Below are 64,546 nucleotides of genomic sequence, written 5' to 3'. Positions count from 1 at the left end.
AAAGCTGGATTGGACACTAGCAGGAGTTAGGGTTTAGGATCTTCAGCACTGAAAGCTGTACATCACCAGAGAATCTGAACACAGACCCAAAGCTAACCCCTAAGAACGGCAAGTGTGGCCTTGCACAATTTTTAATAATTTGATTCCAGTGCATGCCCCTTACTGCCAGAGGGAGAGAAAGATAAACATTAAATGAGATATAACTATCTACAAGAATCTGACAGGTGTAAACCACCATGAGGGAGCAAAATTATTTAGGGTAGTACAATAAGGTATAATTAGGAATAATTGTCTGGTGGTAAGCAAAAGAACAAGCATGGTGAGGCCAAGGGAGTATATGACTGTGCTCTATAACTACATTGGGGGGTAAAGACATGGAAGGATCTGATCTAGGACTCTTTGCGCACATTGTTCAGAAACATTGCACAAAATATTTCTGACAAATTTTATTTTACCATTTCATTAACTAAGTCACTCTGATTGAATAGCACACATGAAAAGATCATTTAGCTGCAACCTTACAAATATGACAAGTGTAGGGGGTTCTTAATTAATTGGTTTTGCCATTGCTGCTTTCACTAAGAAGAGTGACAAGGGGTGGGTGGGTGGGTGTGTGTGTGTGTTAGAGAACACTAGAATTACCATATAAGCATTGATTTTAAAAACCAAACTCTCAGCCTCAGCAAGAGAGTTCAACATTTGTAGAGCCTGTAGCTTTCTTGATTTTTTTGAATTTGATCGGGTACATAGTTTGAGCATTAAACAAATATATTCCCCTTCTATAGTACAGAAGTTGTTTGAATTTGTTTCTCATTAAAAGCAAAAGATTATAAGGCAGACCTCTGCAGGGCAACCATTTCTACACAGCTCTGCCATTACATTTTGGACCTAGGGCCCTGCTATGCATTCAGTTAAACTAGTGTGTATCGGAAGCAATATCCCTGGAGTTATAGGCATGAAAGAAAGAAGAATCAAGTCCCTAATCTACAAAACTCATCTCGCCACACATACTGTCACCAGGCTATGTGTTGATAAGACAGACATTCAATTAGGACTAGAATGGTAGCAAGCATAGGTGTCTGACATAAGCAGGACTGAATCTCTCCAACAGTGGTGCAAGGTCTGAGCATTAAGCCATCAACCCTCTTATTTTTATTCCTTTATTCTTCATAAATATGAATTTAGCAGCTGTCAGTATAAATGCAGCATTGTGATAAATTGGTTTGCAATAACATTTTTTGTTTTGATAAACAAAGTGAAGTCTCAGGCAGATGCAAACAGCAACCCAAACAAGCCACTATCTGAAAGAACTCAGGGGATGCCATGAAAGGGAGATATTTCTGATTGTTGGTAGACACCCACTGTCTTTTACACATTAAAAAAAGAAAGAAAAGTATAGTTCGCATGGGCTTGATTTAACTATGACTTCCTTATTTATTCAATATATTATCAAAAATATAAAAATAAATTGTGTTTTATTGTAAAAGTGCCTAACATGGAGATAAACAATTTAATGACAGGTTTCAGAGTAACAGCCGTGTTAGTCTGTATTCGCAAAAAGAAAAGGAGTATTTGTGGCACCTTAGAGACTAACCAATTTATTTGAGCATAAGCTTTCATGAGCTACAGCTCACTTCATCCGATGAAGTGAGCTGTAGCTCACGAAAGCTTATGCTCAAATAAATTGGTTAGTCTCTAAGATGCCACAAGTAAACAATTTAATCTGTCATCCATCAGGATGTTACAAGAATTTGCACATATTTCTAGGTTTAAATTTTTATGGAAATTAAGATCACAACATTACTAACCAAACCGGTAAGAGATATTCTGGCATACTTTCAAAAAGTGAAACAAAACACAAGCAGAAATCCACCTTTTAAACCGATTTCCTTTCCTTTTTATTTAAGCAAGCAGACAAGCTTCAGAATCACATGAACAAAAACTATTAAACATAATACTATTGTTTACATTCACAGATCTTTCTAGTGCAGAAGTTTCATTAGCTACCAGATCCATTTAAGTCAATTTCTTTAAGAACAAAAACCATTAGCTTGTGAATTATTCCAGTTCCTAATATAAGCGTTACTGCTAGTTACATCAATGTTGTGCTAAAGGAGTTCACCCACAATTAGATTTTATGGAGAAGATAGCTTTTTGATTATTCTTAAGAAGAGACACAAGAAACTTTCCATCTGAGTTTGTGTTCTTCTCCCTCTCCTCCCCTTCATCAAGATTTCTGTACTAATCTTTCAATATAAGAGGAGCCTTCACTTGATCAGCCACCTCCTTCCCCATCAGTATTTCAACAATAGCCAGGCCAAACTCAAAGCTGGTGCCAGGACCACGGCTGGTGAGAAAGTTCCCGTCCTTTTCCACACGGTTTTCGGAGTACTTGTAGTGTTCTTAAAGAGGAAAACAGAACACAGAAAATGTTCAGGCTGATGCAGCTCATGCACAACTCCAGTAGCAATTTGGCAAATTCTTCCAGACCTGCCATACTGCTCAGTACTGTTAGCCCCAAGTGTTCAAAAATCATGAGTCAGATCCACCAAAACCATGAGATTAAAAATAAAAAAAAAAAAAAAAAAGATAACTTCTGGCTTTCAAATCTTTAAAGCTTTTCTTTGTTATGAGGCCTAGGATTTTTTTTAAATAAAAGTTGAGACTCTCTCCCAATCACATGCTTATGGTTAGCGCTTTAAGGAAAAACCCACAATAAAAACCTCACAGTAAACCCCTCCCCTTCTCCCCCAATAGCTGGCAACACTTGTACTGCTAATTAAGACAGTGTGTGCTTCATTAATTAATGCCTGTGGCTTGCAAACCTATCACCTTCTCGTGAAAACTCTGACGCATTAAACTATGCTTTTAGATACTTCTTGGAAATTCATCGTATTACACACTAGAAAATGCTACGGTGATTTCCATTGAAATCTACAATCCCTCAAAGGTTCATGTATCCACTTCATACTGTCTGTGAAGGGAATGGCTTTGATACTGCAAGACAGGTGAAAGGGCTGTATATCTTGTATGAGGCCCTTAGCAATAGTAGTGCTAACTCCAGTGCAAAGTCCATATTGAGTGTTGGCATAAAGCAGGTCATCTTTCCAGCATAGGCCATTATTCCTAAAAGCTTAGGAATTAGTGGCCATAACTGGCTCCAGGTGAAAACGTGCAACTAAGCCTCACCTTGGAAACAAATCCCAGTGTTGGAGAGGCCAACAGCTAGTGCCAAATGGAAGACTAGGGCCTTACCTGGACCCCATTCTAGGAGGAGGAAGGGACATAGTTCAAATTGACCAGGACTAACTGTACTTAGACAGGACACCAGGTAATATTTTAATCAGTGCTTTATGAATTTGCAACACTAGTCAATAAGGAAAATAAAACAAAAGACTATCCCACAATGACACAATCTAAGTTACCCTAAACCAACGTATACCCTGATAACAAAGCCCGTCAACTCTGAGAAAGATTTAGAGTGCCTCTTAATTCTCAGGGTATTTCTAGAAATCACAGAACACCTCTATAAATATGATGTTAGGAAATTTTCAAGCTCCCTCTGGGAAAGAAGTGGTGGATACCCTTCCCATCTTCATATTTCCCCTTTTCTGCTACACTCTCCTCCCCTCCTTCCATTTAGTGGTGAGAAAGTGCAATGAGAAATGTGCATGACATGCCTTCCCCAAATCACAGCAGTTTGCTACATGAGAAAAATATCACCGTTGACAGCTTGGGTTTCTGGAAGGTAAGAAGGGAACCATTTTAATTTGGTTGCTGGGTTTTTTTAAGTAAGAATTCAGAAAGGGGAGAGCTGGCCTCAAGTAGGAGAGGAAAATGGTCCTAGCAGTGTTTTGTTGAGGCCGCCTCCACACCCCCCTTCCCCCCCTTCTTTCTGGCCAGTGGTAATACTGAAGGGCACAGGTCTGTGGATCCATTTCCTCCACAGTATTCAGGACAGATAAATGCTAAGTTTAACACATCCATTTGCCTTTTAATTTTATACCTACCTCCATTCATCATTTTATCTTTGGCCAAAGGGTGTGTTGTAACTTTCCTCCCAAACCCTATCCCATGTGCCAGCAGGGCAGTGGGACCTGCAAGTAATACAAAGTTAGCCTGTCACTAGTGTAAACTCCATTGGAGACAGGTACTTTTCAACAAACATTCGAAGAATGAGCCTCACAAAAGCCTAGGAGAGGCCTAGCATGGATGCATACACAGTCTAAGCCCACATGAGAACTATAAAAGAGTAAATTCAAGGCCCCAACAGAGAAATACAGGTACATGGTGTCCTACATTTCCTTTAAACAAAATCAATCCCCCAGGGGAGAGAACGTACATCAAAAACCAGAAAGGTATTTAGTTCTAAATCTTTGAATAAAAACTACTGTCTTGCAGATTAAGTGATCACTGTACTTGACTCCCATCTTCTACAACAAGTCAGTCATACTGGTAGGATATCTGATTAAATTGGGGGAAAGAGGCAGAATATGACACTGAACAGAGAGCTGCTAGCAAGGATTAATTACAAATATTCTGGGGAAAACCTCACAGTTGACAGTCAACTGTGTGCCAAGTGCCCAAGGAAGGGTATTAACATACAATATCTTAGCCAAATCATGGGCTAGGAGCTGTAACTTTTTTATTTGTAATAACAGCATTTAGAGGAGATAACACTTCCCATTTGAACTGAATTGAGGAAGGAATGTGGCAGAAAGTTATATAACAAATGACCTAGAAAAAACCATTATGGGAATTCCAGAAAATAAGATTTACCAGTTTCTGTGTATTGTTCAAGTTTGACTCATGGGCCAGTTCCAGGAAAGAAGCAACTTGTGTTATTCAGCTAGAAGTTTGCTTTGCAAACAGTTATAATTAAATCAGTGACTCTTTTCAAGTGAACTTCCATTATTATGAATGGTGTCCTTTACAGAACTGTTGAAAATTCATCTTGACTGTTTATAGCAAAAGCAGGAGGATAAATAGAAAACTATTGTCCCCCAAGCGTGAGGAAATTCAGAACTTTGCAGGTGCCTGGGATAAGCCATCAGATAAATCTAGTGATAGCAAATTAAAATGACATTCTGTACTTCCACAGCACTCAAAAGAACAAAGACATATCAGAAACAAAAGTGAAAGAGGCATTCCAAAAATGCCTATGACTAGACTAAATACATACATTTTAATACATGTCAATGGGCAGAAGGAAATCACTTATCAAAGCCTTTTCCCGACCACCACTTCAGCTAGAGTCGAACTAGTAGAGCTGGCACTTGCTTATATTACTTTTCATACCTCAGACACCTCAAAGCACTTTATAAAGCAATGAATAAGATACCTGGTCATGCAGTCTGTCTAGGAGCCAAGCCAGGCAAGAATAATTCTTGTTACCACTGCCATGTGGATGAGGAATGGTGAACCTGTAATCTTATATTTACAATTTTTCCTCCAAAGCTAAAGGGCAAGAGAGGGCCACATTACTTTATGTCTGAGAAATTTATATTGACGGTGTACTGCCAGCACATAGCTCCTGCCAGAGAGACTGCTAGTGTAAGCATGTATTTTATAGAACACCCTAGTATATTGCTAGGGCCTTACCAAATTCATGGTCCATTTTGGTCAATTTCATGGTCATAGGATTTTTAAAAAAATCATAAGTTTCTCAATTTCAGATATTTAAATCTGAAGGTTCATGGTGTTGTAACTGTAGAGGTCCTGACCCAAGAAAGGTGTTGTGGGGAGGGTACAAGGTTATTGTAGGGGTGTCATGGCATTGCCACCCTTACTTCTGCACTGCTGCTGGTGGGGGTGCTTTCTTCAGAGCTCAGCAGCCAGAGAGCAGCGACTGCTGGCTGGGAGCCCAGCTCTGAAGGCAAAGCCGCCGCCAGCAGCAGTGCAGAAGTAAGGGTGGCCTGGTATAGTATTGCAACTCTTACTTCTGTGCTTCTGCTGGCATGGCACAGCCTTCAGAGCTAGGTGCCTGGCCAGTAGCTGCCCCTCTCTGACCACCCAACTCTGAAGGCAGTGCAAAAGTAAAGTTGACAATACCATGACCCCCTCTAAAATAACCTTACAACTCCCCCGTGACCTGCTTTTGGGTTGGGACCCCCAGTTTGAGAAACACTGTGTTCCCCCATGAAATCTATATAGTATAGGGTAAAAAGAACACAAAAGACCATATTTCATGGCCGTGATGAGTTTTCACGGCCGCGAATTTGGTAGGACCCTATATATTGCGTTTCACTTTGTTAGATTATAGCTCCTCTCCCCCCTCCATTTGAACTCTATGCATGTTACATTTTACTCTTGCTACTGAGCTATTGGGACACAACAGTACTGAAAGAGTTTTCTAAAGTAGGTAGTTACCCAGACAGTCCTTTAAAGCAGCCAAGTAGGTTACAATACAAGATAGTTCATTACTGTACCTGCACAAATAGCAGCAATTAGGCCTTTTCTGTTCTCCTGGTCCACTAAAATGTCTTTCACAGCAGGAGACTGCACAAAGAAATAATATTACATTAAGGAATTATTTAAAAAAAAAAAAATCACCCACAAATCATGCTGCACGATCTGTAATAAATACAAAAAATAGTTAATTATGTAGAGAAAGTAGATCAGGAATTTTTAGTGTTATGAGACAGGGAACAGTCAATCAAAAGGTGGAAAATTCAAAACCAATAAAGGAAATACTTTTTCACACAACTTGGGATTGAACTTTTGCCACAGGAAGTAGCTGAAGCCAAGAACTCAAAATGATTCAAAATGAGACTGGATATTAAGAATATCCAGAGTTATCAACATAAGGAACATTCTGGAAGTTATAGCATACTTCATGCTTCAGGGCTTAAGCCAATTGTTAACTAGGAGAGACAACGAGACCAATTTGCTGGGTTAAATTATTCCACATCTGCTTAATGAGGGTTTTTATTACGGCTGTCAAGTGATTAAAAAAATTAATTGCTATTAATTGTACTGTTAAACAATAATAGAATACCATTTAAGTATTTTTGGATGTTTTCTACATTTTCAAATATATGGATTTCAATTACAACAAAGAACAGAGTACAGGGCTCACTTTATTTTTTATTATAAATATTTGTGCTGTAAAAAAACAAAAACCAAAAAAAGTATTTTTCAATTCACTTCATACAAGTACTGTAGTGCAATCTCTTTATCATGAAAGTTGAATGTACAAATGTAGAATTATGTACAAAAAATAACTGCACTCAAAAATAAAATATAAAACTTTAGAGCCTACAAGTCCACTCAGTTCTACTTCCTGATCAGCCAATCGCTCAGACAAACAAGTTTGTTTACTTTTGCAGGAGCTAATGCTTCACCTGAAAAGTGAGAACAGGCACTCGCATGGCACTGTTGTAGCCGGCGTTGCAAGATATTTACATGCCAGATGCGCTAAAGATTCATATGTCCCTTCATGCCCCACCATTCCAGAGTACATGCATCCATGCTGATGTTGGGTTCTACTAGAGAACAATCCAAAGCAGAGTGCAGATCAACGCATGTTCACTTTCATCATCTGAGTCAGATGCAAGTATTTGTAATAAAAATAATAATATAATGTGAGCACTGTACACTTTGTATTCTGTGTTGTAATTGAAATCAATATATTTGAAAATGTAGAAAAACATCCAATATATTTCAATTAGTATTCTATTATTTAACAGTGCAATTAATAATATTAATCGAGATTTTTTTTTTTTAAGTTAAATCGTGTGAGTTAACGGCGATTAATTGACAGCCTTAGTCTTTATGCCTTCCACTAAAGGAGATGCTACTGGCCACTGCTAGACAGGATACCGGACTAGATGAACCTTAAATTGGATTCAGTATGGCAATTCCTAATTTCTTATGGCATCAAAATACTTTATATCCTGTTCAATAATCATTTACGACAACATGTTGCATCTCCATACTACAAGTTATAACAGAGTACTTCCCCATTGTTACACTGGATAACTCTGGCTAAGACTGCAGCTGCACAGCTTACTGTGTTTTTTTGTTTTTAATTAAATGTTGGGTTGAATTTGCTGCAGTAGCAGGAGAATATAAGCAACACTTACAGATATATGGGCAGGCCTGTGAATTATCTTCATGATTTTACCTCTGACAAATTTTGAGCTCCTAGGTTACCACCTGGCAGGACCACCACATCATACGGCCCCTAAACAAAGAAAGAAATGCTTACTTAGCAGAATTCTACAGAAGAGGAGCATGCACGTTCACTCAGGGGAGTTTGTCTTTCTGACTGTTAAAACATACTAAAATGAGAAGCAGAGGAATTCTACCTTTTCTGCTTCTGAAAGGCTCTTTACTCAAAACGAAGTCTGATGAGCGACCAAAATATTTCACTTAATGGAGCTACTAGAAAAACACTGTTTCGTTTTCCATATATCAGGCCAAGAACTGCTGGAGAAACTTGATTTGAGGCAAACTTTGCCTACACAATAAGTCTTTGTGGATGGGGGAGTTTAGTGCTCCAGAGTGTGATTGGCAGCTCTGCAATGTGCTAATAGGTGCTATGCTGCAAAGCTCCCTAAGCAGCACTTCCTTCCTGAACAGAAACTTTCTTTTGTTCCAAATTATGTTATTTTGTCAGAGAGTCTGGGTAACATGTACAGTAAAGCTCGGAGTTAAACATTTTACCAAGTCAAATACCTGGACAGAATGTTAAAAACTGTGCAAAACTAAGATACTGTGTTGCAGGACAACACTAGAAGGGAGAGAATTAAATTATGTGCCTCTGGGTTTGTGCAATGCTGCTACGATCAGTCAAACTGGGCGTTACTAATAACCTTCCAAGTCCACTGCTAACCTGTGAAGAAGGTCCTGTAAAGCATTATGCTAAGTCAGTATGACAAACCTCTTTTCTGGCATCTTCTAGACTGGCATCAGGACAAATGAAGACATCTCGGCTGCACTGCACTGGATCTTTTCCTGTTAAACCTGCAATAGTCACCTTGATCTGACAGAAAAACAGACACCATTACAACAGCAAAATGCTCTGCTTTAAGGGGGTGCAGATGACAATTCTGAAGTAGTATGCAGAGGTATATTTTGTTTAAAAGATTATTTAAACCAAGCAATAGTAGAAGCTGTAGAGAATCAGACTAAAACCAAAGGTTTCCCACCTCAAAAGTAAAATTAGATGAGAAGTACCTGCAGTAAGATTAGTTATTTGAATCTGGAAAGTCTAACAGCTGTATCACATAATCCAGCATTCCACAGGTTTCTAGATTAAAGTAGTGTCAGATTAAGCAGGCCTGCTAAATGATCCATTATCTTTTTGGTCCTGGTTCACAGGACACTTTCTAAATTGGTTTATTCAGCTCCAGACTCCTGACTCTCAGCTACTTGGTCACAGTTCCATAGATGTGCACAGCACCCTATAGGTAAAAAATAAGGAAAGATCTGTGCTCTAAGGAGCACCCGCACAAGGGACCGAACAAATTAATGGGATGAAAAAGAAGGGGAGAGGTAGCATTTTATTTTGGCTGTTTGGCACAGATTTGAGGTTCTGGTCATTTAAATTCTCACCTTGCAGTTCTGTTTTTTTAAAAATCTTATTTATCACTCTTGCACCTGATCAAGATTGGATTATTGCCTATACTTGCAGGTGCACAAGTGATAAATAGGGAGAACTCTACAGGTGGTAAGTGAGAGACTGCTAGCTAAAAGCAGAGCTTCAAGGAGAGATCTGAGTGAAATAATCAAGATCATTAGCTTGATGAATACAAAGGGGTCTAGTCTTCCTAAGAAAAAAGAAAACTCTCTCCACTAACACAGGAGTTGCACATATTTTGAGAGGATGATAGATACCTAAATATCGGCCCTAGTCACTACTAGGTTCACAGCGTAAATGTGTTTACATTGTTTGGAACACATCCACTTTAATATGGCTAAACGTAAATGTATACATCTAGGAACGAAGAATGTGGCCATACTTACACAATGGGGGACTCCAACCTGGGAAGCAGCGACTCTGAAAAAGATTTTGGAACTATGGTGGATATCCCACCCAGTGCACTGCTGCAGTCAAAAGGGTTAATGCAATCTTTGGATGCACAAACAGGGAAATCTTGAGTAGGAGTAGAGAGGTTATTTTACAACTGTATTTGGCACTGCTATGACCATTGCTGGAATACTGCGTTCAGTTCTAGCATCCACAATTCAAGAAGGATGTTGATAAATTGGAGAGGGCTCAGAGTAAACCCACAAGAAAAATTAAAGGATTAGAAAAGATGCCTTATAGCGATAAATAGATTGAGCTACTTGTATCTATCTTAACAAAGAGAAGATTAAGGTGTGACTTGATTGAAATCTGTAAGTACCTACTTGGGAAAAAAAAATCTGATAATGGGGTCTTCAATCTATCAGAGAAAGATAGAACACAATCCAATATCTGGAAGGTGGAGCTAGCCAGATTCAGATTGATATATATTCACGCCTTACTTCCAATGAGAGTAATTCACCACAACCCTTGGTAAATTGTTCCAATGGTTGAATCTCCATCACTGACAATTTCTAAATCAAGATTGGATGCTTTTTCTAAAAGGTATGTTTTATGGCCTATTGAATCTATGAATTCATATTCTGCAGCAATGAGTACTTGTTTATATGAGTGAGCATCTGTCTTTCAAACCACAAATAAAAGGGCCTAGTTGCATGTTCATCCAGGAGCCATTGAATAAAACACTCTCCATCACTGAGGATTGATTCAAGGTGAGAATATTTGGTAAATATCTTTTGTTTTAACAAATGGTCATAAAAAGTTCTAGTGGTTATCATACTCACTCCAGCCCTTCTCATAACATCAGCGGGGATAACAGTTTCCATCTCCTCTGCTCCTTTAGCCAGAATCACTAAGGCTCTTTTTGAGGCCATGTTTTAACAGCTTTAAGGTGTACTTCTGATTTTCACTGGACCCCACCGCTACACTGAAGCTTCCAGAGTCCACAAAGCAAAGAGTCTGCTCGAGGAACAAAGAGAGACTGTTAGAGGGTGAATCCCCTAGATCACAGGTTCTCAACTTTTTTTTTCTGAGCATGCCCTCCTCCTCCAACATGCTATAAAAACTCCACAGCCCACCTGTGCCACAATAACTGGTTTTCTGCGTATAAAAGCCAGGGCCAGTGTTAGGGGGTAACAAGCAGGGCAATTGCTTGGGGCCCCATGCTACAGGGCCCCCCACAAAGCTACATTGTTCAGGCTTCGGCTACCAGTCCAGGTGGCAGGGCTCAGGGACCTGGGCTTCAGCTTTCTCCTCTGGGCCCCAGCGACTTTGGAGGCCCCCTGAAACCTGCTCGAGGCCCCCTAGTTGAGAACCAATGCCCTAGACTTCATCATGTGGTGGCGACCGATTTTTGTAAGAAGCCATTATTTCTACCATACTGCATCATAAGAAATTTATGAAGGACCTAGATCATTTTGTTTCTAACAGATTATTTACAATAAAAGCCCTCTTCTGAGAGGGGCAATTCTTGTGCCTTATTCAAATGTTGCCCAATAGCAAAATACACCACAGAATAGTACTGTTTTGCACTTCTGTACCATGTTTAATCGAAAAGATCTCAAAACAGTCACAATGCTGTGAATTATGCCACCACTATTTTACAAGAGAAACTAAGGCACAGAAGGGTTAAACAACTTGTCCAATGGGATACAGTGCATCAGTCCAGAGTTGGGAAGAGAAGCCTGGTCTAATTAAAAATGTTACACAATATATATTTGCCAGTGTTAATGTTTAAGGTGAACATCAGATTTGCTTTCAGAGTGCACACCCACACTGATGGGGAGAGAGATTATTGACTCCCACCTGAAGTCTTGTTTACAACTCTTATTAGAAGGGTTTAAACTAGATTTTAAACCCATATTTGGTATTTAGTTTCTGGACAGCTGATGCAGGAGGAGTTTCCTGTGATTTGTAACGATTCTACCCATGTCTTCACATGTTTGATTAATATATTTTCTGGCATTTCCCAATCTCTGTGGGGAAGAGGGTGGGGAAACTGCCCTGAAGTGACTGAACAGAACAAAGGAAGATTCTTTTTAAAAGTGAGTCTCCGAAATAGATATTTAAGACTAAATGTGCAGAAGATTTTCAAGAGAATTTAAATGAAGACTATTAAGTGGAACTAATCTTGCGGCTTCAGCACATAAACTACATATTAAATTCATGTTTATGTGACAAATCTTTTGTTAAACACAACTAACAAGTGACTTTTGGGTCATCAGAAAGATGGCAACATTGATGACCACTGGGAATGGAGGCATTTCACAACTCACCCACTCTGTTTAGCAGGGAGTTTTTTCCAGTAAGGGGGTTTCCACCCAAAAATGCACATGCAGTTTGGGCATTCTTTACAAGAAAAAAATGTTACACACAGTCACCCAGACAAATTTGGAGGTTGGGGGAATAGGATTTGTTAAACTTAATTTTATTGTTCTCTGCTTTGCTCTGTTTCTTCAGCAGTAGCAGCAGCAGCGATTAGTGAGCAACAAGCCATTTTCTGTACACATTCACAAAAGACGTGGCCAAAGAACTGCCTTTTCCTCCACTCTGCTATGGACTTAACTACCATTACATCTTTGCATAGGAGCCTATAAAAATACTTTTTAAAAGACACATTGCATACTTCTGCTATGGAATTCACTATCACAAGATACCACTGAGGCCAACAGTTTAGTAGAATATTTTTTAGATCCGTTTATATGCATAAAGACTAGTCAGTTACAATAGACAGAATAAGAGGGATATAAAACCTTCCTGTTTCAGGGCATAAACCAGCCACCAGTGGGATGGGATTAAGAAAAAGCTTCCCCTATAGGCAGATTTAGGGAATAACTTTCCACTGCACCTTCCTCTGAAGCATGTGGTAACCAGCCACTGTCAAGAGACATGATACTAAACTACAGTAAATTGACCTCTGGTCTAATTTAGTATAGAAAATCCTAATTTATTACGGAGTTTTATCTTCTGCCAATTAAGTACCAAATCCACTGAGCAAGTAAATTGACTCATGTAGTCATAGCAAGAACTTCCAGGCACTGTGTGACTAAGGGAGTACTAAAATAAAAGAGCTGATACTTTTCTTCAAAAGATCCACAAGAATCTGCAAAACTCATTTTCACAAGAAATTGGCTAGCTAATAACAAATAGGTTGAAGAGATGTCAAGCATGGTTCATGTATATATACTACTTAAATATGGAAGCTGTAAACATTTTGTTTGTATTCCTCCTTTCTGCCCTTTATAAATTTTTTTATCTTCAGAGACTGTAAATTCTTTGGAGTAAACTCTATGTCCTCCTCTGTGGGCATTTGTGTACAGTGCCTAGCACATTGTGGGTGATACCAGAATAAAAACAATAATTATTCATGGAGATCGGAGAGCCAAGTTACTCAGAACAAGTCCTTGATTTAGCACAGGGGTGGGCAAACTACAGCCCGGGGGCCACATCCAGCCCTTCAGGCATTTTAATCAGGCCCTCATGCTCCAGCCAGGAAGTGGGGTCTGGAGCTTCCCCTGCTCCGTGCATGCTATGGCCAGTGGGAGCTGCAGGGGTGGCAGCTGCAGGGGTGGCGCCTGCAGACAGGGCAGCCTGCAGAGCTGCCTGGCCACACCTCCGCGTAGGAGCCAGAAGGGGGATGTGCCTCTGCTTCTGGGAGCTGCTTGAGGTATGCACCGTCCAGAGCCTACACCCCTCCCACGCCCCGACCCCCTCAGTCCCAGCCCAGAGCCCCCTCCTGCACCCCCACCCCCGAGCCTGCAACCCGAGCCAGAGCCCTCACCCCATCCCACACTCCAACCCCCAATTTCGTGAGCATTCATGGCCCCCCATATAATTTCCATACCCAGGTGTGCCCCTCAGGCCAAAAAGTTTGCCCATCCCTGATTTAGCAGGTTGACTATGCATGGCAAATAAGTCTCCTATTATGCAGCTCTCTCTGTAGTCTCATGGTGCCAATTTTGTGCAGGCATCTCCTACTATTCCAGTGGCAGCCAGTAAGTTAAGATCATCCTCCCTATATGGGTAAATGCACATTTCTGGGACCAATGACTGCTGAGAGATGCAAATAGGAAAGGCAGCCCCTGGAAAGCTGGGAACAAGATGGTGTCCTTTTAAGGCACTAACCCAAATGCAGAAGGGAAAAATACTATACATGAGCCAGAAAATAAATATATGTTAATGGCTTATGATCTCAGCCAAGCTCGACTGAATATCTATGTCCCAACAGCTATTTTTAAATTTAGGGGATGGGGCATTTGAATGCACAAGATTATTTTTCAGAATTTATAAACAAAAAATAGGAAGAGGAATAGCACAAAATTATACTGCAGAGTGATCAAGACCACAGTGCCAGCAAGAAGAGACATTAAAGAGATTTGTAGCCACAGGCGTGCGGATGAAACTACAGACGGGTCAGACCCTGAACCTACGTGGGCACAGGCAGGCAAGGACGGCTGTTTGTAATCAGGCTGCGCCCTCAATCAGACCCCAGGCACATCCCTGCTATTTCAGACTCCAGAATGCCCTTAGCAGCCTGGGTTACGGCTCGCACCCCGGCGTCCGAGCAGGCTACGTTCGCCTGCCTCACTCCCGGCCTGTCAGACGCGCTGGGCCTGCAGCGGCTCCGCTTTGCAGGGCAGCGGCTCGCTGACAATCAATGCGGCAAAAACGCTGATATTCATGGGGAAGAAAACCAAGGCAAAGCTCCGGCCCAGCCTGGAACCCCGCAACCCCCAAGCAGCTCCTTACCTATGGGGCGGGCAAGCAGGCAGAAGGAAGCTGCTTCCATCCTGGAGAGGCCTTTTATTGGCCGCAGGAAGCATGCTGATGTCACGGGCTTTGCAGGCTGGCTGTTGCTATTTCACATGCCTTCAGACCTTCCTCTTTTTTGTCGTGCTCGGACAGATGCATTTGGTAACTTAGCATTTTGCTTTAAAATAGTACAATACAGATAATTTCTGCTTTTTAGTACTCTGTCCTCCCTCCAGGATAAATGGAACAGTCCTACACCGCCTCCTGAAGTACACGCTCTTCTTGTTAACCCATTTCTTGCCAAAACACAGCACGAAGGAAAGTAAGTAATAAGGAAACCTGACTTTTAAGTACTAAACGCTTCCAAGTCACCAATATTTCCATGTAAAAGAATCAAAACGAGTGCCTGAAAAAAAGTAGAAGATTACGCCTAGAGAAGAAACTGGCTGTGAAGAAAAGAAAGGACAAATTTGGCACAAGGAATGAAAATGTTCACCCCTTTGCTCAGAAGTGAGGAGGCATTTTACTGTTGCTGATATCAGTTACAATTATGTCAGGGTTTGGAAATACTCTTTCCCTAATGATGATAACACTTATTTTATTTAATAAAATGTAAAGGTGCCTATGAACAGACATCTCAGCACAGCACAATAAAATAAATGCAAAGGATAAAGAACTTACCAGGCTAAATATTAACTATGACTATTATTTCATGAATATGTAGTCAAAAATTAGGGGAAACAGGAAACAACTTATAGTATTTTCTCTTTTTAACTTAATATGCTTGTCAACATATAGCTAATCTTTATCAGAGAATGTGCCAAAAAGACAAACCCCCCCAGCAATGAAGCGAATCACACAAAAGAACTCCTTTCCCAGTTAGAACTAAAAATGAGAGACCCAATGAGATAGTAAACACAGGAGAGGGTGCCCAAAGAACAATAAGTCTATCTGATAATGCCTACCTTTCCTGATATGAACTGCACCTGGTATATAAATATTAATTTTAATATTTCATATTTATGCTTTGAGACTGATGTATTTCTAATAGGCTTCCTGAAAAGGGGCTATTTCTATTTGCATGGGAATGAAACAGTCTCTAAAAGTTGTGGAAGGCCTTCAAAGAGACTAATGAGACATTACATAAAACTCCTAAAACACTAAGAGTGTCTAACCCATATCAAAAGTGTTCCATGGAAATGGTGAAAACCTTGTATTAAATGCACACCAGCATCATAGAATACCAGGGTTGGAAGGGACCTCATCTAGTCCAACCCCCTGCTCAAAGCAGGGCCAATCTCCAATTTTGGCCCAGATCCCTAAAGGGTCCCCTCCAGGATTGAACTCACAACCCTGGGTTTAGCAGGCCAATGCTCAATGAGCTATCCCTCCCCCCATGCCAACGTTAAAAGAAGAAAAGAGATGAGAATTTAAGGTAGGCGCGGGGCGGGGATGGTACTGGACGCTGGCAGGCGATTACCCTGGTAAAGGAGGGCTCCAGCCAGCACTATTTGGAGTGCCAGCCAGGGCCTAGTGTTGATAACGGGCATGCATGAGGGCAAAATCCTGATTTATTGCTTGACACGCTGGGCTTTAGTGTCACTTCCCTGGGCGTCGACTCCTGGTCACTGACGCCTCCAGCCAAGAGCTGCACCAGCCAGACGGTGCAACCGCGCCCCCCGGCACGGGCGGTGGTGCCAGGGAGGGCCCTACAACAGGTGTCAGGGGGCGGGGGGGCTAGCCTGGGCCTCCCCCTCAGCGGGCGCCGGGGGGGCGCACAGACTGAGGGGGCTTTGAGAGCTATGCCTCAGGTGGACGCCTGAGCTCGGGGCACTCCGCGTGACGCGGTGCTGCTGCCTCGTGACCTTTACGGGTACGGGCGATAACGGCTGGCTTCTGTGAGGGAAGGTCGTGACCTTTAGTCGGGGAGGGGGCGCTGACGAGTCGAGCTTTGAGCCTCTCCCGCACGCCGCCCGGCCGCCGAGGTGACGGGGGGCGACCGTGACGTCACGAGCGGGCGGGAGTCACGCCACCTCCGCAGCAGCAGACCCGCCCCCTGGCGGATGGTCAGCGCTGAGTCAGGGTGGGCTGGGCAAAGCAGGGGAGCTGCTCGGCCCCGCCCACGGCCCAGAGACCCAATCGGGGCTGCAACAGGGGGCCCGCCTCGTGAGCGGCTCCGCCCATGGCGCCCTCCTCTTTCCGCCGAGGGGCGGGGACCTCGAGGGGGCGCAGCCCTCGTCCCCCACGGATCCACAGAGACCGGGCCGCGCGGCCCCGAGCTGACATCAGGAGAGTGCTCCTCCCCCCCGAATCCACAGGGGATCAGGACACGCCGCCCCCGAGTTGGCATCGTTACGGGTCAGCACTGCCGCGGCCCCCAATCCATAAAGCGTCGGTATGCACTGCTCCCAAGCGGGCATCAGTGAGCACAAACCCTCCAAAATCCATAGGGGATCAGTCCACAGTGCCCCTCAGTTGGCATCAGTATCAGCACTGCCCCCCATCCATAGGGGATCAGTACGTACTGGCCCCAAGTTGGCATCATTATTGGTCAGCACCAGCCCCACCCCAATCCGTAGTGGACTGGTATGCCCCACTCTGGCGTTGGCCTCAGTAGGGTCAGTATTAACCCCCACTCCTCCACACACACTCCAGCAGGGGATTAATAAGGGACAGAACTAATCTCTCCCTAGGGGAATTAATATAGGGCTGTGCCAATCTTCCCTTCCAGAGAAGATATCAATATAGCATTATCCACCCCCTCCAAGAACCTGATGCTAATGTTTCTTCTGTTCTGAAGCAGATTTTCTCCTCTCTTCAGTTAAAGTATTTCTGTAAACATTCCATTATTACCCTGTGGCATCCCTTTCATCTTCCACTTGATCAATAGTCTGAAAACCATTAATTGAGCTCAGACTAACAGCTGAAACTAAACAACATGATGGATCCAAATTTTTGTGTGTGTAAGCAGGTGCTTGTTTTATGAGAGAGAAGACTTGTTAAATAAACTTTTTTATTTTAGCCCAGGAATTCTAAGAAGCATCCCCTTTCTCAGTTCCTTAAAAGAAGAGTGAACTTGTTAAAAAGCTTCCTAGAAAAATCAGTGACTTGAAAATTTTCAAGTTGGTTAATATTTATACAGCACTTTCAAGTTTTCCTTTCAGTTGGCTAACACTTAGGACTTTCAAGATATAGGACCAAGTTCTGCACATCAGACTTATACCACATTGATTGAGGCAAGATAGGTGAGATATCTTTTATTGGACCAACCCCACTGACTGAAAATCAGGGCAGAATTTAACCTAAGGAGCACAATGTAATTGGAAAGTATTATTGCTCAGAATAAATTCTGACATAGAGTACTAGTAAATGTAAATTATTAGTAGTATTCACATTAAGCTATACAAAATCTGTAAATCTAAACATGATGAGCAGTGATTGTTCTGTAATAACTTTATCTTTAGTTAATATGTAAATATAATTTAAAAAATTAATCTTATTTTCTTTTGCTGTCACAGTGCACTCAAGTCTGCCATATTGCTGCCTTGCACAGAAAAAATGTGCTAAATCTAGTGATGGGAAATCAGCTGCTTCACTTCTGCATGAAGGGTCACATTGCAGCCCACAAAATGTCATTCAGAAATTGAGATCAGTAGTAGTTAAATTTATCATAGTTCTGACGTACTCACTTTTTTTCATTTGAGGACAGATTAGAATTCATGGTGATAATTTTAATGTTATGGGGGTTGTTAACAACCTATACAGTGATTAACACTCCCACAGCTGAATTTCTGTGATGCAGTTCATGGGATTTCCCAGTCTGCACAATCTGCCAAACACTCATAGCAAAACGCTGCCCTGTATTAACTATACGCAATATGTACTGTATCATACCTTGTTCTTGTCTGGAAGCTACTTTATTTTGGCAGCACCCTATATATAATACTGATAGGCAGGTTATACATGCATCTGGTTACTAAAAATGTGTATTTTCAAAGCCACCTAATGAATTTGGATGCCCAATTACTATTAATGGGACTGATTGTCCCAAAGCCCTGTGTCTTTGAAAAAATCTCAGGCATAAAGTTTACTAATGTTATACTTTTGTACCTGATTTGTTATTGTAACGGACATAATAAGAAGGGCATTTACAAACAGGTCGAAATTACAGAAAACATTTTCATATTATGCTTGGATAAAGGTCCTTCACATCCTTAGCACAATATCGTGCTTCACTGGACAGAGGAATGATTGACACTTCACGATCAAAAGTACCATTCACTTGGATAATTTCATTAAGAAAGAATAGCTAATTCTTTTTGGGTCACACCAGGTAGTGCCTGGATATGAATAGTAATAAAAAAGAAGTCCCCCGTTATATTTATATTTAAGAGCATGTAAAGCACGGAGAATATGAAGCAAGAGAAATCCACTGTGAAAATTAGAAAAACCAAATTTGAACCAAAATGAGTTTATCACAAAATCAAGAGATGGAAGGTAGCTTTATACCATGAAACACTTCAACTTCATTCAAGTGCTATGTAATCTATGATCATTCAGTGCTTCTTCCTATTCCCTGCAAATATTTTGAGAGGAGGGGGTATTCTTCTGGTTAAGATACTGAGCTGGTACTGGAGAGATGAATTCTATTCTTGGCTGTTCTACAACTACAATTGGCTATTTAATTTTGGGCAAACCACATAAACCTGGATTCAGCAAAGGAGTTATCCTTAACTATAACTATGGGATTTAAGGATATGCTTAAGAACTCCTTTCTGGTTAACGGGTGACTTCTAAGTGCTCTAAAATCCACATTTTCCTCAGATATCATTAAAAGTTGCTATGACTCCTGTGGGGTATGGGGTAGGATTAGTATAAAAACATAAGAATAGCCATAGTGGGTCAGACCAATGGTCAATCTAGCCCAGTATCTTGTCTTCCAAAAGTGGCCAGTGCTACATGCTTCAGAGGGAGTGAACAGAACAAGGCACTTTATCGAGAGAGCCAAACTCTGTCGTCCAGTCACAATTTCTAGCAATCAGAGGTTTAGGGACACCCAGAGCTTGGGGTTTCATTCCTGACCATTTTAGCTAATAGCCATTGATGGACCTGTCCTCCTTGAACTTATCTAATTCACTTTTGAACCCTGTTATAGTCTTGGCCTTCACATCCTTTGGCAAGGAGTTCCACAGGTTGACTATGTGTTGTGTGAAGAAGTACTTCTTTGTTTGTTTTAACACTGCTGCCTATTCATTTAATTGGCTGACCCCTAGTTTGCAGGTTATGTGAAGGGGTAAACAACACTTCCTTATTCACTTTCTCCACACCACTCATGATTTTATAGACCTCTATCATATTCCTCCCCCATCATCTCTTTTCTAAAATAAAAATTCCCACTCTTATTAATCTCTCATCATATGGAAGCTGTTCCATACCCCTAATAATTTCTGTTGCCCTTCTCTGTACTTTTACTAATTCTAGTATATCTTTTCTGAGATGGGGTGACCAAAACCAGGGCTGGCCTTAGGAAAAATGGTGCCCTGGGCGAACTTGTATTTTGGCACCCTTTCTTTGAGTTTGTGAACGGAAGTGTGGGGTGCAGGCGTGAGGGCTAGCCAGGCTCAACAAGGAGGAGTTTCTGAGCCCGGGTACTCCCCTGGCCATACATCCCCAAACACCAAGCAGGACAGCAGGTGTGCAGCCACTACTGTGCCCGCAAGAAGGGGCAAGCCCTGCTGGCTGTACATCCCCGCCAGGCTGGCAGCTCCAAGCAGCATCACCCACCCCCCACCCAGCTGGCCAAGGGCTCCCCCCAGCTCTGGCAGCCCAGGCCCGACAGCTTGCCGCACTCGGACGGCACCGCCCTGACCACGGCACCCTCCTGTAAGGCCATCCCTGACCAGAACTGCATGCAGTATTTAAGTCATGGGCATACCATGGATTGATGTAGTGACTTTATGATATTTTCTATCTTATTATCTGTTCCTTTCCTAATGGTTCCTAACATTGTTAGCTTTTTTGACTGCCACTGCACATTGAGCAGATGTTTTCAGAGAATTATCCATAATGACTCCAAGATCTCTTTCTTGAGCAAAAACAACAAGGAGTCTGGGGCACCTTAAAGACTAACAGATTATTTATTAAGCAGTAACAGCTAATTTAGACCCCATCATTTTGTATGTATAGTTGGGATTATGTTTTCCAATGTGCATTACTTTGCTTTTATCAATAATGAATTTAATTGGCCATATTCTTGGCCAGTCACCCACTTTTGTGAGATCCCTTCGTAACTCTTCACAGTCAGCTTTAAACTGAACTATCTGCTCAACCTTGTATTTAGCTGTTATGCTCTGAGTACCTTTCCCAGACCTGAGGTTGAGCTCTGGGTAGCTGAAAAGATTGTCTCTCTCACCAACAGAAGTTGGTCCAATAAAAGATATTACCTCCCTCACCTTGTCTCTTAACTATTTTGAGTAATTTTGTATTGTCTGCTAACTTTGTCACCTAACTGTTTACCCCTTTTTCGAGATCATTTTTGAATATGTTGAACAGCACTGGTCCCATTACAAATCTTTGGAGACCCCGCTATTTACCTCTCTCCATTCTGAAAACTGACCATTAATTCCTACCCTTTGTTTCCTATGTTTTAACCAGTTACTGGTCCATGAGAGGACCTTCTCTCTTATCCCATAACTGCATAATCTGCTTAAGAAACTTTGGTGAGGGACCTTGTCAAAGGCTTTCCGAAAGTCAAAGTATACTATATCCAATGGATCATCCTTGTCCACATTATCCCTTTACAAAAGCCATTTTGGCTCTTCCCCAATCGTGATCCAAATTTGGGATTGGGGGCTCTTGTCAGCGGGAGTGGGAGGGCAGAGAGGGGACACTGGGAGGAGTGACAATGAGCTGAGTGGCAGGAAGAGCAGGAGGGTTTGGGGCAAAGGGTGCCTGTCAGCCTCACATTCTCCTTTCCAGTATGTGTGCTGGGATTTTGGGGGACCTTGCCATTATGGAGTGTTTGAGCTTCTCTCCCTGTCCTCTCATGTGATTAGGATCTGGGGAGGTCCCTGCCTCTCTGGAGCTGTCTGAGCTCCTCTTCCTGCCCCACACCATGCAATAGTAAGGATCTGGGGGGCTGTGTCCCTCTCAGGATCAGAGCCCCTTTCCCTGGTCCCCCATGTGATAATCAGGATCTGAGGGCCCATTTTGCTCTAAAGGGCTCTGAGGCCCTCTCCCTGTCCCCTTATGTGAGCTGGTATGTGGGGAAGCTCTGCCTCCAGGTAAGAACAGGCATGCTGGGAGCATGGACCAAGAACACATTGCTGAGACTGGGGTGAGTAGTTGAGAATGGGCATGCTCGATGCATATCACAGGTTCTCAAGCACTGGCATCGGGGAGTAGATATGATAGCACCACTGAGATAAGTGGAACAGCTCAAATTTTTCAGAGCTATAGTTTTGGGCTGCATTTATCTACCCGGAGTGTTCTTATTCAGCTGAGAACATCACATTGAGATGAATGAGCAACTTCACACTGCTATAAGCCTCCTATGCTGCAGATGGCTATGTAGAGCCCTTTCATCTCTCTGTACCTCAGTTTTTCCATCTGTACAATGGTGATAATGTTTCCCTCCTCGGTAAAATGCTTTGATACCTACTGATGAAAAGCGCTATGAAAGAGATAGGTATTAATTATTATTATTATAATTACTGTTACCTGCCCACAGTAGTGTCCGAACTGCACACCTACATAATTACAACTGCCTAAATGACCACTATCTCCTATCAACGCTTCTCTTTCTTTTAAAAAAAACTAGAAATTCATTGACAAAAAATGTAACTAATGCTGAGTTAAGGTTGCCTGGTGGTATCTCATGCCCTTCCAGATCGTCGAGTTCAGCAGAACTCTACCTTAAAGTTTTGAAAATCAGAAAATACAAAGTTTAACACCCATTCAACTTTAGTTCTGCCATCTCTGAGTGATGCTACAATATATCGATAATACACATACTCACAGGCTTGCCTGTACATTGTACAGGAGCTATCTACATCTGCCCTACCCTCAAACACTTAACCTACTCCATTGAAAGATCACCACATCTAGTGCATTTTACAACACTTTCACCCTTACCTACAATGCCATCTAACACTATATTCACTTACCCTTCATTAAAATCACAGACAACACTCATCTCCCATCCAACTGCTGACAGTTCCCTGGCACAAAGACTCCTGTGCCCTGCTACTAACAACCTACACAACACACTTGAAGTAAGGCATACTGAATCTCTCAAGGTACACATGCACTTCTTTCCATTGATCACACAGACATGGATCAGGAAAGGGGCTCAAACACACACCCTCCCAGATCACTTCATATCACATTTACAACTAATCCTTCCACTAGTCAATACAACTATACCCTACTATAGCAAATGCAGCTGTCATGTATACAGATGATTTCCAGGAGCTATTGCTATCTCCAGGGAGGCAGAGATAAGGTTAGTGGGTACATACCTTAACTCTGCATTTCCTTGTTTTCAGAAGTTTGAGTTTTGCTGAACTTGATGTTGTAGAAGGCACATTACACCACCAGATTCCCTTAAAGCTGCGTTAATGAATTTTTACATCAATGAATGATTGAATATGTGTTTAGGAACCTATCTTTAGGAACAGATTTTTTATAATATTGGCTGATATATGTAAACTCATCTGGGCAAGTACTTCAGAGCGCGGCAAGGTTGTAGATTTTAGTTAACCGAGCATACCGCCTGTTCTCGCTTATGTTTAGGGAAGCTTCATAGGGTCCCAGTGTATGGGAGGGCCAATTTGTCAATAGCAGAGACTGCCTTTTTTTAGTTTGTTTTGTACAGTACCTAGCACAGAGGGGACTTGGTCTAAGACTGGGACTCCTAGGTGCTCTGATACTACAAATAGTAGTAAGGTGAGATGAGGTAAGCTGAAGCCAGAGGACATAGTATTGGTGTCTGAGCCTCCTGCCATTGGGCCCTTCCTCTGCATAGCTCGGCTACTCTGGGGATTTTACAAAAAAAACACTGGTGCTGAGGCTGGTTCATCTGAAAATCCCCTGGGGCGGCCAGGCTTCTACGCGTGCCGGAGCGACAGGCAGGGCGAGAGGAGCGCTTTGAGATCTGCGGGTGGACGGCGCAGAGCGGCTCTGAGCTGCGGCGATGCCCGGGAGGGAGGCGCAGTCGGGTGCCTCGCAAGACCCTCGCTAAGCCCCGGAGAGCGCAGAGCTCGCGAGTGGGCGGGTGCGACCCCGGCCTCGCGCTCCCAGGGGCGCGTGGGGGTTTCCCGCGAGCCGCCCCCGCCGGCCGGTGACTCAGCGCCCCGGGGGCGGTCACACAAGGGCCGCCCGGAGCCGGGCGCCGGCAGAGTCCGTGAGGCGCTCGGCCGGGAAGGAGTCGCCAGCTCCGCAGGTAAGGCCGTGGTGGTGGTCCGGAGGGGGCATGAGGCGCCTAGTCTGCGCGGCGGGCTCCATCCGGGCTCCCCTCAGGGGTGGCCGGGCGGCTCGGCGCTCGCCGGGGCTCTCCCCGGGGCTTCTCCCCAGGGACTCCCCTCAGGGGGTCTCCCGGGCGGTCTGCCCCGGGCCGGGGCCGGCCTGGCTCCGGCGCTCCCCAGCGGCGGCTCAGGCCGGTGTGTTGCCTTTCAGACGCAGCGAGACTCGCAGCCCCGCAGCCGCCTCTCGCCGCAGCCCCGCAGCCGCCTCTCGCCGCAGCGCCCATGGGCCGCGGCCTCGCTCCTCTGGTGACGGCGGCGCTGCTGGCGCTGGGCCTGGCGCTGAGCCTGGGTCCGGCCGCAGCGACCCCCGCGCTGCCCCAGCACTGCCCGCCCGGTAAGTGCCCTGGGGCGCAGGGAGGGCGGCGGGACGGGGCGGGGCGGGAGGGCCGCTGGGGCCGGCCCCTGGGCGTGCAGCAGCGCCGCGGGTATCACGGCTGGAGCCAGCCAATCTCTCCGGCTCCTTCGCAGGCAAGTTCCTCAGCTGTGAGAACTGCGGGAAGAGCCCAGACGACGCGTGTCTCGCCTGCCCCACGGGCACCTTCTCCGCCACGGCCAGTGCACTGGGGGCGTGCGCCAGATGCCGCCGCTGTGAAGGTACAGTACTGCCTTTCCTGTGGCCCGGCTCCCTGACCTGCTGCCCCCCAGCTCCATCTAATACAGGGGCGGGCAAACGTCTTGGCCAGAGGGCCACCTCTGCCTATGGAAATTGTATGGCGGGCAGTGAATGCTCAGGAAATTGAGGTTGGGGTGTGGGCTCCAGCTGGGGATGCTGGCTCCAGGGTGGGGCCAGCAATGAGGAGTTCAGGGTATGGGGTGGGGTGAGGGCTCTGGGGATGAGGGGTTTGGGGTGTAAGAGGGTGCTCTGGACTGGGACTGAGGGCTTTGGAGGGCAGAAGGGGAATCAGGGCAGGGGGTTGGGGCCTGGGGGGGTGCAGGCTCCAGGCGATGCTTGCCTCAAGCAGTTCCCAGAAGCAGCAGCATGTTCCTTCTCCGCCTCCTACACAGAGGTGCGTTCAGGCGGCTCTGCTGTGTGCTGCCCCATCTGCAGGTGCTGCCCCTGCAACTCCCATTGGCTGCGGTTCCTGGCCAATGGGAGCTGCGGGGCGGCGCTTGGGGCAGGGGCAGCCTGTGGAGCAGAGCCCCTTGGCTGCCCCTATGTGTAGGAGCTGGAGGGAGGACATGTCGCTGCTTCCGGGTGCTGTGTGGAGTGGCCCCTGACCCTGAGCCCCAGCTGGAGTGCCGGAGTGGGGCAAGCCCCAGACTCCACTCTCCAGCAGGAGCTTGAGGGCCAGATTAAAATGGCCGGTGGGCCAGATGCGGCCCACAGGCCATAGTTTGCCCATCCCTGTTCTTGTAGGTGTTTGAGCATAGCAGGGTGTAGCGTACACAGACATTGAGCTGTAAATGGAATTGTTTAGCCTTGGAAGCTAGGCTAAGCGCACTCTTGGTACATGATTAATAATGTCTAGATCCATGGGCCTTTTAAACAGCATATTTATGTATGGTGTCCCTTCCGCTACCACCTCCTCCCCCATGCAAAGGTTCACTTGGAAATAAAATTGTGGAAAGGTAGATATGCCAATATACTCCAGCTCCTGTTTTGTGTGTGAGTCAGAAATGCATGGCTGTATTTTTGTGACTGTATTAAGTATGTAAGCAAAAATTTGGTACCTAGCTGTCACAAGGGCTTTTGTAATAAGGCCCTCAGCTGGGCCCAGTTTGGATACCCCTGTATTACCAAAAAGGGGGGAAAAAAGTTAACTTTAAAAAAAAAATCAATTGCCAAAGTGAAAATCAGTTTGGTGCATCCATTGCACTTTTCTGGCCTGCACTCTCAGCTTGAATCCTCTGAAGCAAATCAGGCAGGAGGTCCCTCTACTCATCACAGCTCCCTATTATGATGTTTTACTAGGATGGGCTTGTTTCTGACCCAGATGCTTTGAGGAGTGAGTGCCAATACGGGATATCTGTTTTTGCTCTACAGGAAAATTCAAATATAAAAGGGAATGTTCTCCAACAGTGGATGCAGAATGTGGTTGTAAGGACGGGCATCGCTGTTTTGGAAAAGACTGTTCTAAATGTGTAGAAAACTGTGGAGTAGGTGAAGAGCCTCTTGAAGAAGGTAAGGCTGCCTTTGTCCCATTACTTTATGCAAAACTCTTAGGTGCTAATAATAGTAGAAAAGACCATGTGACTGTTTGCAGAATTGAGGCCTTATGGTATTATTTGCTGGTCCATTAGCTCAGTAAAACTCCATTAACATAGGTAGGGCCCTACCAAATTCACAGTCCATTTTGGTCAATTTCATGGTCATAGGATTTTAAAAACCATAAATTTCATGATTTCAGCTATTTAAATCTGAAATTTCAGAGTGTTGTAACTGTAGGAGTCCTGACCAAAAATGGAGGGGGGTGTGTGTGTATGGGGGCGGGTCATCGCAAGGTTATTGTAGGGTTGGGGGGTTGGTACTGCCACCCTTACTTATGTGCTGCTGCTGGAGAGTGGCGGCTGCTGGCCGGGAGCTTAGCACTGAAGGCACCGCGGCCGCCAACAGCAGCGCAGAAGTAAGGATGGCATGGTATGGCATTGCCACCCTTACTTCTGCACTGCGGCTGGCAGGTGCACTGCCTTCAGAGCTGGGTGCCCAGCCAACAGGTGCCGCTCTCAAGGCAGCACAGAAGTGAAGGTGGTAATACCATGACCTCCCTAAAATAACCTTGTGACAACCCTGCAACTCCCTTTTCGGTTACGACCCCCAGTTTGAGAAAGGCTGGTCTCCCCTATGAAATCTGTATAGTATAGGGTAAAAGTAAACAAAAGACCAGATTTCATGGTGGCAGACCAGATTTCACAGTTCATGACGCATTTTTCATGGCTGTGAATTTGGTAGGGCCAGAAACATAGGCCTTGGTCCTTTAGAATACGAGTGACAAAGAAAAGATACTTGCGGAACTCTGGAATAGCAAGAATAGAGACATTCTGGCCTTGGGGCACAGTTCATAGGATGCTAGTTGACTCTTCAGTATCTTGAAATACATTAACAGAATTAGTTCTGTCAGTTCTTCCAGTTCAGGGACCTCAATCAACTTGTTTACAATGAAAGCCACTTATGAAAATATTTACTTTAGTTAATATAAGAACTTTACCGATCCTCACATTTTTGTTTATGCAAGCCATTGATGATGAAAATTGATATATAAATGCAACATTATTTTTGCTCAACTGTACAATAATGTCTCTTGCACCATTTTAAACTTCAATTTATATAAATGGTAACTTTTGTATTTGTCAAAGGTTGCCAAAAGTGTCCCAATGGGACATTTAACAATCAGACCAATGGTCCCTGCAGACAATGGACAAAGTAAGTACTTTTTTTAAAAAAACAAGTGATTATAGCTTTGAGGTCTGCGTTTAATTCATTTTCATACATTCTTTTTTTTTTTAAACATATTTAAGATGCTTTCCAGATAAGGTCCTGGTGAATGGGACTAATAGGAGTGATGTGGTTTGCGGACAAGCTTCAGAAACTATGACTCCAGCCACCATTTCCATCATAGTCCCTATCCATGTACAAGGTGAGTTATTGCATAATAATTCCCCACTAGAGTGAAATAGTTACAACTTGTCTTGGAATTAGCTAAACTATAGCTCTCATGCTTATAACTGAACTTAAGGGTCCTTTTATTTGTCTCCAGTCTCACAGATTGGTACAGCAGCAGCAACTCTGAGCAGTAGAAGCAAAAAGAAAAGTAGCTCTAGTTGTTCAGGGACAAATAATCCAGCTGCTTCCATTGCAGGGGAGCTTTGCTCTGCAATCATTTTTAAGGAATGTTTTTGCTTCTTAGGGAAGGATCTTCAGGTGGTCACCATCAGCATCGCTGTTACTGGGGCTGTGGTGGTGTGCATAATGTTTCTGCTACCTTTGTATGTGTGCCTCAGCATCTGCGACAAAAAGAAACTACCTGCTATGTTCAAGAAAAGTAAGACATGCTACCTACAATCTTCCTTTTCCTAGTGGTGGGCAAGCAGGCAAGAATCCAGGTTTAAGAGTTTCCTTAAAAAGTAGCAGCATAGTTGAACTTAAATGTGTTCTTTGAAAGTCACTACACTGTGAAAAGAAAACCAGGTTTTAGATTTTTATTTAAAAAAAAAAAAAGCAGGCTATTGGGAAGAAATTGGCTTTAGAAATGTTACAAAGGAGGTCTCCCGGGGCCCTTTGGGATTTGGGAGTGACTGGAGCTGGGTGAGTAATTTATTTTTTGGAGTCAGCCAGCAAATTAAAAATCAGAAAAAAAATTGGTTCAGTTCAGAAAATGTTCAGAATTTGTATGCAAATGGAAGAGTCTATTTTGGATCATCTGTTTCATTTCAGTCAGAAAATCATGTGTGTCCATCCATGTTTGTCCCCTTTTAACCTTTATCCCAGTGATTTAGTGCACTTGCCTGGGATGGAGGAGAACCACATTTTAATCTACGCTGTGGAGCAGGGACTCAAACTCACATCTCCTCCCTCCCAAATGAGCATCTGAAGCACCAGGCTATAGGCTATGCTGTGTGTTTCTCTCAATCTCTCCTGTTGAAGTTGTTCCACTACGTATTAACTACTTAAATATTCATTGGGCCAAAGAGAAAGTGAAAATGACTTTATAGCCTGGTGATTAAGGCACTCACTTGGGAGGCAGGCTATGAAAACTTGAATCTTCTCTCTTCATGATGCAAAGTGGTCTGTCAGGTGCCCTAACCACTGGGCAAAAGGTTAGGAGGAGGACATACAGACACACATGGGTTTCTGAAGCTGGTCCTGAAAATGTTTATATTTTCTGTCCATTCAAATTGTAAGCTCTTTGGAGTGCAGAACCTGGGTACACTGTTACCATGTTGGCACTAAACTAAACTATATATAGTGTGTGTGTGTGTGTGTGTGTGTGTACGTGTACACACACACTTTGAAGTATCAGCTGAAAATAAAATCAGATATTTCAACCATGAGACGTTCATGGGCTGGGTAAGAAAAGTAGAATTAAGCATGTACATGTTCTGTTGTAGTCAAACAGCAGTTGACTGTGTGTGTATATTTAAATCTCTGCTGGTTATTTCCATTAGTAGAAATTTCATTAAAGAAATTATGAGTAAAATCAACCCTTGAACTGATAGGTTTCATATATGGATCAGAATAAATCCACACATTTGGTGCCAATAGTGGTATTTCAATCTACAGGGGAAAGCAATATTGTTCTCTGAAGTCTGGAGATTCCATGCCGCTAGCTCTCCTCACCTCAATGAGAGCCTCCTGTGCATTGGAGAAAGCAAAGCACAATAGACTAACTTATCAGGAAATATCTTTGGAGAAAAAGGCAATTTCAGGGCAAATAACTGAACAATTCTGAAGAACTTGTTAACACCATGCAGTCCCTGCTGAGGGAAAATGAAATATGAGTGATTAAAAAATGCAATTCAAGTTAATCATCTCTTTTTGTTTAGTGAATGTAACACCTGAGCAATCGACTCAGGAGGAGGATGCCTGCAGCTGCCGCTTTCCAGAGGAAGAACAAGGAGACTGTGATGACTGTAGCAAATCCAAACTATTCAAGGATTCCTTGGTGAATTAGAAACTGGACTTTCTAAGAAAGCCAATTGTGGTTTCCTTTCAGAGCACAGGACAGGAGCCTGGTTACATAATGGGGGGGAGCGGGAGGGGGAGGGGGAGGGGAAGCAGAAGCAGGTTAAGTGAATTTTAAAACTTATGGACTGAACAATGCAGTCGGTGGTGGATGAAGCAGGTCTTTCTCAGTACATCACTGTCCTACAGACAGAAGAGTTGGTCTTTATATTTAAAAAAAAACAAAACTAAAAAAACAAACAAAAAGCCACACACCTTTTTAAAAATTAGCCCTTGCCAACATCTCTAATTCTAATGAAACTCTCTGGGCAGCATCTTTAAAATGAAAGCAAACTTGCTACCTTTTTTTCATATGCTGAGAATATTATTTCTAAAATATTATGATTTGCTCTAGAGACTAAAAAGCATCAATAATATAGGAACCACAAGCCAAACTGCTCTTCTGTTACCTCTAGTAGATGTCTATGCTATAGCTTACTTATTAAAGTTTGGGAGTGAGAATAATGTTCCTGAAGTTACAGACTAAACACTGACTACAGCTAGATACAGTGCAGGCAGCCAGTGTACAAGCTTCCACAACTTTGCTCTTTCCAATACATTTCATGTCTGGAACTATAGACCCTCCTAATTTGTGCTCAGCTATCACACTGATGGGTGTGGTATAAAAATCTAGACTGATACTATTTCAACTGCCAGAAGCCCCCACGCCCTGGGAATGAACTTCTATATCCTGCCCTACAGAATGCTTTCCTATTCCAGTTTAGTTAGAAGTTAAAAGGAATGGGGTAAGTCAGGGATGTCAAATGTCCCAGAACACCTTTTCTGTGCTTTCCAAATAGCTGTTATATTGATTGGCTTTGTAGGTGGCGTGGATACACCGGCCGGCGGGGGGGGACAAACTACGGCCCAGGGGCCGCATCCAGCCCTTGAACTCTTGCCGGGGAGCAGGGTCCAGGACTTGCCCCAGTCCGTGGCTTGCCCTGCTCCGCGCGGCTCCTAGAAGCAGCAGCATGTCCCCCCTCCAGCTCCTACACATAGGGGAAGCCAAGAGACTCCGCATGCTGCCCCCACCCCAAGTACTGCCCGCGCAGCTCCCATTGGCCGGGAATCATGGCCACGGGCGGCACCTGCGGAGGGGGCAGTGTGCAGAGCTGTCTAGCTGCACATCTGTGTAGAAGCTGGAGGGAGGACATGCCGCTGCTTCTGGGAGCTGTTTGAGGTAAGCGCCACCTGGAGCCTGTACCCCTGACCCCCTCCCATGCCCCAGCCCTGATCTCCCTCCTGTCCTCCGAACCCCTTGGTCCCAGCCTCACCCCAGAGCCCGCCCCCCACAGCCCCATCCCACACACTGAACTCATTGCTGGACCCACCACAGACCCCGAGCCAGAGCCCTCACCCCCTCCCATACCCCAACCCCCAAATTTGTGAGCATTCATGACCCACCATACAATTTCCATACCCAGATGTGGCCCTTAGGCCAAAAAGTTTGTCCGCCCCTGGGATACACTGTGACAGGTTATTAATTTGATCTGTGAGTAGTGCAACTGGACTGCTTCATCCTTTTGATCTTAGAATATTACCCTCTAATTTTTGGATATGTTAAATACAGTACATATATTGCAGGTACAGTACATGTAAAATATAACTTACTATGTTGCTAATTTCATAGGTAGAACTATGATGTTGGAAATATTTTCATGGCAGAAAGTGTATCTGCCTTGATCAGTCACTATTGCTTTTAATTTGAATAAGAATGTGTATGTTTGAGTCATGGCATTGGCAGTGATAGTTGTACCCTTTTACAGCACCATAAATGTATATTATATTTTTTCATTAAATGTTATTCAAAAATATAATGAAAGTCAACTAAATCAACGTGTCATGTAAAGACTGGTTTTGGTGGGTTTGTTTTTAAACTAGGCAAGATACATTCCTTCTGGCAGATGAATGAGAGCCCAGTCACTCCCTCCATGCAAGAGAAGCCTTATGTAGCAGTAATTTTTCAGCAAACCCACACTCGCTGGTTTTGATTACATTTATATATAATTGATTACAAAGCAAAATGTATGAAAAGAAGAGTCTGGAACTGAAGCCCTGCCTGTAAAGTTACATATTTACATATATTTAAATAAGATTTTTTAAAAAAAATAAAACTTTTCCTATATTTTTTCTCCTCTCAATTAATGTGTTGTCAAACAGGAGAATGAGTGAGCCGTAACAAAAGTCATATTTGCAAGTTTTAAGATGTAATGACCAAGGAGTGAAAAAACCTACCACCCTATTTATAAATGAATGTGTGGCTCTTGTAAGAAGTTCGGAATGTCACAGATTACCCTGTGATCAGTTTCTAATCTAGAACCTCAGCAGTGGTGTTTTCCCTGAAAACACTTGCACCCCAACAGTTGGAGTTTCACTCTTGGACACACAGAACTCTATGCATATCTTCAGGTACTTGAAATTCTTATTCCCTTTTCCTTTCCTTTCCTGCACACACACTATAGTATTTTTTCCAACCTGTTTATTGATTGATTTTTGGAGACAAGGCGTGTGGGGTAATATCTTTTATTGGACCAACTTCGATTGGTGAGAGAATCTTTTGTGCTCACACAGAACTCTTCTCCACGTATGATTGATTTAATGACATTTACTTCTCACACCTAATTTGTGTCCTCTTTGTTATGCTGAGCATTTAAGCTCCATATAAAATTCCATTGAACTGAAATATAAAGTCCTTGGGGCACATCCTCAGCTAGTAAATTGACTCAACAGGGCTTGACAGTTTAGGGGGCAGATTCTAGTAGAAAGTGTTTCTAAGAATAAACATTCGTAGAAATTACTTTGTGACATAAGTATTCTGCCAGTAAATTAAAGGCTAATATGTGGGGCATTTAGTTAGTCAATTCTGGTGCTGTAGAAAAGAATGAAAGCCAGAGCCAGTGAAAGGAACAAGTGGCCAAAGAGTTCAGCTGTGAGCCTCTTTTGGCTAACTTCCATTTTAAAAACTTCTTTTTTATTTAACTTGAAATATGAAGGGCATAATGCATACATCTACAAGTAGGTTTATAAAAAGAGCTTGAAATTAACACATGGTACAAACGCAAAGGAAAGTTCAGAACACTACCAGGGCATTTCCTACAAGGGACACGTTCTTATTTGCCAACAGAACTGCTGAACAGCAGCCTGTGCTACTGGATTTTATGAAAGGTGCAAGAAGCAGAAAATGAACACACATGAAAGTGCAAAACTAAAACCACCAATTTTAAACAATGTGCTTTGCACTTAAATATGCTCCATGTCAAAAACAACTCTATAGGAAATAAGGTAATCTCAAGTGAACAATATCTGTAGCAAATATATTTAACATATCTCAAAACTTTTACAGCATTTGAATAATCAATAGTAATCTGTAAAGTGTCTTTATAAAATATTAAAATTTTAGCCATGGGCTCATGTACTCCCTAGAACATATTCCAGTAGTACCTGCCTTTACTATATTCACAATGAATGGCCTGTTCTCACTCTAGATCCCAGAGAAGCACCTGTTCTTCTGAAATAATGGCACTTTTGAACAACCCCCATTTATCATCATGTATATAGTAGACACAGCTGAAAAGCTCCTTTCCCTTTCAGCACGTCAGAGAAGTGTCTGCTGCAGTTTGCAGTATCATGTGCAATCTCCTCAATTTATATAACAGTCTTCAAGAGAAATGTTAAGCTATCGTTCACATTTTTTCAAGTTTAGTTTCTTCAATACTTTCTGGAAAATATTTTCAAGACATTTTCTCCTCTTCTGAAAAAAATGAGGTAAGTTTGTCCAAGCAGTATTGAGGAAAATATAATGAGCAATTAATTTGCACGTCTACTCTCACTGCAGCTGTGCTGAAGTCTTAATTCTAACAAGATGAAATAAGGAATTCAGATCTAATCCCACTGGCAGGTAAACAAGTAATATACTGTACAGTTGAATTTCAACTGCAATAGTAGTATCACGGTTTGACTCAATAATTCATGATGGCACATCTAATTGTTTGAAACAATTTGCTCCCTAAAGATCCTGGAAAAATGTGGCATGCAGACTTTTGGATTCATCCCTGATTGTATTAACAACAACATGACAAATTACTTCTCTCAGAGTTAAACTTTCATCTAAAACTGAATTTTAATATACAGCAACTATGACAATTCAATGTCCATTAACACACAGGAATAGCAACCTCTGTGCATCCACCTGAGTTCAGTAAAAGGCTCCACCAAAGTAATAAAGCAAACCTTGAATAGGGAAGGAATTGCATTATGTAGATCTGGCCATTGATAATTAAGACAGAAAGAAGGAGTCATCATTCAACTCACAGCTATGACGAAGAAATATATTTTATTGTTGCTAGAGGAAAGTAGGCTCTAGGAATTCACTGCTGCTTACAGCCTTCCTTCTTGTCCCTGGATTTTTGTTGTCCTAACTTTTTCAGGCTGACGTTTGGTCGGTGAAATAAAGGCAGGTCTGATAATCAAAGAGGCCATCAACTGGAACAGTGTGTGACTGGGCAGCTGCAAAAAGAAGGAATAGAATGAATAACTCCAGCTGTACTAGAAATGGCAGGAGGACTAAAATGAGCCACTAGGTGTCACGGGTTACAGGTGTAAATTCCTCATTTAAAAAGTGTTATTTGAAAGAATGGGAGAGATTCTAAGACCAGAAGGGGACCACTATGAACATCGAGTCTGAGCTCCTGTGTAACACAGAACTATCCCAAAATCATTTCTACAGCATATCTTTTAGAAAAACATCCAATCTTGATTTAAAAATTGCTATGTGATGGAGTATCCACCATGACCCTTCATAAATTGTTCCAATGGTTAATTATGCTGTTAAAATTTATACTTTATTTTCAATCTGAATTTTTTTCTAGCTTCAACTTCCATTGGCTCATGTTATATAACACCTTTCTCTGGTAGACCGAAAGCCCATTATTAAATATTTGTTCCCCTTGTAGGTACCTATAAATTGTAATTAAGTCACACCTTAACCTTTCTTTGTTAAACTAAATAGAATTGAGCTCTTTGCATCTATTGCTATAAGGTATGTTTTCTAATCCTTGAATCATTCTTGTGGCTCTTCTCTGATCCCTCTCCAAATTTATCAACATCCTTCTTGAATTGTTGACACCAGAACTGGATATAGTATTCCTGCAGTGATCACACTAGTGCCCAATACAGAGGTAAAATAACCTCTCAACTCCTATTCAAGATTCCCCTGTTTATACATCTCAGGATTGCATTAGCTCTTTTGGTCACAGCACTGAATTCATTTTCAGCTGATTATCCACCACAGCCCACACATCATTTTCAGAGTCACTGCTTCCCAGGGTAGAGTCTCCCCCACCCCCACCATTCTGTAAGTATGGCCTACATTCTTTATTCCTAAATATATACATTTACCCTTAATCATATTAAAACAGATATTGTTTGCTTGCACAGTTTACCAAGTGATCCAGATTGCTATGTATCAGTCACCTATCCTCTTTATCACTCCTCCAATTTTTGTCAAGTCATTGTTTACAGGCACAGTTACTGTTTCCCCACATATAATTTCTTCAGATTTGCCAAATGTACACTAGCAATCCAGTGCTGATGAGGAATCCTATCATAAGAGACGTGTGAGCATTGGACTTTTTACATAAGTGGACCTACCACAAACTATGGCACATGTGGGATAGTGGGAACATTAGATTAATGAGGGCTCAGATTTCATTTTATATAGGTAATAGAAAAAATAGAGAGAGACTCCAACACCACTCCTGCATGGACTGGAATGTGAGAGGACAGCTGGCTTTATTAAGCATTAGATTGTGGAGCTAAGCATGGCTAGTATTATTACCTTGGGAGCAGGATGCAAACACTTCAGCAGGTGGTTCTGTCTTTTTTGACTTAAAAGTTGGGTCCAGATCTTCATCAGTATTTCGAGGAAATTGTTGCCTGTGGAAACATTGAATGTTACAGCAGATTTACATACTTTTGTCTTTTTATTTGCATCTGTAGGATTTCATATTTGTAAGTTTTCTTCTCCAAATGTCTGAAGACAGTTTCTGAACGTACATGTTTACAGAACTAAGACAGCTAGTCATTTCTTATCTGGGCAATCTTGATCTGAAACTTGTACGTTCTATTTCAGTCCTCTCTTACAGCAAGAGTGACTCTTACTCTCACCTCATACCTCCTAGAAGAACATTCAGCGGTATCTTATTACTATGTCCCATGTATGTCTCTATTACTGCATTCAAGTTGTTTGGTGGTGGGCTATAATATAGATTAACTTCTTTAAGGTAAACTTTGATTATTCAGAATTCAGAAGCGTCTCCTGAAATTGGAATGCTGGTATATCAAAATTTGGATTTGTTCCCTAATACATTCAGATGGAGGTTACAAGAACACATTTCAGCTGCAACTTTAAGTTCTGGACACATTGTATCATGTATTTCTTGTTCTTTTATCTACCTTGAGTGACTGATATATCAACATTGTACATTAGCTTAAATAGGAAAAGTACTGGGAAAATCATTGAATACCTTGGATCTTTATTTCCGCAAACTGCCCTTTGAACTGTTATGAAACTGAGACCCCATTGCATGCAGAGACTGCGGTATAGAGAGAGCATTGCACTAGCTGGAAAATAACTCTTCTATACCAGGCTCTAAAACTTTACTCCCTCACAAGTATACAAGGCCCTAAAATAGTCCAGAATATATACATATAAGAGATTACTAGTCTGAATAAAAACACCTACTTTGTTCTCTCTATGATGCCTCTTGTGTTGGGAAGTCTGACCTTTCCAGGGTCTGACCTCTGACTGGGGAATCCAGGTACCTCAGCATCTAGCCATACCTCTTTATATTAAGACAATAACAAGAGTTTATGCTGACTTGATCCATGAGACAGAAGACAGACACGCAGCTCTGTGGTGTACATTGACCAAGGAGGAAGGTTATTAAGATCTATAGTGAGACCAAGCTTGAATAATTTGGTCCTTATAATTTTGTGTAGATTCATGAAATCCCCCATTGGTATTAGGAACACACCATTGTATTTGAATTGTAACCTGCCAACTCTTTGAAGGTAAAACTTTTGACCCTAATGTTACTTATACTGTGCTTTATACATGTTAGCTAATTAATCTTCATGACATCCCAGTGAGAGATGGATTATCATCCCCATTTTATAGATGGTGGAATGGATACTGAGAGGTTCAAGACTTGTCTCACACAACCCAGCAAGTCAGCAGCTGAACTCGAGTAAGAATGCAGCCCATGAAAACCATGCTGCCTCCCCTGATGAGCCAAAGGCTGACAGCTAGCAAGAATTTCATTTCAGCCACATTTGTTACTTCTGATGTATTGGAAAAAAGCCAGGGTTATTGAGTCTCTTGGGATACACCAAAGAGCAGCAACAGTACAATACGTAGAGGCACTGGGTGCAAACCGACTATGAAAGATACCTGTAATATATAATGTTTTGCAAATGCTAGCTAGAAGCCTCTGGCATGTCAAAGCCTACTCACAGCTTCAAGAAATCCCTCTCCTTTTGTGATAATGATACTCCTTCCCTTCTGCCACACAGTTGTATGAGTTGGCTTCTGATATTCAAAGGCAAAGGAACATAAGCACATGCTACTCCAGATCCAAAAGTGCATCACTCCCAGGAGCAAACCATGGTCAGCGCTGGCATGTGTCATATGTTCTGACTGTCCATTTTAGATCACATGGCTACCCACAGCACTGCCCTGGATAATCCCCTGGATGCTCAGAGTAGACAGACGCTCCTTGTCCTGTGCTGCATTGGCTGTCAGCATTATAGTTTCATTTTTACTCAGAGACAAGGTGGATGAGGTAATATCTTTTATTGGACCAACTTCATTTTTTATTTATTCATTTAAGGAAGTTGTAATTCAGTAGCCTGAAATTCACATGTCTGAGCTCATCCCAAATGAGGCAGGGAATGGGGAAAGATCCCCTACCTTTCCCAAGTAATGATACAACAATGAACAGTTTTTCCTTAAAAGGTAAATACTTCATGGGACTTTTCTTGAAACTAACCTTAATGTAGTTCAGAGGAACTGCTGAACTCTAATAATGTTAGCAACTTTGCCAGAGACTAAAGGGGTCTGAAAATTGGGGGCTGGTTCTGAATTAAGGCCTCTAAGTTAATTCAAATAAATAGTTTACACAGTTATACTTCAGACAATATTTCTTTCATTCCCACAGCTAATGTTAGAATTCATTTTCAGCCATTGACGCATAATGGAAATTGCTGCAGGTTGCTTTACACTGCTGCTCCCTCAATGTGGGTGTTTTGAACCTCTGGAGGTGTCTGCCCAATAGCACTGTGTGATGAAATCTTTCCTTCCGGGGGTGGTATCGCTCAGGCCAGTGAGCTTGTTAGCTAACCACTACAGCTAGAGAGCAAGTGTAAGAGGCTACAAGCAGGGCCGGCTCCAGCCACCAGCTTTCCAAGCAGGTGCTTGGGGTGGCATTTAGAACGGGGCGGCCGTCCGTGTCCTGCGGCAGCGATTCGGCGGCAGCTCTGCCGCTCTTCCTGCTGCAGCGGCTTTCGGCGGCAGCTCCGCCGCTGTTGCGGTGGCGGCAATTTGGCAGCAACTGCTTGGAGCTGCAAAATTGGTAGAGCCGCCCCTGGCTACAAGCACTCTCAGCCTTATGATCTCATCTGCAATCACCTCTCTGTCTACTACCATGACATCCACATTAGACCTTTAAATGTTAGGGGTGTTAAGCAGCCCTCCTTCTAACCTGAAGGTTATTAGGGTAGCATAGTTCAATGGCTGGCACCAATTTAAGGTTTTAATTTGAAACAGAATTTTTCAGGAATAGGAGAATTTGAGTTATCAAAATAAATTTATAGCCATTAACCAGGCTGACCAATTCAACTCCTATTCTCTCCTCCAGATCCATATAAGAAGTGTCCAGGCCTCTACTTATTGAGCCAGACAATTAGATGCATGACACAGCTCAAAGAAACACACACTATTCTTTGTTGCTTCAGTACATCTGGAGAACTTTGAACAGAGGTCAGCTGCTTGGATTCCTCACTACCCCTCAGAGAGAAAAGGGTCAAGCATTACCAGCTCCTCATGTGGCTGAAGTTTCTCTTAATTCCTTGTTTTTTTTCTACCCCACTCTCCTGCTGGGTCCCTTCTGCCTGAGTCTTTGGTTCCATCAGCTGACGATATATTCCCATGAGCTCCTTTAGAATAGAACATCACCAATTCTTCCAGTGAATAAAGCACTGAAGCTTGACTCCACTTGGCATGGACAGCATTAGATTATGTGAATTACATCTTTGTGATTACTGTGAACAGCTGTGCTGGTAACTGTGTCAACTGTGCAGTGAAGCTGCAAAACCCAAAACCAGGGCTTGCCAGAATATGGAGATTGCTTTGTAGGAAATGAAGGGGATTGGTTATTTTATTTTTGAACCGGTGAGGAGCAGAGAAACTTTCAAGCATTTTGCTTATTTTTAATTTCTATTTTTCGTATACTAACCTCCACAGCTTGTTTTGATGCCCTGATCTGTCAGGCATCTCCTCTCCTCTGGTCAGTAAGCCCTTCGGTGAATTTTGTTTCCGGCACCTACCTTACAAAAATATTTTTGGGACAGATAGGATAGAACCCTTGGGACAGATTTCCACGTTATTTTGTTTGCTGTAACTATAAAAGCACAAGTATCAGAGGGGTAGACATGTCAGTCTAGATCTGTAAAAGTGGCAGAGAGTCCTATGGCACCTTATAGGCTAACAAACATATTGGAGCTTAAGCCTTAGAGGGTGAATACCCACTTCGTCGGATGCATGGGACCCACGAAAGCTTATGCTCCAATACGTCTGTTAGTCTATAAGGTGCCACAGGACTCTTTGCCGCTATAAAAGCACAGAGGACTCTATGTACGGTCTTCAATTTCATTAGCTAGGTCTTCTTGTGACCTGGAGTATTTTGTCCAAGTGGTAGACACTTAACATGTTACCTTCTTGTCCTTGCTTCTCCTTGGCACAGATAAGTTGCTCCCCTCATCACTGTTCTCTGTCTCCAGGTTTGTCTCATGGGATCTCCACTAGGCTTTCAGTTCTTGGTTCTGCATATATCTAGCAGTCTCCTGGAGTGTCATGAGACAGTGTGAAAGAATGTTAGTTCTCACTGAGCACATAAACATGGTTTTAAAGGTCCAAAAGCATCCTGGACAGAGATACAGACATGCAAACACGGGTCTACACTACGAGTTTAGGTCGAATTTAGCAGCGTTAGGTCGATTTAACTCTGCACCCGTCCACACGACCAAGCCTATTTTGTTGACTTAAAGGGCTCTTAAAATAGGTTTCTGTACTCCTTCCCGGAGAGGGGTTTAGCACTAAAATTGACCTCACTGCGTCGAATTTGGGGTAGTGCGGACGCAATTCAATGGTATTGGCCTCCGGGAGCTATCCCAGAGTGCTCCATTGTGACTGCTCTGGACAGCACTCTCAACTCAGATGCACTGGCCAGGTAGACAGGAAAAGCCCCAGGAACTGACAACAGTATGGCGTCTGCACAGAAAAAAGACGTGAAACGATTGTTTTCCGTTGCTTTCACGGAGGGAGGGGCAACTGTACCCAAAACCACCTGTGACAATGTTTTTGCCCCATCATACATTGGGAGCTCAACCCAGAATTCCAATGGGCAGCAGGAACTGTGGGATAGCTACCCACAGTGCAACGCTCCGAAAGTTGATGCTAGCCACAGTACTGTGGACACACTCCACCGACTTAATGCGCTTAGTGGGGACACACACAATCGATTGTATAAAATCGCTGCCTAAAAATCAACTTCTATAAATTCAACCTAATTTCGTAGTGTAGTTGTCCTTAACTACTGCCTACAACAGAAAGACAGCCCTGCATCTATCACAGGTCAAGGTGCATTACACAGGATTTCACGGACAGCTATAAAACAAACAAATCTTCTCACCCCAAGAGGAACATGACTTTTGGCATAAAGTCACCAAATTTGGGCTTTGGTGATCCAAGGTGCGAAGGGAGTTATAGGGTCGAGGACTTCTCACGGAGAAACACCCTGCCACTAGTTTGGTCCCATTTAAACCAGGAGGCTGTTAGCTTGGGCGTCTTGGGCAACTGTAACTACTGGTTTATCACATGAGGAGGTCTCAGGCAGGTAGGATCCAAACCATTTAGGACTTTTTAGATCAAAGCCAATAGCATGAAATCAGAAGTCACCTGGCAGCTAGTGCACCTTGCAGAGCTAACATGTGATATGCTCTTAGCAGGAAACATTGCTTAGTAAGTGGGGAGCTCATTCTTCACTAGCTGCTACTTCCAACTAGTTTAAGTGTAAAGCCTCATCTAGGCAGCATTGTACCCAACTAGCCTTGAGATGACAATGCGTAAGTAACCATGGTGAGCTCTGGATCTGAAAGGAAAGGACATAACCTGCTTCCCAAGGGCAGATAATCCCATCCACAAACATAAATTCAACTACCATTTCTATGGAGATGACTCACAGATCTACCTCTCTAGCCCAGACTTGTGTCCTTCTCTCCAAACTAAAATCTCAGCCTCTCTGACATCTCCCTGTGGATATGTACCCATCAACTCAAACTAAACATGCTAAAACAGAGCTCTTAATTTTCCTCCCCACTTTCTCAATCACTGTGGATAACACCACCATTCCACCAGACCCTCGGGCCTGTAACGTCAGTGACATCTTTGACTCAGACCTCTTGCTAGATCCTCACACCCAGGCTATGTGTAAGTCTTGCAGATTCTCTCTGTATGATCTCTCTACAATATAGCCTTTTCTATCCATCCACACAGCTAAAACTCTTGTCTAGGCTTTCATCATCTCGTGTCTCAACTACTGCAACATACTTCAATCCTTTTCTCTAGCCTTGACAAATGCAGTCTTGCCCCACTGATATCCATTTGAAATATTGTTGCAATGATCATTTTCCTAGCCTGTCACTTTGACCACGTCACCCCTATCTCTGCATCCCTTTACTGGCTCCCTCTTCGCTGTTGCATCAAACGTAAGCTATTTGTCTTCACTTTCAAGACCTTTCACAACCTATCCCCTTGCTAGCTATCTCCTCTCTGAGTCAGCTCCTATCTCCAATTGGCCGCTATCACTCACTTGTTAAAATTTTCAAACAAGTACCTTTGTTATCTCCCATACTGATCTGTACACTTGGGAGAAGCTCTTGGTAAATGCCTGTAAAACTAACTCATCAACCTTCTTCAGAATCCTCCCTTGACACTCTACTTTGCTGTGAGGCCTATAAAAACTTGGCAATAGTTAGGCTACTGGTGTGCTGAGACCACTGCCTATCATGCTGACCAATATTGTCTCTCTGTTCCTTGTAGTCCCCAGTCAGTCTGTATCTGTCTGTCTCTTGTGTTAGATTGTAAGCTCTCTGGAGCAGGGACCATTTTCTTATTCTGTGTTTGTACAACGTATAGCACTATGCAGGGGTGGCCAACCTGAGCCTGAGAAGGAGCCAGAATTTACCAGTGTACATTGCCAAAGAGCCACAGTAATACGTCAGCAGCCCCCAATCAGTTCCCATGCCCAAGTTCCCAGCACCTCCCACCCACCGGCAGCCCCAGCCATCAGCGCCTCCCCCTCCTTCCCCGCACCTGCCAATTAGCTATTTCATGGCATGCAGGTGGCTCTGGGGGGGACAGGGGAGGAACAAGGGCACGGCAGGCTGAGGGGAGGGAATGGGAACGGCTGGAGTGGAGGCAGGGCCTGTGGCAGAGCCAGGGGTTGAGCAGTGAGCACCCCCCAGCACACTGGAACGTTGGCGCCTGTAGCTCCAGCCCCGGAGTCGGTGCCTAGACAAGGAGCCGCATATTAACTTCTGAAGAGCCGCGTGTGGCTCCGGAGCCACAGGTTGGCCACGTCTGCACTATGGGATCCTGGTCTAGAACTAGGGCTCCTAGGTTCTACAATAATACAAATAATAAATAAGAAGAAGATACCAGAAGGAACACTTGGCAACTGCTGCTGCCAGGACATCCAGGAACAAGTTGCATCTCAAGCCAGCACCAGATTTGGGCAACCATTACAAGATTTCACATCTTATTAAAACCCCATTTTACACTCATACTGTGCTGTGTGTTTTCCCCTATTACTGCAGTTACCATGGGGTCTGGACCTGTGTGTGTGAACTGAGGCTTTCACTTTCCTAATCTGTCTGACTCATCCAGGAAGTGACAGCATGTTACAGGGGCAACATATACGTCTTCAAGGGTTTGGTGCTTATTTGTTCTGATGCCAACAACTGGGCCATGAAGTGGCATTGACTTTGGAAGCTAAAGAAAGCAGTGTGTTTCCCCTTTTTTTGAAGTATTTTTAAGGAAGAGCCACCTCCTTCTTCCACAGTCCTGGAATTTTGCCCTGATATCCCCCACATTATACACACACACTCGGGCCAGGAAGACATTTTCTAACTGCCAAGAAAAACAAATGAGAGAAATGTGAACAGCTTGCATTTAGCCTGTTACCTCATCCTGAGCCACCTGGGCTGCTTGACAGTTGTCATTGCATTCTTGGTTCCTCCTTGCTCTCTGAAGAATAGATTAAAAAGTCTGTTGAGAATCAATAGTAAGAGATACTAATGGAAAGCAGGCAGCAGCAACAGCTCCAAGGGGCAAAGGGAGAAATCTATGCTATTTCTGTGCAAAGTGACTTTTTTTGGTTTTATTAAAAACAGATCTTAATATTCTGAGATACTGAAGGTGTTTTAACCAGTAGCCTGTCACGGTGGCCTGTATAAGGACTCAGTGGTATATGTACTTTAGATAATGGAGATAGGATTATGTGTAGCACAAAATCCCATAGAAAAATATAATCAAATTAGAACTTCCAATTTGAGAAACACCACTGCTAAGGTCTAATGTGCTCCCTTTCTGCTCAAGGTTCACCTACTGCATGAGTCTACTCCTCCTCCTGCAGTCTCCAAGACAGTTCTTCATTTTGTAGGAACTGCTCCTGATTCCCAAGTTCTAGTTCTGCCATCTGCCATTTCCGGGGGTTAGTGCTGCAAGACTGCTGGGGATTCTCATCTGAACAGAACTGCAAAATCACAAGCATCAAACATGATTGAAAGAGACCTGAGGTGGGTCCATCAGAAAAGCAGAGTTGGTCAAAAAGGAAGCTATTGCTAATGGGAATCCCAAGACTTCCCAATCTCAGCATGCTGGATCAAAGAATAATCAACAATGACAAAACTGGGAAAAGGTCCCAAAGAGAAGTAACACAAGTCAACCAGCTTAGCAAAAATTCTCCCTTCCAAAACAAACACTGCATTTGGCTTTAGCATCCTTTGACTCTTTCAAAAGCTTTTATAAACACAGCGAAACAGGACTGGCCCTCCATCACTCAAGAAGAGCAGAGAGAGAAGCGGTGATGATTTTCTTGTTCCTCTAATTAAAGAAAAGGAAGTTTTTGACTTGATTTTCTTCCCTCAGTATCCACTGAATTCGGTTCCTCAAGACACTCTGCTTCATTATAGGGTTCCCAAAGCCCAATACACGCCCCCTGCTACTGAACATGTGATGACTAAAATGAAAATCCTGTCACCGAGATCTATTATGCTGTGGAATCGTCTATCATAGTAAGTGGCAAAAGCACCATCACTTGGTACATTTTAAACAAGACTAGACAAAGAATATACATAGGGAATAATCCTAACATGGCCAAAGGGGAATGGTCTACAAGAGTGTATTAAATGGCATTTTCCGTTTCTAATTCCTGTGATTTGTTGGTGCTGCTGTAATACAAATATATGAATAATAATAAACAGTGAAACTATTATTCCCATTGGGATACACTATTTGGTGGTCAAACTCTTTTACCATTGTGTCTTTGCATGGGTAGCATTAGTTATACTTGTAGGCTGCATTTTCTAATAAGAAATCCCAGATAAGATTAAACTCCAATGCATCTAATTACTAGTACCTGATCTGAGGCCAGGGTTTCCTTTCCTAAAAGGGAGATGTGAGTGACCCACCCTACTCTGGCTCTACTGTGAACATGGCCATCCCTCGGGGGGTGCAGGGCCCAGGGCGGAAGTGACGAATTCGTCTCTTCTGGGACCAACCACTCCGGCCAATCGCACCAGCCTGCGGGGGCCCCCAAAGTGCAGAGCCCAGAGCCGGGGGGCCCAGGACAGAAGTGATGTATTAGTCTCTTCTGGGACTGATTGCGCTGGCCAATTGTGCTGGCCCGCAGGGTCCCCCAAATGGGGGGCCCGGAGTGGTCGCCCCGATTCGCCCTACCCAAGGGACGGCTCTGACTGTGAGACCTACCTTCTGGCCCTGGAGCTGTGTTCAGGACAATTCTCATTGTCTGAGCTGGCTTTCCCCAGGACGTTTAGAGAAATGTCTCCTATATACCTTTTCTCCTTGTGTTCCCTGATTCCTTGTCCTACTGCAGTTGAACCCAATCTCCCCATCTCAGCTGCAAGGAGAGTTTCTGGAGCCCCTCCACAGAGCTGTTTCACAGGCTCTAGTCCTCTTCAGAAAGGCTTTCCTGAACAGTGCTTGGTGTCTAGTGTAATGGCAGCTTTCCCTAAGCATGTTTCAGGTGACATTTCTAGCACAGTCTGAATTAATGTTACTGAGAAGCTCTTTTGAATATTTCCAGCTATGGTCTTGTTCTGGTTTGCACCATCCTCCCCTGCCATCAGCTGCATTTGGGCTGTTAGTATTAGGGCTGAAGCAATAATCATCCTCTTCCTCATTGTCGATTGCTCTTTGGTTGTACCAATGACATGAAAGTTTGGCATGCCCTTGTATATACATGCAAATATAAAGTGAGGGTAGTAAGGGTTACACAGAAGATATAAACAAATTTTCACAACAGCCTTGTTCGTCACATCCAAGCAACGAAAGACAACGTGTTGGGATTGGCATGATTTTCTACATGGTCTCCTCCTCCTAACTTGAAGAAGCTACTTGATTAAGGCCAAGAGAGCAGATCCAGATCAACCCACTCTTGTGTTTCTATGCCACTAGTCCAGTCTATATAGGATTCTACAATTTGCTGTGAGTAAATCATTTTTCTGAGAGCAAGAAGAGGAGGAAATATTTTATTTATTTTGTATTTTTAAGAGGGAAAAAAGCAAAAAACAAGCAAGCAAATTAGGCAGGTTAAAGTTAAAGGCATTAGCGGAACAGCTCAAATGCAGAGAATGGCAGCATCTACAGTGAAAATATCAAAAGAACCAAGAAAATTTCTGCAATTTCAGCATGCTAGAATAAAAGAGCAAATAATTCAAAAAATAATTCTCCGTGAATATACTGTGGTCTTTACTTCATTCCTTTCATAGCAACAGAACTATGGATATTGGATTTGCTTTGGTGCAATCAAATTATTTTGCACAATATTTTCTATGTATGAAGCCATTGCCATAAAGGAATGTACTTATTATATAGTAATAACAGTTTTAAGCATATGAATAGTCACCAAAAAGAATTACTCACGTGGAAGAAACAGACTGATTTATAAGCAAACCACAAAATCTATTAATAACGTCTACTGTCCTCATCCCACACACATCCTCCACCCACCTAAACAAGATGCAGAGTGAATCTTTGAATACACTAATGTATTCCACACATAACTCGGAGTCAGGGGCTCTGCCACTGACTCACTCTGTAGCCTTGGGTAGGTCATTTCACCTTTCTGTTGTAGTTTCCTCAGCTGTAAAACAGGGATGATAATAATAATACCCCCTCCCTCACTTCCCAGAATGGTGTGAGGATTAGTTAATGTCTGTACAGTGCTCTGAACATGTAGCACACTAAATCATAAGTATTATTATTATGTTAAACAGTTCATGTGATTGCCTTCAAGGTATGCATGTATAGTACTCGGGGATTTCAGCTATAAAACTACCTCTCCCTTTGCAAGTCCCCATCTCAGATAAAAGTTGGACAGCACCACTCTTATCAAAGAAAGAAAAAGCCTCCCTGAAAATTCCACATTGAGGGATGCACATTTCAAGCCACTTGAGTCAATTTGGATTTTTTTTTTTTTAAAGCAGACAAGCATTTCAATCTAAAAGGAGAAACTAATCATTCCCCACTTCTTTGGGCCTCCCCTGCCCTGCACTGGCATCTTTGGGGAATAAAAGGTGACTGTTTTTAGTATGTCAAGATACAGTACAAGCTGTGTCATAGAGCAGCAAAAAAACAAAAAACAAACAAACCCAAAAAACTCTTGACAAAGTTGAAAGCAATCCAGATTGTCCTAGGATAAATAGCCACAAAGCTGAAATCGTTGATTGGATCTGAAGGTAACCCTTGCACACATGCATTATCAACTAAATTAACTCTTTATGGTTGGCACTACGGCGCTGTCTACACTACAAAGTTTGTCAAGTGCAAATTATGTCAGCATACAGCTGCCAACTTTTCTATATCGCTCCGGCGCATGCAAACTTGGGTGTTTGTGTCAGTGCTGCGCATACACACCATGAGTGGTTGCATCGATGTAAAATGGGTGCACCACTGGTAGGAATCCCCGTGTACCCTGAGACAACATCCTGATCAATGCCTTGTGGGACATTTTCGCAGTGCTGTGGGATACCAGCAATTTGCTCAGGATTTTGTGGGAGTCAGGGATCAAGTTCCCACCACGCCACTTTCTCCATTCCATCAGGGGTGGCTCTACCAATTTTGCTGCCCCAAGCAGTCGCCGCCGAATTGCCGCCGGCGCAACAGCAGTGGAGCTGCTGCCAAATTGCCGCCGCGCCTGGAAGAGAGGCAGAGCTGCTGCCCAAAAGCCACCATAGCGGGAAGAGTGGCGGAGCTGCTGCCGAATTGCCACCGTGGCACACGGACTGCCGCCCCATTCTGGATGCCACCCCAAGCACCTGCTTGGAAAGCTGGTGCCTGGAGCAGGCCCTGCATCACATAATTCTCTCCCCGTTCCATAATTTCCATGCCCTTTTAAAAAACTCCTACAGTCCCATGTACTGCTTTTTGGTCTCTGCCATCTCTTTGGCAGAATCATGGACCCTGCACAGCTCAGCACACTTCTCATGAGCATTGCTAATACAAGATGCAGGAGCCGCCTGTATTTGTAGAACTTGAACAAGTCCTGCTGCGACTAGGAGTGCAATGAGGAAGATGCAGAGTTGTTCAAGCACAAGATCTGGATGCTGATGGATGCAGAAAAAAAATAGTGCCAGGCTGCTGCTGGCATTCATGAAGCAGCTCCACATGATAGATCACCACTTCTGGGTCTTGAGAAACGAGCCTTGATTGGTGGGATTGCATCATAATGCAGGTTTGGGATGAGAAGCAATGGCTACATCATTTTCGGCTGCAAAAATTCCTGGATCTGTGTGCCAAGCTCATCCCAGACCTCCAGCGCAGGGACACCAAAATCAGAGCTGCACTGACAATGGAGAAGCAAGTGGAAATCATGCTCTGGAAGCTTGCAATGCCACATTCTTTTCAGTAAGTGGGTAATCAGTTTGGCTTTGGAAAATCCACAGTGGGGCCATTGTCATCCAGTTGTGTAAGGCAATTAAGCATCTCCTGATACACAGGACTGTGACTCTCAGTAATGTGCAGTGGATGGATTTGCTGCAGTGGGGTTCTCAAACTGAGGTGAGGCGGTAGACAGGATGCAGCTCCCTGTTCTGGCACCATCTTACTCTGCCAGCGATCATATAAACTAAAAGGGTACTTTTGCAGTGGTTATGCAAGCACTAGTGGATCACTGGAGATGCTTCACTGATATCAATGAGGGCTGGTCAAGAAAAGTACTTGACGCTCGCATCTTTAAGAACACAGGACTTTTCAAAAAGCTTCAAGCAGGGACAATCTTCCCCAACCGAGACATTACCAGCACCAATGTTGAAATGCCAACAGTGATTCTGGGGGACCAAGTCTACCCCTGGCTCATGAAGCTGTACACTGACCATCTCAACAGCACCAAAGAAAGATTCAACTACCAGCTCAGCAGGTGCAGAATGATTGTTGAACATGGTTTTTGTAGATTGAAAGGTCACAGATGCTGTTTACTCACTACTGGAGCTCAGTGAGCAAACATCTCCATTGTTATAGCTGTATGTTGTATGCTGCATAATAACTGTGAGGCAAAGGAGGAAAAGCTACCCCCAGGGTGGAGGGACGAAGTGGAGCAGCTGTTTGCTGAACTGAAACAGCCAGATACAAGGGCTATCAGAAGACCCAGCTGTGGAGCTATAGAGCTGACAGAGGCCCGAGACCCTTTTAGCAGTCAGCCAAAGTAGTGTTGTCTGATGCTTTATGAAATTATGTTTCTTGTGTATGGAAGTAAGATACGGTGGATAACTGGCTCCTGCTATGAATTCTGTAATGGTTGGTGTAAACTAATAAAGATACTCTCTGAGTTTCCAAAAAACAGAACTTTATTGTGTGCAAAGATATTGACAGCAAAATTAAAACAGGAAAACACACAAGGTAAAAACCACTTAGCAGCACTGTAACATGGTGAAACTTACTTTAAAACCAAGTAAAAACAGAAGTAAACAATGAACATTTATGTTCATGTATGTATACAGCAGATTGACTCTGATCCTGTGGTTTTCACAGTTTGGTGTATGTGTAGCTATGATTCTCCCTGTTTTCCCCCACCATGGAGTGGCAGAGGTAAGGATGCACAGCATGTTGCCAACTAGTGTGTTTGGGGGTGCAGCGAGCACTGACCATGGAGTTTTCTAAGGATTGGAAAAGCTGCTGAGTCCAGGATCTTTGGGCATGTTGGTAAATAGTGGTCTGCAACATCTGAGTTTGTGGCTTCACCAAACCCATGATGTCCTGGTGCATTTCCTGATGCACTTCTCAGTCCTCTTCCCTCCCCTGCAGAACCACTCTCTCCATTTTTGGTCCTTCTCCATGGTCACGGATGCATAACCCCTCTAAACCCTCTGTTCACTGGCCAAGGCCATAAAGAATTGGAGAATCTTGCAGAACATATCCTACCTAGTCGTCTTCTTTCTCCTCCTGTTCAGCATCAGAGCTTCACCACACATGGAGGGGGCACCCCACAAGGCCACCATGTCAAAGGCTGCTAATATACAGTCAGCTACACCATTAGATTTAGTCGTAACAGAAAGGGAAAGATAAGTCTCCAAACTCCTATACATTATTCTCATAAATACCTTTAATAAGAAATGATAGCTTTGGAGTGCCTAATTACAGCACCACTCTGCAGCTCAAACTATGGTGAGTACGGCCTACACTAGTGGAGAGGAAGGGGGGTATTCTGTTGCATGGAAACTTTAAATGCTAGGCTCATCAGGTATGGGTATCCGGAAAATGCAGTGAATATTGGGAATATTTTCACAGGCCGTGGTGATTCTGGCTGATATCTGATGCTTGAGGGTGACAAAGGCACAGAGAACTCAGCTGCCAGTTGTGTCCCAAAGCCACCTGGGCACATATGCTGCTAGCCTGTTGACTTCAATGGGACCAGGCACAATCGAGTGGGAAAGTGGCACTGCAGAGTGGGAAAGTCTCCTATTGCAGGGGAAGAAACAAGGCTGCCATTCCTAGAAACGTTCAGAAGAAGATTGCAGAGTACAAGTATTTCCATATGATAGTTTCATAGAGTTTAAAGCCAGAAGGGACCATTAGATCATCTAGTCTGACCTCTGGTGTATCACAGGCCATTAAATTTTTCCCTGATGCCCCTATGTTAAGCCCAAAGATTTTAGAAAGACTAAACCATTTCAGTATTCAGGAGATTAACTTGTATGCCACAGGCAGAGAACAGGAGACACCAAGCTGCCATTTAATTTGGCCTGTCTATATAGAAAAGTTGCACCAGTTTTTAAACCAATTTAGGTAAATCACTGTCCCTGTGCGGACACTCTAATTTCAGTTTAAGCGTAGATTATGTCAATTTATCTTAAACTTTTAAACCTGTTCCCTAACAACTGAAGCTACACGGAAAAAGCCATGCGCAAGCTGAAATTAGAGTGTTCATCGAGACAGTTGTAGCAGTTTAACTATATCAGTTTAAATTCACACCTTAGGCTGCACCAATGTATCTTTCTCACATAGAAAATGTTATGATATTTAACCTAAAGTTAACATTAGACTGGTTTGTAAGCATACAGAGGGATTACTTCTACTGATTATTCAATTTCTAAATGACTTTTTAAAAGTAGAGTACACATTTACATAGAAATGAGAAATATTGTGAAGAATGCATATTATTTGTGTGATGTTCACAGGGTTGCTTGCTAAATGACAATAAGCCTTAGGTAGTTTTGTATGTCTGCAGGAACCAAAGTTAATGGCTTTACTTAGCCCAGTCATTGGTTCTTATTTGACAATACAGATGTCAAGGCCTTAGAGCTGGTCTCTTCCAAATCACATACACAACACTCCCTAGCTTGGGACAGAGGTCAAAAGTACAGCTGATTCTAAACCAAGACAAATATTGTAAACTGAAAATCCATCAATAGACAAATAAACCATTACAATTATATTTATTTAACTGTGTTTTTTTGACACAGTGACAAGAACTCTCATATAATGTACTGAATATTGAATGATTAATGTAAAAGTAATTGCACCAAATTTTCAATTTGATGTCTAACTTTGGAATATTTGACGTCGAACTTTGCTAATAATGGTCTTTCAAGATAAAAGGTAAAAATTTCAAAAGCAGCTGAGTCCCAATTTTGAAAGTGACAGACACTTGGATGCCTGAATTCACTCTTAATCTATGGCAAGACTGCATGACGTATAGAATGAACAATGGAAGCACAGTGAAATACAATCATGGTATACCATAAATTATACCAAAAAATTTTCAGTAAAATTTTCAAAAGTGCCTAAGTGACTAAGGAGCTAAGAACTTTTGAAAATTTTACTCTTAGATTCTTAAGTAGTTTGAGCACTTTTAACACAAAGTTTTTAGTATTTACAAGATCGTTTTTCCAAACCCAAAGCCACCCGAAGTGGAGTTGAAAAAACAAGTTCACTCTGTACACAAATCTCTAAAGCACAACTTCACTTTCTTGAATCAGAGTGTGAAACAAAGACAGTGATCCTAAAAAAGAGGGGAATATACAAGGGGGGGGGGGGGGAAGTCCTTCAGCACACAGGGACAGAAGCACTTCAGTTCAACACCAGATGTCCTGAATTCTAGTGTCTCAAAAGTTAAAATCCCACCAAAAACCCAAATACAATTGCCTTCCGAGTCACATTATGAAAATATGAAGAGTGGAGGAAAAGAAGCTTCCTATATTGAATCATATAAGAACCATCCCATGTAGCGATATACAAGACCAGAAAATGAAAAAACGTACACAAACACTGTGGCCACAATTAACACATGCAACTTCTGTCACCCAACCCCCTCCTGAAAAAAATCACTCCTTTCTTGCAAAAAAATAAATACATCTCACTAAAAACAAATTAACTGTTGTTACATCTTGTCTTTTTAAACATAACAAGCTGATTGAGCATGTTCAGGGAGGTTCCATGGACATGGCAAACCTCTGACTGAAAGTCTGCATTCACCAAGGTAAGAAAGCACATTATTTTCAGTGAACTGTAGGTCTACAGTTCACATTGTGCTCCCTAACAGCAGGTCCAATCTCTAATATCCAATTTGCAAAACAGAGCATCCATTCAATGACACAAGGAAGGGGAAATGTATTTATACCACAGAAATAAAGATTCCAGAAAACGCCCGATAACAGTTTATTTCAGGCAATATGCATAATTTAAAAATACACAACCACATATCGTCAAGCCTGGCTCTGCTGAATATGTGTGATGCACTCAAAGAGCAGCTCATGCGCTCTCTGAAATATAAGTACCAGGGCGCACGCACACACTCTGTGGGCATTCAAAACAGGTGAAAGTGTCCTGAGACTTGAATTTAATTCAGAATATTTTAGTAATTGGAAGACCTTTAAGAAGGATGCAGAAATCTGTTTTAACAATTCACAGAGTCCTCATTTCTTTAGGGGGAAAAACAGCCTATCCAAAATGGCAATATCCCTTTAAGAACTTATTCTGTTAAGAGGAGCCTTTGGCACAAGACATGAAGAAGCTTATCATGGCTTACCATGTGGCAGAAGCCAGGTTGTACTGACTATTATTTCATTGGTCTGCCCAAGTTTTCAACTGATGCAATTTCTTAAACATTTCACTTGCTCCTGTGCAAATAACATCTTAAGCAGGTTCACTGAAATCCAAAGACTTCATCCATGTTGTAGTTAAGGAATCTGTCTATATTGGCTGCAGATGGCTGTACATATTTTGTGCCATTACAGGTGGTGACAATTCCTGCATGCCAAAATGCCAAAAATGTACAGAATCTGTGGAAACTAGAGTTTTTTAAAAAATGGTAAAGGATTAAAAAGTTTATATTTATCCATATCAAATTCCTAAATGTGATACCTAAACATGAATGGGATCTCTTATTTTGCATTATTTGACCTGTAGAAGAATACCACATGCATCACAATACTGACACCTTTCTTCTCTTGTGATATCATGCAGGAAGAACACTGAACAATAATAAAGTTGTACTGACATTTAAATCTCAACAGTGAAAGAGAAAAAATACAGTCAGATGAGCTGGATGAAGAGTATGCCTGAATCTTTCATAAAATGGGGTGGTTTCAAAGGTGAGAAGACTGCCATGCCAGCATTTGCTTCTGAGAACAAACAACAAAACAATTACCTGTATTTTGGAAGGTCAAGAGCACAAGGGCATCTTCCCTGATGGAGACTAGGACCTGCATCTCTTCTTCTAAGACAGGAATTTTAGTCTTCACCATTGTCAGGAGAACAGACCCCTGAGCTAGACACTTGAGATTGTTTTTTTGCTCTCACTCTTTCAGTTTCTTGGCTTAAACTAATAGTTTAAGAGAGATTCCTAACCTCTCTTCCAGGCTAATCTTCTTTGCCATTAAATTATTCACTTTATGTTTTAAACTTATTCCTTGCAACAGAATATCATTTGCTGCCTAGAATTTTTCCTCCGAGATGTTGTCTACCACTAACCATAGGGATAGTCAAGTGAGGGTTGTTTTTTTTTGGCAGTGGTTTCACAGTGCTGAAACTGAAAGTCACTTTCCGAGAGAGTCTCAGGGAACACTCATTACTTTCCATTGACAAGTGGATAAGAAAGCAAAAGTCTGACATAATGAGACAACTCCCAAATCTAGATTTAGATAAGAACACCAACAACTATTATGATGATGATGATGATTTTGTATTACCATAGCACAGGGGCGGACAAATTTTTTGGCCTGAGGGCCACATCGGGTTTCCGAAATTTTATGGAGGATCTGTTAGGGGAGGCTGTGCCTCCCCACACAGCCAGGTGTGGCCCAGCCCCTGCCCCCTATCTGACCCCCCCACTTCTCGCCCCCTGATGCCCCCCCCAGACTCTGGCCCCATCCAACCCCCCGTTCCCAGTCCCCTGACAACCCCCCGGGACCCCTGCCCCATCGAACCCCCCTGTTCCCCGACCTCTGACCACCCCAACCCCTATCCACACCCCTGCCTTCAACCACCACCCCGAACTCCCCTGCCCTCTATCCAACCCCCCTTCTCCCTGACCCCTTACCAGGCTGTCTGGAGCGCCAGTGGCTGGCGGCACCACAGTCGCCCAGAGCACCAGGACAGGCCGCCGTGCACCCAGCTGGAGCCAGCCACGCCACCGGGCAGCACAGAACACTGGGTCAGGCCGCAGCTCTGCAGCTGCGCTGCCCGGCAACAGCTCGCAGCCCTGCTGCCCAGAGCATTGCACCGGGGGCACAGTGAGCTGAGGCTGCGGGGGAGGGGGAACAGTGGGGGAGGAGCTTGGGGCTAGCCTCCCCAGCCAGGAGCTCAGGGGCCAGGCAGGACAGTCCTGTGGGCTGGATGTGGCCTGTGGGCCGTAGTTTGCCCACCTCTTCTGTAGCACCTGCACGCCCTAGTCATGGACCAGGACACCACTGTGCTAGATAATAATAATAATAATGGGTGGACACAACTGGGGGCTTAGTGATTGGTTTGGCTCTTGCCCCCTGTCTCCACACACACACTTAGGTATTGCATTAATAAATAAAGGAAACACTGTGTTTGGAACAGAAATGCATTTATTTCACTTTATTAAATGTGGACAAAATTCTGCCACCCCCAAATAAAAATATGTTGCTTATGCCCCTGTGACATGTAGGACTAAAACCTAATATTCCCTGAAGAAAACCACATGTCCCTCCTAACTAACTTTTAGACCACCCTACACATCTTGTGTCCTGGCTGCCTTCGAGACAACGCTCTTCCCGTGCATCATCCCAGCTGGGTTTTTATAGAACGACGATGCACAGAGCTCATCATGGAGCCTGTTTATAAAAATCTAAAAGTAAAGAAAGGCCAGATGTGTTCCCATTATTACAGAACCATAAGAAAAAGGCTGGCCAGCCACAACCCAAAATCTGGCAGAGCTGCTCAGACTAGGCCCCACCAAGCAATACACCCTTCTAGGTACAGTACTGTTCTTACCCATTCTCCCCACACCTCATCTCTGCGGGCCTTCCCCATTAACATTTTCCAGCCTCATCTTAATAGTCTCCATCTGGTGTTGTCTGTGTTAAAAAAAATACAAACTTATTAGTTTAGTAAAAAAAAATACAAACTTATTAAAGGGACAAGGATAGGAGGCCAAACACTGACTTCTTGGGGAGTGACCCTGTACTGTAAGTCTCCCCTTCAAAATTCCAGGAGTGGATGTGTCCCTATCCCCCACTCCAAATTCACTCCTTGCTAATTCTTGCATCCCTGATACAGCAGGTAAGGTTCATTTTGCTGTGTGCCCCATGATAAGCAAACTGATCCACAAATACCTTCTCTCTTCACCCTGGTTCGGTCCCTACTCTTGTTTATCATCTCCCTTTCAGGAAGGCAGGGTTTCCACTCCAATCACTATCAGCCCTGCAGTAAATCAGACACCATAGGGATGATTTATTAGTATTTGTTGTAGTACTAAGAATTATTTGATAAATAAGAATCCACTTCTGGAATGGTGAAGGGAAGCTTCTATACGGATGGCTGCCAGGAAAGGCCAATTCATCTATGCAATAACCTTGAAAGTGTCCTTTTAAATGTCATGTTGCCTGAGAAGACCTGGGCCAGCCTGCTTCTTTAAGTGCACAGATTTGTCCTAAAATTTGAGTCACTGAGGCTGTATAGACTCCATTTAATTAACAACAGAAACAAAAAACATCATCCATGGAGTGAAGGATTAAAGGGATTATGCACTTGGATAGCAAAATGCAAAATTAAAATCAGCCTCTATGTGCCATTCATCTGCTGCCCAGGGTAAGTAGGACAGATACATTCCAGTGACCATTAGGAGGCCTCTTTAATTAGTCAGTGGCTCTTGTCCAAGGTCTGGGATGTTACAGTCTGCCTCACATTTGTCCTCTAAATTCAACTCTGGAAGCGTTAACAAACTGTTTTATTCTGCAGCAACTAGCTGGACTGGAGGAAATGCACACTGGAGCAGCTTTACCCTTCCACAGCTCTTCAGTGTCTATGGAAAAGCAGGCAGGAAACACATACAAAACCTGGAAACAGGTCAGCAGGGGAGAGAAGGGATAAGGACTGCCATGGCAGAACTGCTTCTGCTCTGTTCCCTCCTGTGGATTCCAGCTCTTACTCTCTTGCTCCTGCAGACAGTGAGCCAGCGCACCATCTTCAAGGACAGCAAAATCTCAACAAACTGCAGATCAAAAAGGTTAAAACAAAAAATTAATTAGGAACATAGTCCAATTTACTGAGTAAAGCATGCATCCCCACCCAGCTTGCTGTCAAAAGGGGAGGCACTCTCTCCCTTTACTTCACTAAGCCACTTGTAATTTGGAAATTCTTCATTTTTACTAATCCTCATTTAATGGCAGAGAGAATGCAAGGGAACAGCACTGCCAGCCCTCCCTGTTATGGAGCAGAGGCTGCAAGAAGCTACAATTACCTTTTTTCTTTATTAGAACCAAACAATCACTTTCTTACAGACTCTTGGCAAGCACACATCTCGACAAACACCCAAAGCATGGTGAGTGGGGCAGGGGTGCTCTACATGGGGAAAAGAGCACTCTGCAGGGGTTGTGGTGCAGCCGACTTGGGAAAAAATTCTAAAATTCTTTCACACTTTTCCACAGGCAGGGGTCATTGTAGCAGATATCTCACTGTTGAGGATAAGCAGGGAAGCAAGGGTACATCTACTACATGCTTGTGGCTTCTGCCCTGGTCCCTATGCTGCTCGCCTGTGTGCCACTTTGATCCTTGCACAAATGATTATCGAATGGCACAGGAAAGTTTCCTACCATGGGGAAGGGACAAAGCAGCTCTGCAAAGGAACCTTTGGCAGAGGATTGCCGAGTACCTCCAGGAAACTTTCCTAGAGATCTTTCTGGAGGATTCCCATGAGATCTTGGTGTGCACCCTGTTCAACCGAACTGATTAGCTGCAAAGGGAAATATCCAGCACCCAGAAACACAGTCAGCCTTGTACATTTCTATACCCTGAACCCCTCTGCACTACACAAAACACAGCCACTTACCAGGCGTCTCCTCTCCTGCTCACCAGAGAGCAACTGCTGAGACTGGCTAGACACCTCCGGAGTGGAGAACAGTGCCTGTCTGCCTGCCTGCCCCACGGAGCCACCCCATCGGGAGCTCCACATCATCTAACTCCACCTCTTCATCAATGACTTCATCTTCCGGGTTAGGTCCTCTTTCCACCGCCTCCAGGCCCGCCGAAGTATCCATGGGACTCTTGGTGATGGAGGTGGGGTCGTCACCAAGGATAGTGTCCAGCTCCTTATAGAACTGGCAGGTCTTAGGTGCAGCACTGGAGTGATGGTTTGCTTCCCTCGCCTTATGGTACGCCTGCCTCAGCTCCTTTATCTTCGCTCTGCACTGCAGCGTGTCCCAATCATAGCCCGTTTCGCACAATCCTTTAGTGATCTGCCCGTAGGTATCAAAATTCCTACGGCTCACGCGCAGCTGGGACTGCACAGCCTCCTCTCCCCCTATACTGAGCAGATTCAGCTGCTCCGCAGTGGTCCAGACGGGAGAGTGTTTGGTGCGATAAGATGTCATGGTCGCCTGGGAAGATGTGATGAGACCTCTCCATGCCGAGCCAACAGGAAACGAAATTTCAAAAATTTCTGGGGCTTCTAAGGGGGAGGGGCGGATGGTTGTTTATGTGGCCGTAGGGCAGTGGAGTTCAAATTGCTGACCAAAGCGGTCAGGAAGGGCATTGTGGGACACTTCCTGGATGCCAATTAAAGCGATAAAATCAAGCATAGTGTCTACCCTGGCACTTTGTCGACAAAAATTTTGTGCAAAAACCCTTGTCTCTCATATCAAGGTGGTTTTATTTTGTCACCAAAACAGGGTATTTTTGCTGGCAAAAGTCACATTGCAGTATGTACGTATCCACTGTTTTGTCGACAAAAGCTGCCTTTTGTTGACAAAACTCTGTAGTATAGACAAGGACTTAGTGAAATGAAGAGCTATCAGAAGTTCATCCAGTAACACCCTCTCTAAGAATGCACTCCGTCAGACACAGATAACACCAGCTCAATCAGAAACTGGGCATGTTTGAAAACCAAGGTAATAGCACTCCCCGGCTATAGGAAGCTACATGACCACATTCCACAGTCTGAGAAGCTGCAGCTCTCAACTGCCGAGACTTTACTCTTAACTATGTGTTGAAATTATGCGTTTGGTTATCTGTACTTAGGGTTATCTGCATTGTTCATGTAACACCAAGTGAAAGACTAGAGAAGTAGTTAATGAAATCTGAGGATTTCACTAGACTTTGACAGTTTTTAAGGCATATATAAAGTTTCTATGATCACCTGGCACAGCAGGGGGAGGCAACTATCAAGCTGTGTAGCTTCCCTTTAGCACACTGGCATAAAGCTCAACACTTACTAATGAGCAGGCCTCAGCAATTAAGTCAGGTGTCTCTGTTCATGGAAAACCTGTGCTGTAGAAGGCTACATTATACATTGTATTGACTTTTTGTTTGTACTTAAAGATCATGTCACTCCATGTCAGGGGTGGCCAACCTGAGCCTGAGAAGGAGCCAGAATTTACCAAAGTACATTGCCAAAGAGCCACAGTAATACGATCAGCTCCCCCCTTCCCTGCTCCCAGCACCTCCTGTCAGCCCCACCGATCAGCACCTTCCACTCCCTCCCCCCACATCCGATCAGCTGTTTCGTGGCGTGCAGGAGACTGTGGGGGCGGGGGGGAGGAGCGAGGGCACGGCAGGCTCAGGGGAGGGGACAGGAAGAGGTGGAGTGGGGACAGGGCCTGTGGCAGAGCCAGGGGTTGAGCAGTGAGCACCCCCCAGAACATTGGAAAGTTGGCGTCCGTAGCTTCAGCCCCGGACTTGGTGCCTATACAAGGTGCCGCATATTAACTTCTGAAGAGCCGCATGTGGCTCCAGAGCCACAGGCTGGCCACCCTTTCTCCATGTAATTAAAGCGCTGTGGCTGATGTTAGGGCCTTCTGACTAGGGCTATGTGGTACTGCTTTCTGATCTGGTTTATAAGCAATTCTGGCAAATTGCCTCTAGGAGAATGGAAAACACCTGTTCAAATGTAGTACTTCAAAATGCATTTTAACTATATTTACTCAAATGTATACACTAAAAAGTAGAAACAACTGGAATTTTGTACGGTCGTTTCTACTTGCAGGATCACACAAAAGCAGCTATTTTTATAGACATAGGAGAGCCTTTGTGTTGAGCTATAGAGAAAGTATATCTATATACTCTATACAGTGAGATGGATAGTTAAAAAATAGCATGTAATTTTTATTTATACTGACAGGGTGAGGGACGATCACAGTTTGGGAGAAGGGTACCTGGACTTTAAGGAGAGGTACTTAATTAAGGAGAATTTGAACCCTGCAAAACAACAGCTTCAAAGCCACTTGTTTAGCTCCTTCATTTTATAATTTGTTATGAATGTCGTCAGAATGCATGCTTCCCCCACAAGTGAAACAAGTACATTCAAGGAATATTTTTGCATACTGCTCTGTGGGTTTAGAGTGGCGTCTTCTCATCAAAACAGGAATGAGCACAAAACAGACAGGCAAAGAACAACTGGAAGCTGTTTGGAGAGAGACTCTTTCAAACAGCTACACAGCTCAAAGAGAAAGAAAAGACAAACAAGCCAGGATATTCCAAACAGTCAGCCACGGTACAGATGCCTCTGACATGAAATGCAAGCATATAGAGCAGCATACAGAGCAGCAAGGAACTCCTTTTCATCAAAATGACTATTCCTGATCTCCCACATACTTTCATGGAAACAGCTGTACTTCAAACAAGATGTCCCATGTGCAACTTGCAACAGTAAGCTCTTGCTTCACCACAAGACCTAAGTTGGAGAAACCCCAAGTCTGGTGCTCAAACCTGGTATCCCAGATACATTAAAATTTGACAGCCAAGCTCAGGAGCTCTGTGCACTGCCCCCTTGCTGGAAACAGAACACGGCACTCCCCTTGCTCCAGGGAGAGTATATCCAAATAGTGACAGATTTCCAGGCCCTGTTTGTGTGCATTATTCTAAAGTTTGAAGAATGGGCTAGAATTCAATTTCTATTGACAAATATGGCAAAATAATATTTATAAAGTTGGTAATTGACCAATCGAGATACAACCTAACATTTTAATATGTGCCTTGTGCTAAACAAACACTCCTGCTGCATATTCCTCACATGAACTCAGACTCCTCAGACTTATCAAAATTCTTTCTATAACAGACAACTGGGACATCACAACGGCATTATCACATTAAGGGGAACGAGCAGGAGATGCTCTAGAGTTTAAGGAAACAAGGATCCTGTTTGCAGGCAAACAACCCTCAAAATAAGAGGATGGGGAAATGCAAAAAGTAGATGCATTCAAAGCAGAATATTTGCAAGGTGGCACAGGTGGCCTTTCAAGAATACATGGTGCAATTTTAGGAGATTTGTTTTAAGTGAAGTAGAAAACAATCAGTCCTTATCTCTCCTGTGGGACAGCAGGGGAAGTGGCCAATCAGCCAGAAAACAGCAATAAAACATCATCTAAGCAAACCTTATGACTGCTAATGCTATTTACTGGCTTTAAGTCCCCATTACAAACTGAGTTTAGAACTGGAAGTAACAGAAGGGCTGCTGGACCAGATGAAGGAGAAGAAGAAAGGGCCATCCGAACGTAAACTCCACTAGGACTTCAAGACTGATGATGTACAGGAGAGAAGAGACTACTAGAGAGCTGACAATGAAAAGAATTATACATAGTTACTTGACTACATAGCATATGTATGTCATCCAGGGCCACATGAGTTTATGAAGTCTTCCAAAAGTAAATCAATTAATTTCTGTTGTGCCCCAGATTATGTGCTGGAACTAGGCCCAACCACAGAAGATAGCTACAAAACTGTAATATAAGGTTACTCACCACAAAGGAAATGATCAAGGAGATGTGTAGAAATGCTACAACTTAACTTATAAACAAAGTCCGTACATTAATTAACTTTACTTAAGCTATCACCTTTCAATGTTTTTTCCCCTGGAGAAAGGTCACCCATAGGAAATGGATATGAGGTTGGAGGGGGACAAAAACAGTGAAAATTACTGCATACGGGAGACCATAATGTAAGTGAGCACCTTTAATACCTTGGACGTCATCCTTCCCCCACAAGATCTGGGTGAAGCTCCCAGAGAAGATGATTTTCTTTTACACCACTACATGGTAGCTTTCCCTACTTAGCTGATGGCTATATTTGTCCGGAAAGAGCTGCATCTCACCGTATACACATGACCAGAATCAATTATTTCAATTCCCTAATCAGCTTGCAAGAGGAACATGTCGGCACAATCTATACATCAGGCCATTTGCCTTCAAGAACTACAGCTCACCAGACAAGAACATTTTGCAGTGTTATGATTACAAAATTTATATTAGGATTTGAAAAATATAACTTTTTCATATCCCAAATGGCCATAAAGGCTAAAGTGAAAACATATGGTGCCTTTCACTGTTCCTCCTCTACTTCTCTGACTATCAGATGAGATGCTTCATGGTAGAAACCAATAGAGTTTCTAGGAAAGACAAATTATTTTATTTAACATGGATAATCAAAATCACCACCATCACAAAAATCTCTTATCAAAGTTCCTTGCCAAGCACATCCCCAAGGCAGTGAGATGCTAGCTCTGGTCATTGGGAAGTTACTGCCATTTTAAAGATATTTCAAAAGACTGATTCATTCAGATAAGATTCAGATCAAAATAATTTTTATTACTGATCCCATTGCTTTTTACCCTTCATTTTCTCTCTCTTTTGTTTCTTTAGCTCACACTGTTTATTGTGCTTTTTAACCTGCTGCTACAGCAGAAAATCCACACTATGTCATCACTTGCTGAGGCAAGGAGCCCACCACTGTAAATCTGATTATAGCAATCATTTGCTTTGAAGTGGGCAATTTTAAAAGAAGTTTGATTGGTACCTTTTAACATTTATTTGTGAAGAATAATTACTGGACATGCGTGTAGTACTGGCGACACTGATTGTGCCTTTGGACATAACCTCAAGACCATTCAAGCATTTATACATGTCATACTAGGCTTAAAATAATTAAAGAAGATTTTGGCAATGACTGCTTCTCATGGAGAATTATATCTGGATTTACCAGCCACCTTTGCATCTTTACAAAATGGCTTTAACTTGGGAAACAATTAACAACCAAGATTTCATGCATTTTCAAGTAATCTGCATGCACCAAAGCCATGTCCTATAGCTCTGACAGATCTTATGAGGCAATATTTGAGGAACAGCACCACAATCTGGTACCATGTCTTCTGGCATAACCTCCACTAGAATCCTCAGAGAGCTTCTCCTGGGGGGCTGGCCAGACAGGCATCCTAATGGGGACAACCATCTGACCAGCCCAGATCAGAGGAATCCCTAATTTTCTTGGGAAATCTAGGATCCAGTAAAGCCAGTGCATCATATCTCTTTGGAACATCTCTCTTTCAGAGACATTCCTTTTTGCACTGTGCAGCCTCTTCGAGCCACCAGAACTATAGAATCTGAGCCTCTAAGTTTGCTAGTTAACTACTGCTGAAGAGCCAACGCAAAGAGTAGAATGCATTTTTAGACAGATTCACAGCTATCTCAGTGGCTGATTTTTGTTTTTCAGTGACATATAATAGGGTAATTTTAATATCAGATATTTAGAATCTAGAGGACCTGTTTCAGATCAGATGTAGGTCAAATTTAGGGATAATCTACTAGGCAGTGTTTCCCACATATAGAAAGAGAACTATGCAGAAACGGTTCTAGCCTTCCCTGAAACTGTATAGGAAAACTTCTGACCCTCTTGGGCTCAAGCAGTGCAGGACATGATCTACTGAGGGCTTCACTAAAGTGAGAAATAAAACAGACCAATGGTAAAATTACCAAGGCTGTTTTCCCTTTTGTATAGTGTTACCCTTAGAGCAGCTGGGAATGGGCATTTATTAACTAGAACACATCCTGGAACTTATTTTTAGTCCATTTAATAAATTACATGAAGTAGGATTTAAGTATATGTTCAATTTTTAAAAGCAAACAAAAAAGTCCATGCTGGCATCACTCCAAATCTGTGTCATCCGCTCTGCAGTTCCAAAGTATAAAAATGAGAAGGAAAGCAGCATAATGTTGATGCCTGGACACATAAAGGGAGCAGTGCAGACACATATATACTCAAACATACATATGTGCACACAGTACAGATTTTTGGCGACCAGTTAGATATATCCACTGCCTGGAACTCTTGCTTCATTATTGGTAAATACAGTTCTACTAATCACACAAATCTGAATCAATTTGTAAAGAATAAACATTAAGCTTGGAGACCTTTGTAAAATAACCCTCCCCCTTGCAACATCAAGCCTTACCTTCCTGAACCCGAGGGCGTCGAGAGCGATCTATCTGAACCTCAGTCATCTTGAGGGCTGCAACTTTGTGTCTCTACAGCTAACAGCTCTCAGGCACCTCCTCTGGCATTAATACAGTGACAGTCTACAAAGACAAAAGAAGCATGTTACTGGTCTGCTCTTTTTCTTTAAAAGATAACTTCAGGCACTGTCAGAGATGCCAATGGCAAAATATTACACAAGAGCAGGCTGGTATTGTAAATTTAGAAAAAGTGTGGCCCCAGCATGTTTGCACTGAAAGCTGAAAATGTTAGTCTATCCAAGGTTCTTATATGGCTCACATTGCCAAAGTATCTGAGATCTTCACAATTTTTATTCTATTTTCACTGCAGCCATATGAGGCAGGAAAATATTGTATAGGGAGCCCCCTGATCTACTGCAGCAATAAATTGAGGGAACATCAGAAATCAACATTACTTTTGATCATGGGGATCACTGGGAAAATAAAATAGCAAGGCACAGATTATCCAACAAGTTCTTGGAATGTTTTGGAGACAACTTTTTATTACAGAAACTGGAGGAAGTGACTAGAGGAGAGGCTATTCTAGATTTATTCCGACAAACA

The 64,546-nt window shown here is 43.1% G+C and overlaps 2 protein-coding genes and 2 long non-coding RNA genes across 5 annotated transcripts; 2 read left to right on the top strand and 2 right to left on the bottom strand.

Annotated features, from left to right (window-relative positions):
• Positions 1 to 1,874: 1,874 nt before the first annotated feature.
• Positions 1,875 to 16,767, bottom strand: PARK7 (Parkinsonism associated deglycase). Of its 2 annotated transcripts, none has more exons than XM_007060321.4 (7): positions 14,780 to 16,767; positions 10,816 to 10,990; positions 8,885 to 8,986; positions 8,126 to 8,185; positions 6,429 to 6,498; positions 4,011 to 4,097; positions 1,875 to 2,402 (listed from the first exon to the last, which is right to left on the bottom strand). In XM_007060321.4, exons 2-7 carry the CDS (start codon positions 10,903 to 10,905, stop codon positions 2,242 to 2,244), a joined length of 570 nt encoding a protein of 189 aa, XP_007060383.1. In that variant the 5' UTR covers positions 10,906 to 10,990; positions 14,780 to 16,767; the 3' UTR covers positions 1,875 to 2,241. The 2 variants fall into 2 exon arrangements, with proteins under 2 accessions (XP_007060383.1, XP_043387793.1); XM_043531858.1 differs by having other exon boundaries at positions 14,461 to 14,783.
• A 7,027-nt stretch (positions 16,768 to 23,794) lies between these two features.
• TNFRSF9 (TNF receptor superfamily member 9) lies at positions 23,795 to 32,090 on the top strand. The gene is made up of 8 exons (XM_037881054.2): positions 23,795 to 24,224; positions 24,458 to 24,640; positions 24,775 to 24,900; positions 26,291 to 26,428; positions 27,601 to 27,667; positions 27,763 to 27,881; positions 28,152 to 28,286; positions 29,788 to 32,090. The coding sequence occupies exons 2-8, from the start codon at positions 24,529 to 24,531 to the stop codon at positions 29,913 to 29,915; spliced, it is 825 nt and encodes a 274-aa protein (XP_037736982.1). The 5' UTR covers positions 23,795 to 24,224; positions 24,458 to 24,528; the 3' UTR covers positions 29,916 to 32,090.
• A 21,077-nt stretch (positions 32,091 to 53,167) lies between these two features.
• LOC122463281 lies at positions 53,168 to 53,545 on the top strand. The gene is made up of 2 exons (XR_006286477.1): positions 53,168 to 53,349; positions 53,505 to 53,545. It is a non-coding gene; the product is annotated as an uncharacterized LOC122463281 (long non-coding RNA).
• A 1,530-nt stretch (positions 53,546 to 55,075) lies between these two features.
• Positions 55,076 to 59,075, bottom strand: LOC119563945. Its single transcript, XR_005222730.1, has 2 exons — positions 57,556 to 59,075; positions 55,076 to 56,718 (listed from the first exon to the last, which is right to left on the bottom strand). It is a non-coding gene; the product is annotated as an uncharacterized LOC119563945 (long non-coding RNA).
• Between the last annotated feature and the right edge of the window lie 5,471 nt (positions 59,076 to 64,546).

This window comes from Chelonia mydas, chromosome 18 (assembly GCF_015237465.2).
Source record: "Chelonia mydas isolate rCheMyd1 chromosome 18, rCheMyd1.pri.v2, whole genome shotgun sequence".
Classification (NCBI taxonomy): Eukaryota; Metazoa; Chordata; order Testudines; family Cheloniidae; genus Chelonia; species Chelonia mydas.
Note: the sequence above shows the minus strand (reverse complement) of the source record. Positions and strands in the feature narration are given on the sequence as shown.

What these genes read in the sequence shown, in the direction of transcription:
- PARK7 (XM_007060321.4), bottom strand. Translation starts at nt 10,905, where the DNA reads ATGGCCTCAAAAAGAGCCTTAGTGATTCTGGCTAAAGGAGCAGAGGAG. An exon ending in GAGCTCAAAATTTGTCAGAG is followed by an intron (nt 6,499 to 8,125) that starts GTAAAATCATGA and finishes TTCTTTGTGCAG; the next exon opens with TCTCCTGCTGTGAAAGACAT. An exon ending in AATTGCTGCTATTTGTGCAG is followed by an intron (nt 4,098 to 6,428) that starts GTACAGTAATGA and finishes TATTACTTGCAG; the next exon opens with GTCCCACTGCCCTGCTGGCA.
- TNFRSF9 (XM_037881054.2), top strand. Translation starts at nt 24,529, where the DNA reads ATGGGCCGCGGCCTCGCTCCTCTGGTGACGGCGGCGCTGCTGGCGCTG. An exon ending in GCCCCAGCACTGCCCGCCCG is followed by an intron (nt 24,641 to 24,774) that starts GTAAGTGCCCTG and finishes GCTCCTTCGCAG; the next exon opens with GCAAGTTCCTCAGCTGTGAG. An exon ending in CAGATGCCGCCGCTGTGAAG is followed by an intron (nt 24,901 to 26,290) that starts GTACAGTACTGC and finishes TTTGCTCTACAG; the next exon opens with GAAAATTCAAATATAAAAGG.